General features: G+C 39.1%; 9 protein-coding genes and 1 long non-coding RNA gene across 10 annotated transcripts in view; 6 read left to right on the top strand and 4 right to left on the bottom strand.

The window, feature by feature from the left end:
- On the bottom strand, positions 4,777 to 6,580 carry LOC18780139 (berberine bridge enzyme-like 8). The gene has a single exon (XM_007214332.2). It carries the CDS (start codon positions 6,569 to 6,571, stop codon positions 4,940 to 4,942), a length of 1,632 nt encoding a protein of 543 aa, XP_007214394.2. The 5' UTR covers positions 6,572 to 6,580; the 3' UTR covers positions 4,777 to 4,939.
- Positions 9,288 to 10,600, top strand: LOC109948520. The gene is made up of 2 exons (XM_020561688.1): positions 9,288 to 9,980; positions 10,196 to 10,600. Exons 1-2 carry the CDS (start codon positions 9,288 to 9,290, stop codon positions 10,598 to 10,600), a joined length of 1,098 nt encoding a protein of 365 aa, XP_020417277.1.
- Positions 17,333 to 19,010, top strand: LOC109948538. The gene is made up of 2 exons (XR_002271149.1): positions 17,333 to 17,768; positions 18,343 to 19,010. It is a non-coding gene; the product is annotated as an uncharacterized LOC109948538 (long non-coding RNA).
- Positions 25,959 to 31,362, top strand: LOC109948521. The gene is made up of 8 exons (XM_020561689.1): positions 25,959 to 25,963; positions 26,434 to 26,707; positions 27,426 to 27,489; positions 28,455 to 28,525; positions 29,139 to 29,189; positions 29,403 to 29,586; positions 30,561 to 30,648; positions 31,041 to 31,362. The coding sequence occupies exons 1-8, from the start codon at positions 25,959 to 25,961 to the stop codon at positions 31,096 to 31,098; spliced, it is 795 nt and encodes a 264-aa protein (XP_020417278.1). The 3' UTR covers positions 31,099 to 31,362.
- LOC18780940 (berberine bridge enzyme-like 21) lies at positions 32,941 to 33,645 on the bottom strand. Its single transcript, XM_007213482.2, has one exon. It carries the CDS (start codon positions 33,643 to 33,645, stop codon positions 32,941 to 32,943), a length of 705 nt encoding a protein of 234 aa, XP_007213544.2.
- LOC18780292 (berberine bridge enzyme-like 21) lies at positions 33,994 to 37,596 on the bottom strand. The gene is made up of 2 exons (XM_007211903.2): positions 35,680 to 37,596; positions 33,994 to 34,293 (listed from the first exon to the last, which is right to left on the bottom strand). Exons 1-2 carry the CDS (start codon positions 37,394 to 37,396, stop codon positions 34,199 to 34,201), a joined length of 1,812 nt encoding a protein of 603 aa, XP_007211965.2. The 5' UTR covers positions 37,397 to 37,596; the 3' UTR covers positions 33,994 to 34,198.
- Positions 41,608 to 43,697, bottom strand: LOC18778742 (berberine bridge enzyme-like 8). The gene has a single exon (XM_007211759.2). The coding sequence runs from the start codon at positions 43,532 to 43,534 to the stop codon at positions 41,873 to 41,875; it is 1,662 nt and encodes a 553-aa protein (XP_007211821.2). The 5' UTR covers positions 43,535 to 43,697; the 3' UTR covers positions 41,608 to 41,872.
- LOC18778604 (berberine bridge enzyme-like 17) lies at positions 47,383 to 49,346 on the top strand. The gene has a single exon (XM_007212847.2). It carries the CDS (start codon positions 47,428 to 47,430, stop codon positions 49,018 to 49,020), a length of 1,593 nt encoding a protein of 530 aa, XP_007212909.1. The 5' UTR covers positions 47,383 to 47,427; the 3' UTR covers positions 49,021 to 49,346.
- On the top strand, positions 52,141 to 54,022 carry LOC18779659 (berberine bridge enzyme-like 17). Its single transcript, XM_020563253.1, has one exon. It carries the CDS (start codon positions 52,171 to 52,173, stop codon positions 53,761 to 53,763), a length of 1,593 nt encoding a protein of 530 aa, XP_020418842.1. The 5' UTR covers positions 52,141 to 52,170; the 3' UTR covers positions 53,764 to 54,022.
- LOC18780523 (berberine bridge enzyme-like 7) overlaps positions 61,168 to 61,296 on the top strand; it is a 6,456-nt gene continuing 6,327 nt past the window's right edge. Inside the window, exon 1 of the mRNA XM_007212936.2 lies at positions 61,168 to 61,251. Within this exon, the coding sequence (XP_007212998.2) occupies positions 61,203 to 61,251 (49 nt within the window). The 5' untranslated portion in view covers positions 61,168 to 61,202. The remainder of the gene's footprint in view (positions 61,252 to 61,296) is intronic.

Consider the following 61,296-nt stretch of genomic DNA (forward strand, 5'->3'; position numbering starts at 1 on the left):
CCCGGGATCAACTCCGCCGTAGCACGATATTGTCCGCTTTGGCCCCCCTCTGCCCTCACGGTTTTGTTTCTGGGAGCTCACGAGCAACTTCCCAGTGGGTCACCCATCCTGGGATTGCTCTGGCCTCCAACTCGCTTAACTTCGGAGTTCCTACGACTCGGAAGCCAGTGAGCTCCCAAAAGGCCTCGTGCTAGATGAATGTGGGTGTGTACATATAAGGCACATCACCCCCTCTCCGTTGGTTGATGTGGGATCTTACAATTTGGGAGTGTCTCTAATGCCATTTCTCTTAATCTAGTAGGTCCAGTGAATCTGCTCTTCGTTTTCAACCCATGGATATGTAAAAAAGCTCTACACCATTGATGCTTACCTTCATCATGCTAAGTCCCTTGTCGATTCATTGGCTGCCATCAATGAACCTGTCTCCCTAAAAGAACTTGTCACCGCTATGCGGACTTAACGAACAACTTTGTTATAGGAACATCCAACTGTACCATAGGTACAGCTGTTACCCTATGCAAAACCTCCGGTTCCTGTTCATAATTTTCTGGAACTTCTGAGACAGCCTCTGTTTGTGGTAAAGCTCCAGCTCTACTTCTGCTTCCTTCTTCTCTCTTGCAGAATGTCTTCACTTAGGAATGACAATTCTTTGACAACATCAAATTAATTGATTTTCATAGTTGCATATCTATACCAACTACCGAGGGTTGAGATTACCATCACCACTACTATAGTTGTCACGACCCTCCTTTGGTCGAACTCACAACTCCCTCACTTCCATGTAACTCATCCAACGGAATTTCTCTTCCGTATTTTCCACTGTGAAATAATTTGACTTTTGTGACGTCCTCAACGTCGCAAATGTGCCATTCCGAGATGGAACACATAATGATGCCCACAACTTAAGGATGCACATAAGGTGCAGGGTCCACAGGAAATTGAACCTAGATCTCTGATACCAATTAAAAGTACCCACCCCGAATTTTCCAAAACCCGAGGCGAATCCTGTGGAAATTCCCTACATCACCCCGACGTCAGGCCCACTTCTAAAGTTATACCCTTTTCCCAAAATGGAATAAGGGTACGAGAATTTCTGCTAAAATTTCGACAAAGTCTCCTCTGTAAATTGAACATTTCTCAAAGTTTCAACCTGCATAAAAACACATTTAATATTCCGAATGGCAGCATGCATAAAATAATCTCATGCAATTTACATAAACGGTCTTCGGCCTTCCAATAATTCTCAACAAACTACCAAGCACACTAACAAATCAATTCATGCCTTAAACAAGGCAAACAATAAATTCAAAGACGAATTATGACTACTAACTACAACATACATCATCTAACTTTTCCAAATCCAACATACGAGGTTTTAACCTCCTAACACAATCACATCTATGTCTGCGGCTGCACCTAATAACCTTAGACTGCCTACGTACCCTCATTGAGGAATCAAGCCGCACGTAGTTCTTCCTTAAAACCCAATTCCACACATAGGCAATACCTTATTTCATTTCTCTATATTTCACATAATCTCCCCATACACCGGTACTACCAACGCCACGTATGGGGCCTATCAAGCACACGTAGTTCTTCCTTAAAACCCAATTCCACAAATAGGCAATACCTTATTTCATTTCTCTGTATTTCACATAATCTCCCCATATACCGGTACTACCAACGTCACATATGGGGCCTGTCAACACGCCGGATAACCTACGCCACGTACGACCATACCATACTATTACAATATCTCCACATACGCCGGTACAACCAACACCACGTATAGGGCATGTCTCAACGCCGAATAACCTACTTCATGCGAGACGTGAACATCATATCAAAATATCTCCCCATACGCCGGTACAACCAACGCCACGTATGGGGTCTGTCGACACGCCGAATAACCTACGTCACGTCCGACCTCAACATATTATCACAAGATCACCCCATACGCCGGTACAACCAACGCCATGTATGGGGTCTGTCCGCATGTTGGATAACCTATGCGACGTGGGACCTAACTTTCAAAGGGTGGTACTTGCAGTGTAACCAAAATCCGGGGAGGTACCTAATGTAGTGCGTATAGCACTTTTAACTGACATTCTAGACTCTTTTGTGCCTGTATACAAACATATATAAATATATATATTAATTCTAATGTTGTGTAACCTCAACAATAATCTAGCACCTGATAATCCCCCTGGGAAGGTGAGATTACTTCGGGAGACTCACGGTCAACCAAGGGTCAAACTACCCTAACCCTGGTCAAACGGGCCCATGGGGCCCACGACTTCCAAATTCCGATCCGAAAGTTCCCATGGGTTCTACAAGGTATAGGAAACTCGTCCTGCAAGTTTGGTTCAAATCAGACGGTCAGATCGCTTACGATCGCACGATCTGACGATTAATATAAAACATAAACTTTAAATTATTAAATCGGAACATCCGGGGCTCCGATTCACGATCCGTGAATTCCTACACAATCCTAGAAATACCTAGATTAACATATATTAAATCTGAGACCATCCAACGGTCCTAACCTATCGAACCCGGATAATGCGCAATAGGCGATATCCATTCGATAGTCAAACGACGTCCGAATTGAGATCCGCGAAATCCTACGCACTCTTGACAACCTAAGGATCTCATCGAGACATAGTGCAACTTCACTACCCTTACCCACGCGCCGCCGCACGCGCCGGCAGCGCTGGGTGCCCAAAGCGATTACGCATCGTAGGAAAATCTCAAAACCACGGCTCCAAACTCTTACCCTAGGTATAACACCTTATTTGGAACCACTATTGTTCTTAGACCTACCCCAAAAACTGACCAGAAGTGGCTGGAATCAAGATCCCAAAACCAGCCGAATTTCAATTTGTAAATGAAATTACCTATGCTTAGAATCGATGTAATCCTACCCAACCATCAGCTAGAGCATGGAAAATAGGTAGAAATCCATACCTCACTCGTCGGAATCGGTAGCTGGAGGAGGGAGATCGACGGATGAGAAGTTCGAACTACACCGGCCACTTCTTCTCCATTTTCCGACGAAACCGAGGCGTTGGAGGCGGGAGCTGATTGGAGTTGGAAGAGGACGACGGCCCGGTCATTTTGGTACCAGCCCCGTCGTCATCGGTGGTGGAGGAGAGAACGGCCAGCCAAAATGTGGCTGGCTGCTGTACCGCACGCGAGAGAGAGGATAGAGAGAGAGAGAGAGAGAGAGAGAGAGAGAGAGAGAGAGAGAGAGAGAGAGATCTGATTTTTTATAAAAATCTCATTTCAAAATAATTACGATTGTGCCACTGGGTTTCTTTTGACCATATCTCTTTCGTTACAACTCCGATTCGAGCCCACTACATGTCTACGAACTCCTCTCAGTACGACCTATCCAAAAATACTAGTCACTGCCCCATATTCTCTCCGGGTGAGAAAATAACCAAAATACCCCTATCTCAAGGGTAAATTTGTAATTTTCCTTAAATAATTTAAATAATTTAAATAAGGGGTTTAATTTGGAGTCGGGGTGTTACACAATTTTTTCTTCAAAATATCTTTTGTCTTCCCTCTCTTCGTACTAATCTTCTCTTTGTTGCCTGTTTTACTCATGATAACTTAGTTTTCTTTGTCTTTACTCATGACTTTTATCAAATGAATGACTTTACGTACTAGTTTGTTAATCTTTCAGGGTCGTTCTAAATATGGTCTTTAATTACCCACTTTCCCTCTCCTCTCACTCATCCATTGTCCCCCCCTGCCCTTACAATTGTGTACTCTCCTGCTTGGCATCCTCGACTTGACCATCCATCCCATCTCGTGCTCTCTCACTTAGCGTCATCTCTAGGCTTTAAAGTTTCTCATCATTTATAGCTACTAGAACATGAGAGCCATGAAAAGTGAGAGATTCACTATTATACCTAATATAGGGGCCCAAATTATTTTAAAAAACTTATATGAAATGGACTTTAGAAACACACCCAAAACTCATTTACAACATAACAAAGAGGCTTTTAACTTGTTTTAAATTACAAAACTGCCATCAATTTCTTAAAACAAGCCTAACCCCAACACATTCAATAGGGTATCAAAGTAATTTAATAATCAAAATTAAATTTAATAGGATCAGCTTTCATTTTTTAGGTTTGTTTATAAAAATTGTAGGTGCAAAGTTTATTTATATAATTAGTATTAAGAATGGGTATATGACTAAATATCCCAATGCGGGCATTAGGTGTCCATTGAAGACAAAGCAAAGGTTCAGTATGTTTATTTTTGTAGTTAGAATAAAACAAGAAACAAGTGTCGTTTAAAATATTGAAGCATATCATAAAAAATAAAAAATAAAATATTGAAGAATACGTTAGAGAACACCCAAGAGCATGAAAACAAAACTCTATCGATTTAGATTCTTCTCAACAGCTTATTTTATAATTGGAGATACAAATGAGTTAATAATCGCAATGTCGTTTTTTGTCATTCATTTCAATTCGTATTAAAGAAGTTATCATAAATTTTTTTAAAAAAAGTTGCATTATTGTTTGGACACCTAGTAAGCAGCAAATGAGTGCTTAATTATGACTTATATGATCATATGCATCTCAATCCTCCAACTCAGGAGTCATAGGCTGTTACTAGTTAAAAGTAAGATATCTCCTCGGAGATTGGTTCTGTCTTCTCTGTTCTGATAACAGAGCAGAGAAATCTCCTCGGAGATTGTACAGAAGAAGACTTCATCAAATAAACAGTTTGACAATCAAAGCAGGAATTAAAATATTTAAATCATTTGAAATAAAATTATACTTCTGTTTTGCGAATGGATTTCAATCTTCACAGCAAGAGAAAGGCAACAGATGAGGTTCTATTATTCGTGGGTTGGTAACGTGGTACAATGGAATGAGCAAATGAAGCCGAACCTATTTATTTGTTGTTCATTCTATTACAGAGACGCATCTAGTTGTTGTTGGCATTTCATTTTTCCAGATCGTAACACAGGGATGCTTTGTTCATTAAAAAAGAAGTTACCAGGATCAACTACGGTCTTCACTTGAGCAAGTCTCCTGAAGTTATTCTTGAAGTAGCTCAAACCCCAAATGCTTGCTTCTGCATAGCTTGTGTTAGCATCCTTGTTTATCCCCAAGTCAAGATCCCTGGAGTTCAAATAGGCACCTCTTGGGGACTTGGAAACATATGCTGCCATGTAGGCGTACGCCATTCTTGTCCAGCTAACATCTTTCTCACTATCTTTGTCATCATCCCAAGCGACAGAATACTGGATTTCATATAAGTTTCCTTTTCTGTGTGGGAAAGGAATTTCTGATTCGGAAATCTCACTCATTATTCCGCCAAAAGGTGTCAGTATCACCGCGGATGCGTCTAGTTGAAACAATATCTGATATAAAACTTCCATGCCCGCTTCTGAAAGTGGTTCTGTCACGTAGTCTGATTTTCCTTTGAAGAAGCTCCTAGATTGTTGACTCCGGTTGAGCAGAGCTTCTGTATCATTTATTGAGTAGTCAGAGAAATATAGAATAGACTGAATCCAACTCATTTCAGTGAATGCGCTCCGGCTTAAATTGAACTCTGGGAAGTTTTCTTTCATCCAAGGAAGAAGTTCCTCATAAGTCTCAAGAAACAAGAAACTGAATTCAGCTTCAATAGTTTTTCCACCGTTTGTACCATTTGTAACTCCTATACCCACACGCAGGAAATACCCTTCAGGCATCCAATCTGCTATTGTTTGGCATTGAGAAAGAAGTTTGGTTGCACCTTCTTCCATGGTCTTTGATGCCACGTAAGTTGTTACAGTTGGAGGAACCGGAACCAACCTAAGTTTCCATGACAGAATGACTCCAAAGCTTGCGCCTCCCCCGCCTCTAATAGCCCAAAAGAGATCTTCTCCCATGGATTTTCTGTCAAGAACTCTGCCATTAACGTCGACAATCTTAGCATCAAGGACATTGTCAGCTGCCATACCATACTTCCTGAACAAGGAACCATATCCACCTCCACTAATATGTCCCCCCACACCAACAGTTGGACAAGTCCCTGCTGGAAAGCCATGGACTTTACTCTTTTGTGCAATTGCGTAATACAACTCCCCGAGAGTAGCACCAGACTCGACCCAAGCGATCTCATTCTCTATGTCAATATCAATGGACCGAAGTTCGAAAAGATCAATCAGGATGAAAGGAGCTATCGATACATAAGATAGGCCCTCGAAGTCATGCCCCCCGCTTCGGGTTCTTATTTGTATGCCCTCTTTCTTGGAACAAATTACAGCTGCTTGAACATGAGAGTGTTTAAAAGGAGTAATGATAGCTTCTGGTTTTGGTGTTGGAGTGTTGAAGAATCTGAGATTCTGTATGGAAAATTGCAAGACTGAGTAATAAGCAGGATTGTTTTTGGTGATAATAATTTTGCTGCTTGAGTTTGAAGGTATGTGGGAGGAAAAGCATTGAAGAAAGCTTTCAGAAATTGAGTTTGAAGTTGTGCACCAAACTGAATTGAGAAGGATGAAAAGTAGGACTGGAACTAGTTTTATGTGAGAGATCTCCATTTCTCTCTGCATGTGGAATGGTATGAGCTCTGAGCTCACTTATATAAGTAGTTTGAGTTGAAAGAAAAATGCAGCCATTGGTCTAAATTGTCTTCACCAAACACTTGACTAAACGTGACCACCAAACACTTGACTAAATGTCACCAATTTGTTTTCTGTGCGTTGAAATGAGAAATACAACACAAAGAAAATAGCACTGATATATTCTTTGATGCTCCAACAGTGATGGAATCAGGGAGAGACCCAAAGTGGGGTCAATAGGGTCAAACGACTCTATGGACCATCTCAACGAATTTTTTTAAAAACGTGTTGGATCCAAAACGGCGTCGTTTTGAACCCAGCGAAATTTTTTTTAAAATGCGCTGGTACCAAAACGGCGTCGTTTTGGACCAGCAGCAATGAATTTTTTTTACAAAATATTTATATTATAAATAACATATAAACAAATTGGAAAGTTTTGAAGGTATAATGAAATTGAAGAAAACAAAATAATAGGTAAGTAAAGGAAAATAAATAATAAGTAAGAAGGTGAGTTTGGTACCGTGAAGCACGTCAAAGACGCTGTCCTAAAGCCTTTGTAGCCTCCCTATGTGCAGGTACTGACGGTCTACAAGACTCCAAAATACGACCCCTTGTACACAAACTCAAGATCCGCTATGAGCACATTCACAGACAAATATAGGTATCCAAGTCACATAACCATTGCCCAAAATAATAATAATATAAAGTAGAGAATATATGTAAAAGTAGACAAGGAGAGAATTAGAATGTGTATGTGATATTCTGATAATGTATTGTGTGTTATGTAAAAGTAGACAAGGAGAGAATTAGAATGTGTATATGATATTCTGATAATGTATTGTGTGTTATTGTGTGTATTGTGTGTATTGTGTGTATTGTGTGTATTGTGTGTATATCAAATGTGAAGGAGGAGTGGCCTTTTATAGGCATCCAAAAACATGTAACCTTCACCAACCATAAAAGTTCACCAACCAAAAAATTACCCACAATAAATAAAATAAAACAACCAAAGTAATTAAATAAATAAAACGGTTAAATTTTTAAAACCTTTTAAAATTCCAACAATACAACACAAAGAAAATAGCACTGATATATTCTTTGATGCTCCTGGAGAAGTGTTGAATACATTGGTAGAGGATGCAGACTATTCAAACACGTTTACAATAGGAACAAGTTCCTTCATAAACACTTGACTAAACGTGATCACCTGAACAAGGTACCAAATCCACCTCCTCTAGTGTGGTCCCCCACACCTTGTAACAAATACCTACCGATTTAGAGTCCTGTCAAAAACTTATTCTAAAATTGGACATACTAATGATTTAAAAATCTCAATTGTCGCTTTTTGTCACTCATTTCAATTCATATTAAAGAAGTTATCATAAAAAATTTGGAAAAAGTTGCATTATTATTTGTTTGTTGGAAAAATGAAGTTATTTTATTGTTTGGACAGCTAGTAACCACCAATATAATGTTTAATTATGACCAAATGGACGAATTTTGGAGTAATTTCAATTGGAGGACGTCCGTGAGTCACTTAAATTGATCGTGTTAAAATTTCAGATTTTCTACCAAGCGGTTATTTTCTGGCAATAAAATAAATGAGCCGTGCGCAGTGCTGGAATAGTGACGTTTTGGGCATTTATTGCATTTTTGGAGCCCAAGATGACCTCGGATGGGTTCGTGGCCTTCTAGAGAAGTGTTCAGAATATTTTTATCTTTAAAATAAGCAACCTTGGGCCAGATTTGGAGGAGATTTGAGGCCAAAACGTGGCTAGGCGGATTATGGATTCTCCTAATCCAATTTGGACTTTATTTCCCAGTATTATTTTATTTTAACTTAGTTTCCTTGTGGGGATTAGGCAGCTAGGTTTTAGGAGATATTTAAGCTCCTTTTCACAGAAAATTTTGGAACTTCTTTTTGGCTTTTGGAGCATTTGCTAGGGTTTTGGGTTTTCGCAACTTTCAGGTGTTTTCATTCTTATTCATTCGAATGATATTTTCTTGAATTTCAACTATGAATATGCATAACTAAATTTCATTTGCTATGGTGAAGCCTTGAACCTTAGCATGAATATGTGATTTTTATTTAATTGCTTATGATTGAGTGCATGCATACTTTGAATTGTTAATCACTGTTTTAAACTATCTAATTGTCTTGATGCCTGATCACCATTAGGATCTTTATAAAAGTAATTAAATGCAATTTTGGTCGGAAGGTTCCTTGAAATTGACGCTGGCTTCTTGTGATTAATAATTGTAATTTCACTCAAGATGAACACCACATCTTAAGGGTTGCATGGTTTTTCAAAGGGTTTTCACAAAACTTAATGAGTCTTTCATGTTCAGATTTGATCCGAACGTCCGGACGGGTTGCATGTTGGATATACATTCTGTGTTGGAGGTTCCAAGTAGAATATAAATTAGGAAAACATAACCTTCAAAGTGGCATGTGGGAATCATAAGTAATTGGTAAAAATTCATGGGATTGCTAGGTGATGGTGAAATTTTAGTGCTTTTATAAATTGATATTTTAAAATTCTCCTTCGATCATATTTGTTTTTGTTAAATTTATTTTTAGTATCAACCAATTTCATAATCATCTTTATCTACTTTGAATTTTAGGTAGTTACTTGCAAGAATACAAGCCTATTGTAGTATAGATGCTCATGCAAGGTCGTTCTCCTTAAGGACTAGTGGTCCTATCATGTCTGGGACCTCCAACAACTCCATCAAACATTATGTCCACTCCATCTATGATCACCAGGTCTTCAGCACCGAGCAGGGACGCTTTCCGAAGATGCAAAAATCTGGTTGGGCCCCCATTAACTTATGCGAAGAAGAGGAACGCAGTGTTATTCTCCCCTATTATGACCCACTCATTATCCACGCAGATAATTCTAACTTCGACATTGGGCGTATCTTGGTGGACACTGGCAGCTCAGTCAGTATGATGTTTGCTAATGCTTTCAACGAGCTCCAGGTCCCTACTCATTTGTTCGACCGAAGCATCACACCTTTTGTGAGCTTCTCTAGTGATGTTGTCCAGCTCATTGGAAGCATCCATCTCCCTATCTCTATTGGTTCAGCACAACAGCGGGCGACGGTCACCACTCTCTTCCTCATTGTTGACTGTCCCACAACCTACAACGTCATCCTTAGGCGTCTAGCCTTGGCCCAAATGAAGATTTTCATTTCCACGCAAATGCTACTGCTGAAATTCCCTACCCCTTATGGCACAGGCATGGTGCGTGGCGACCAACTTGGTGCCCAAAGTTGCTATGCTTCAGCAGTCAAGTCCACCAAACACCAGCATAAGAGTGAGACCCTCGCTGTAACCAAGGCTCCAGCCCTTCCCCAAGCAGGCTCTGAACCACCTGAAGACCCTAGGGAGGAATCGGTTATATAGCAGGTCGAGCCCGTAGAAGATCTTGAGCTTGTCTGCCTCCATGACGACATTCTGGATCAACACCGCCCTCTCCCAAGAGCTTCGCTCTAACCTATGGCCTTCCTTCGCCTTAACTCTAAAGTCTTCGCATGTTCTTACAATTATATGGCCGGCATATCCCCTGATATCAGCTAAGCATTAATCCTGTCCCCTGACCCGTTCGGCAGAAGTGTCACGCCTATGACCCAGAGAGGTACGAGGCCATGAAAAGGGAGGTGGATAAGCTAAGCAGCATTGGATTCATCAAGGAGGTGGACTATCCCACCTGGCTGGCTAATTTGGTGATGGTTCGTAAACCAAAGAAAGGCTGGCGTATGTGTATAGACTGCACAAACCTTAATCGGGCTTGTCCAAAGGATAGCATTCCTTTACCTCGAATCGACCAGCTTGTGGACGCCACAGCTGGCCACGCCCTCCTCAGCTTCATGGACGTTACTCTGAGTATAACCAGATCTTCTTGCATCCTGATGACCAAGCCCACATCTCCTTCATTACTGATCGTGGTCTATACTGCTACAAGGCGATGCCCTTCTGGCTCAAGTACGCCGGGGCTACTTCTCAATGTTTTGTGAACACCCTCTTCACCCCACTGATTGGTAACACCATGGAGGTTTATGTTGATGACATGCTAGTCAAAAGTTGCACTGTTGACTAGCACATCTCCAACTTAGCTACCATGTTCACCATCCTGAAGCAGTATAACATGCGACTAAGTCCCACGAAATGTGCCTTCGGCGTGGCTTCAAGGAAATTCCTTGGCTTCATAATTAGCCAGCGGGGTATTGAAGCCAATCCAGAAAAAATCCAGGCCATCTTAGACATGAAGATACCCAAGACAACCAAGGACATCCAGAGCCCTACCGGAAGTGTTGCATCCCTAATCAGGTTTATCTCAAAGGCCACCGATCGCTGCGCCCCCTTCTTCAAGGCACTCAAGGGCAACAAGTGGCACATCACCTGGACTGCCGAATGTGACAAAGCTTTCAGCGAGCTCAAGGAGTATATGAGCCAGGCCCTTTTGTTGTCAAAGCCCAAGCCTGGAGACACCCTCACAATTTACCTCTCCGTCTCGACCACAACAGTTAGCTCAGTGCTCGTCCGACTACATGAAGGTGTTGAGCACCTCGTGCATTATGTAAGCAAAGCATTACAATATGTCAAGGTTCGGTACTCAGAAATTGAGAAACTAGCATTCGCCTTGGTAGTTTCGGCTAGACGCCTCAAACCGTACTCCCAAGCACACACCATCCATATCCTAACAAATCTGCCACTAAGGCAGGTATTGCTAAAGCCGGAGACTTCTGGCAGGTTGGTCAAGTGGGTCATTGAACTTGGTGAATTTGATCTCCACTACAAACCCCGCCCAGCTACAAAGGGCCAAGCCGTTGCTGACTTCATATCAAAATTTACGGAACCCCAAGCTTCGACCTCTACCCAAATCGTAACCGAACCCAATCTTCCCTTGAGCCAGGTCCACGTCGCCAGCAACGGCACCCTAGACCTGACCCAGCTCTTTTGGACCTTATATATGGATGGCTCCTCCAATGCCTAGAGATATAGGGATAGCCTCGTCCTCATCTCCCCAGATTAAGTTGTCCTTAAGTATGCCATCCATTTCAAATTCCATGCCTCCAACAATGTGGCCGAATACGAAGCACTCTTAGCTGGCCTTCGACTAACCAAGGAAATGGGCGCTAAGAAAATTCAGATATTCAGTGACTCATAACTCGTTATCCATCAAGTCAACCAGGACTTCACTGCCAAGGACATCTCTATGACAGGCTACCTCCAACATACTCGTCACCTGCTTGCAACTTTCGATGCTTATAACATAAGCCAAGTGCACACTCTGAGAAAGGCATGCTGATGCTTTAGCCAGGCTAGCCACGGTCTTAGAGCAGGGTATAGGACGCAACATCCACATCGAGTTCTTAGATCAGCCCAGCACACAGGCACTATTCATCTGTACCATTGATCACAACCCTACGTGGATGGACCTTATCCTTTAGTTCTTGCAAAACCAGACACTACCTATTGATTTTGTTGAGGCACGGCGTGTTCGCTATCGCTCCGCTCGATACTTATCATCAGTGGCACTTTATACTAGCATGGCTTCAGCCTCCCCTACCTTCGTTTTCTAACTCCAAAGGAAGATAATTATGTCCTTCGGGAGATTCATAAGGGCATCTGCGGCAACCACTCAGGCGCTCACTCACTAGCACATTGGACCTATGCATGAGGACAAGGGTCAGGTCAAGTATACAGTTGTAGATATGAACTATTTCACCAAGTGGGTTGAAGCTAAAGCCTTAGCCACCATGACTGCATCTCACATTGAAACGTTCATTTGGCAAAATATCGTATGTCCCTTCGACATCCCCTACACCATCATCACAGACAACGACCGGCAATTTGACAATGCAAAGTTCAAGCAATTTTGTTACAACCTCAATTTACGAGTTTGCTTTGCCTCCCCAGCCCATCCTCAGTCCAATGGCTAGGTCGTAACTATGAACAAAATCATCAAGAAGATCTTGAAGACCAAGCTTGACATAGCCAAGGGTTGCTGGCAAGAGCTACTCCTAGAGGTTCTCTGATCCTACCGCACCACCTTCTGGACATCCACAGGAGAAACACCGTTCTCTCTCTCCTTTGGTACTGAAGCCGTGGCACCAGTGGAGATTGGTCAGCCCACATACCGAACCTCCACTTATGATACCGAGGCCAATGACAAGCAGTTAGCCCTGAACCTCAACTTCATTGATGAGCTTCGTGACCAATCCAACATACGCAATGTTGCCTATAAACAGCGTATTGCCAAGTTCTATGACTCCCGAGTCAAACCTTGTGCTTTCAAGATTGGGGACTGGGTCATGCACAAGGTTTACTTGGCCACCAAGAACCCTACTGAAGGTACCTTGGGCCCTACATGGGAAGGTCCTTATGAGATTACCAAAGTCTGCCACCTTAACACTTATCAACTTCGTGATCCCAAGGCAAGACTTTGCCTCATCCTTGGAATGATGATCACCTCAAGTACTATTATAAGTAAACACACCTAGACCCTAGGACATTATGTTTTCTTAGATTTTGGTCTTGAGCCTTGCGTCAACCAACTCTTGTACCTTTTGCCTTTCAGCACCTATTTAATGAAACGCCTGACTCTGGCTAATTCTCATCAATCACATGATTATGTTTTTGCTAGCACAACTGATATCAAATGACAACAAGTCCAATATCATAGCAAATCCAAATAACCTTGCCCCAAGCAAGGAAAAATGTTCATACAAATCAGAAATAAACATCAAGTGTTCCAAAAAATAACTAGAATACACAAGGAAGGCAACGCCTTCAGGACTCAGTAGAAGAGGCATCCGCGGTGGCCGGCTCTGACTCTGGCGCAACGGCAGTGACATCGGTAGTGAGGCTAGGTGGGTTGCAGCTCGTATCGAAATTGATCTCAACCGAAGGATTGAACCTCGCCAGCCTATCCTTCCAACGAAACTGTTCATCGACTAACCGATCCATGATATAGCTGCGCAACTCCTCTGAACTTCGAAACGACTAGACAGCTTCGACTGTTTCAGTTCTTCCACCTCTTTGGCCAGCGCTGCCTTCTGCTACAACAGGGCGTTCCTCTCTCGGATGGCCTCATGTACCTCCGCTACCTTGCCTTTGGCCATCTCAACGCGCCTCTTCAGCCTATGGATCTCCTTATCCGCCTTAGCCATGTTGACATACATCTCGCCAAAGGCCTTCAAAACAAAGCATCATCAGTCTTAGCAAACCAGAATGATAAGAACAAATTCACAAACCGAGATAACTTACATAAGCTGAAGTAAGGATCGTCTTCTCGGCACTATTTGCAAAGGAAGAAGCCTGAGTCCTCGCTAGAGTCTCGGGGTCACTCTTCATGCCTTCCAGGAAGTTGTTCACTAAGGGAATCTCTTGCCGATGCATAGCCAGGTTCACCTTATTCTTCTACCAACGCAGCTTGGAGAAGTCCATTTTCTCCACCCCTTCAGCAAAAACATCATCAAGACCGAAGAGGAGCTTCGGCAGTGCCAGCAAATCAAAAGGAGGAAGTCTCGGCCAGCTTCCTCCAGTGCCTTTCTCTTCCCCAAAACGTCGGCAACCCGCCCATCCTCGTCATCTTTAGGGCGTTTCCCAGTAGCCTGTTGGGCACCCCCCTTCTCCGCCTTCTTGGCCAAAGACTCCCTCACTCGCTTATGCATCTCGGCCTCATCAATATCCACCACCACCTTCGTGCTTCCCTTTATAACACCTGCTACTGCACATCAAAGGCTAAGTTAGGTACAACCACAAAACGGAATCAAAAGACATACAACAAAGATAGCCCAGGTACTTACTCACTTGCAAGAGTTCGGACTCGAATAGATTCTTCTAGGTGACTAAGTTTCGGCACTAACGCTCGGTCTCTGACAACAGTGACCTCTCCCTCTCAACTTCGTCTTCTTACTCCTTGGAGATCGTCCCCCACTTCACTGAATCTGCACCAAAAGTCAAATACTACTCAGCCATTTACACTTGCACAAGCGAAAATGGAGAACTAAGAGTGAAAGCAGGTAAAACACAACAAAACAACAATCAGTCTTAAAGGATGGGGTGAAGGACCTATAGACTGGAAGTACGTAGGAATGTGTTTGGTGACGGTCTTCCCTGGTGGACACTCCCAGTCACCATAAGCTAGGCACTACCTGTTCCTCCAAAACTTCTGAGTAGAAGGCTTGTGACCAACTCTTTTGCCTTTCGACAATTGGCTTGTGCCTAGCCAAAGCTTCCCTGTTGCTTTGAAATCGAGTATAAGTACATGAACTGCTCAAATGTTGTCTCCCCCAACCCAGCCAACCACCAAGTAATGTAAACCTCATGCAGAAGAATCCAAAAGTTGGGATTATATTGCCCCGGCACATACCCCAGCTTGGCCAACATCATCTACACCCAAGGATGAAACGGTAGTTTGAAGTCATGCTGGTACATATCCGTAAAAATCAGCACCGCGCCCTTCGAAGGATACCTAACCACATCAATTGCAGTGGGTAACCTCTAGCCCACATAGGGTGGAACACTATAATCTGTCCGAAGCTAGGCCAACTTTACTTCTGTAAGTGTATTCCGCTTCGCCAAAGGGACATCAACCCGTATGTCCACTCCCTCAGAAGCTGAAGCCATGGCTACACCCACGGACCTCGATGGTGATGTCTGATTGCTCGAGCCCACCTTTGGTGTATGAGGCAAGGCTAGAACCCGATCAGCTATAGCCTCTAGCTCTGTGTAATTTCTCGGCATCTCCTTATATGCCTCTGACCCAAAGTCTACTGATGGCTCACCCCTCTCACCCTCATGCAATACCTTCCTACTTTCTATAATACCTTCTATCACACCCTCTATCTAGGAACTCTCATCTTCAAAACAAACATATTCACTGGGCTCCTCACTCTTAGTATCTTCCCCAGCAAAGGCAGGGGGTCATGACTTTCTCTATCAGAACTTTCAGACATCTACAATATATAGAAACAAGGAAAAGGAACTAATGCACGTGTAAGAAGGATCGAAACATATATTCAACAAGTTCATATCATTGATCAAGGTGTTCATCCTAGTCTTCAGCATGTTCATACCAAAAAGGACATTTTAATTCAAAAGTTCAAGGGAAATGAGGTCTAACCTTGTTTGTACCACCACGAATAAGATGCCGGAAATCACCTTGGCCACATCACCAAGTGAGAAATTTTTCTCAAGACTCAAGTATGTTCACCTTCGCCACCCCAAGTTCCTATTTATAGAGCCTCAAGGGTACCAACACCTCGATTCACAAGAAAACCCTAGCACCCTTTCACCTTCCCTCTGAAAATCCTTGTACCTGTTCCACAATTTGAAATTCAAAATTCAAAATAAAAATAAATAAATAATGGAGAGGGAAATTAGAGGGGGCCTTGCCGAACGGCAAGACCTGTGAAGAAGTCCAAAGGGGGGTCACAATTCACCCTTGTCCATGATATAGCTAAGCCCAACCCGTGCCCTAGCTCTAAGGGCCCAGCCCAAATTCTACAGAAAATTGGCCTTGTCGAAGAAACAGAGGCATGAAAAACACTTACCTCAACGCAGGCCCAACTCCAAGTCTTCACCCTAAGCCAACGGAAGCTCAACTTCATGAAGCCCGGCTTCCGACATTCTCCTTCTAGACCCTGTCAGAGATTAACAACCACCATCTCAATATATTTAGCTTACTAAAGACTATGAAGGGCTAATGAAGTCGCCGCGAGTTCCTCACCTTAGTCAAGCCCAACTATAGAACGTCAATGATCCAGCTACAAGCTCGTGTGCTCAAACTACCCAAGGCCCAGCCTCTTGTTCGACTCCGAGTCCTTACCTGCCGAAGGTTTAAAGAAAGCCACAACAACAAAATCATCATACTGTGTAAACAAACTGGCCTTGCCAAATTAAGAAGACCCCTATCCCAAAAGGAGGGGATCAGAACAAACGGTACGCTATCGATTGATCTGTCAGTTAACATTACTAAATCCGTACTTACTCAAGCATCGGAGAGCCTTCGGCCGGTACCACACCGGTACCCGAAGGACTTACCGAACGTGTCCTTTTGTAGGTACTTACCCTTCCGAAACAGAACACCTTCCGAAGACAGTCACCTACTGAAAGCATAATATCACTAAGTTGACGAAATACGTGCTGAACCACTTTTTCGCATCAACAAACACAAATGAGCATTATTTTTTCCAACAGCACCATAAACCTTCCAAGCCAGCTTCTGAAATTGGTTTTGTCACATAGTCTGATTTTGCTTTGAAGAATCTCTTAGATTGTTGAGTCCGCTGAAGCAGAACTTCTGTTTTGTTTCTTTGGATATCAGCCATGGATAGAACAGACTCAATCCAACTCATTTCAGCGAATTTGGTCTGCTCCACACTTAACTCTGGGAAATTTTCTTTCATCCAAGGGAGAAGTTTCTCGACAGTCTCTAGAAACAAGAAATTGAATATAACTTGAATAGTTTTCGCGCCATTTGTACCACCTCCATTTGCAACTTATATAACCAAACGCAAGAAATTCCCTTCAGGAATCCTATCTGCTATAGCTTGCCATCTAGAAACAAGTTTGGTTGCACCCTGTTGTATGGTCTTCGATTATGTGTGAACTGTTACAGATGGAGGAACTGAAACCAACTCAAGTTTCCATGCCAGAATGACCCCAAAGATTGAACCTCCCCCTCCTCTAATAGCCCTTGAGCATGTGGAATTGTATGAGCACTGAGCTCACTTATATAGGCACCATGAGTTGATAGAACATTGTAGCTATTGATAACTTTTCAATGGTAGGATCCAAAAAATTCTATATATATTAAAACCCAATGCAACTAAACACTGCAGCTAAGCACAGTGAAATGACGAAACTAAACTCAGTTTTCTCATCAGCACAGTGAAATCACGGTTTTGCCCTTGGCTAATTGCTTTGTGTTTTCCCCATTTTGCCCCCCCTCTCCTTCGATTGTAACGACTTGGAGCCTTCGTTCTATCAGATGCTGGGTTCGCTTCTAACCAGGTTGGTTGGCCTGGTTGCGGGGCAATGATGGGAGAGGCCGGTCTACTGTTGGAGATTATCTGGAGGCTTCGATTTTTATGGGAGTAGCGTGCGTTGGTCTTCTTTTTCATATCGAACTCCAGCTTGCTCTCTGTTTCAGTCTCTTTCTCTCACTGATCTGTAAGTAAATTTTGCTTCATCTTTCCTTTCGATTTTTGTTGCTCTTCTTTTTCATTTTTGTTGTTACTAATATCTTGGATCTTATTTGATTAAACTATAAGACCTGTTTTAATTTGCTGCTCTAAAAGTCCAAATCTCTAACAGATGTTATAGATTTTCTGTTTGCATGTAGTTATAAATTTTCTGTCTGGCCGATTTTTTATTTTTTATTTTTTTGTCTGTCTTGCGTTCCCTTTTTGGACTCTCTCTTCGACCTTGAAGATGCATAAGGTTCTTGATTACTGTCAATTACTGAGAATCCTGTTATGTCATTTTCACATACAGCTCAGACAGACTAGCTTCCTATAGCATATACAGCCCTTGATTATAAAAGGGTGGAACCACATTCTCTTGATATAGTATTGCAATTGTATAGCAAGCTGTAAAATTTGTTGTATTACCTGCATTGTCCTGCTGTTCATAGGTAAATGCATAGCTTTAATTACCTCCTCTGTTTTTTTTTTTTCTTCTGTTTCTCAGCCTTTTGTAGATCTGAGTTATCAATCTCTACTTCTTTTTTCCCTTTATTTTTCAGGAAGGTTTATGCTTCTTTGGCAAGAAGAGAAATGCTGCAAGGAACCCAAAAATACGAGGACTCTTCATGCCTAATAGGAACAATAGATGACTGTTAGGAATGTAACCCAAATTGGCCAAACAACAGGCAGAGCTTAGCAGATTGTGCAATTGGGTTTGGCCAATATGCTCTTGGAGGCAAAGGTGGTGAGTATTATATTGTCACAGACTCTTCTAATGATGATGCTGTGAATCCAAGGCCAGGCACTCTGAGTTATGCTGTGATACAGACTGAGCCTCTCTGGATTGTGTTCCCTGGCAACATGCTCATCAAGCTCTCCCAAGAGCTCATCTTCAACAGCTACAAGACCCTTGATGGCCGTGGAGCCAATGTCCACATTGTGGGTGGTGGCTGCATCACATTGCAGTTCATAAGCAATGTCATCATCCACAATGTGCATATCCACAACTGTTATCCGTCAGGCACATGAGTTTTCCACTTCATTTCATGAATTTTTATTTACCATATACGCATGGTTTGCTCATGGTTAAGTTTATTCAAATTTACTCGATATATATGATTTACGAATGATTGCAAATATTTAGTTTTATCTAATACATGTGGCTTATGAATAAGAGACTGTGTGTATCTAGATTTACTTTAGATTTACCTTAAAACCCTTTGCCGGATTGTTTTTGCTTTTACTCAAAAATAATTTCGGTGTATGCTCTTGGAATTAGCTCAAGTAAAGGAGAAGGTGTTTGATAAAAATTGGTTAGGATTAGAATAAGTTAAGATTTCGATCCATTCCATGCAGGTGGCGCTAATATGCGTTCAAGCCCAACCCACTACGGCTACCGCACAAAATCAGACGGATTTTGATTGGTAAAGGTATTCTCAAGGAAACTGACTTTTTGGACTTTATTTACTCTGTTTAAAATTGGCTTTCTGAAAGGTAAGATTTGAATGACTGATGAAATATAGAATATGATGTTATAAAATTACTGAGATATGTGCGAATATTGAGCTGCACGTAAAGTAAATGAGACACAGTATTTAACGAGGTTCGGCTATGCCTACGTCCCCGGAGAGCAGCAGTAGTAACTTTTTCACTATGTAAAATAATAGGGCTACAACTTTAGTGTTTACAATATATGTGGCTCACTAATTTTTCTCTCTTGGAGAAATTTCTCTCCACTCTATTTTTCTCTCTACTTACTCACCCTCTTTCTTCCTTCTCTTCCTTTCTTTCTTTCCTCACTCATTCTTCTCTTCATTTTGGTGTGTCTTACAAGTGAATGAGCAAGCCTATTTATAGGCAAAGTAAAAGGATTCTAATGGAGACATAATGATTTCTCCCCAACATTATAATCTTTTGACTAATCATCCCACTTCTAACACCATCATTTCTTCTTTTGACTACCATACTCAACACCATCATTTTTCTTCCATCATTTCTCTTTATGTGGGCTTCACCAATATTATTTACAACACTCCCCCTTGGAGACCACAAATGACATGTCGGTTGCATCATTAAAGATTTGCTTGGAGAAAACTCAATGAGGTAGAAAACTGATGGAATGAAGAAGATTACAGTAATCAGTGCAGCATAGTTTTGGATGCTCCCCCTGATGAATATCTCCCCCTGATATCTTCATGATTATCTTTTTGGAGCGAAAATCTTTTGGAGTGAGTGGAGGATGTAGCCATCAACTATTCATATAGTTGAGTGAGTAAATATATTTCCAGTGAGCTATCTCTATGTAAATCATAGAAATTTTCAGAGTCCGCGTTTCTAACAAAACTTGGGCTATTTGTAAGTTCACTTGAAAGAATATGCCCGTACATGGTATTATGCGGAGATAGCATCAAATATACCTCACATCATCCCAAAATGATGGTGATGGAGTTGAGCCCTATCTGGAAAATATGATGTCCGGTCTAATATATTTCCGGAAAATCATTAAAGTGTCCAACGGATAATCCTCATAAAAATGCTTCAATACTTTCTTAGTATAAGCAAGAATCTCGTTGGCATAATGCTCGATCCTTAAGTCGAGACAAATATTTCGTGAATTCTGCAGAAGCTTTAATGTGTTGCAATCACATTATAATCAATGTACTCACTGAGGTAATTTATGCATATTAATATTGAGTACAAATTTTGTGCTTCAAGCACATGTCCTTTAGGGACTTGCTTTATGCAATGTCAATCCTCTCAACGGATTTTGTTTAAAAGGGATTAAACTTTATGACACATTATATAGCTTTAACCCAGCTATTTATACATCTTTAAGAAATCGCTTCTGGCGATATGCTCCGTGCATTTAATAACCCTTAAAAATAATATGTTGGTCTCCGTAATTGTGTAATAAGGGGGGGCACAATTGAATCTGTAAATATGGAGAAAACCCAACATTCATTGTTTCTGCCAGAAACAGTGTGTCATACAAAGTAGGTATATTCTCTTTTATTCCGAACACCCAAGTATAAATTTCAGTATTAACATCTTTTGGGGTTCGTACTGTGGGTTTGTTCTTTCACGTTCATTCTCATTTATAATGGAATTACCTCGTTCCATTTTGGCCAATGATATTGTCGACATTTAATAATTGAACGTGGTTCCAATCAATACAGCCCATTGATGATTTGAGTAGCTACTCCAAAACCAAAAATTGTCATTCGTCAATTCATGATCAAAAATTGTCATTCATCAATTCATGATCCCATCATTCTCATTTGCATGCGCATGCATCAATTATAAGCATTTCTTTGCTTTTGGGTACCCAAGCCACTTCAGGGGGCTTTTATTATGTGAGAATGTGAATTATAATTTCCAATGGAGCGTTATTTTACATAGGGCGTGGAAAATCTCCATTTAGGGAGTTGGAACATTTAGAACCCATATATCTGTCATGCTGTAGGCATGCCACAGATTAATACATACATGTCAATTAATTTCTGGGACCTTAACCCATATAATTTGCTACGCATTAGGCGTGCATAATATAATATCAATATTGACATGTCAAAGGATTGTCCTTTCGGGACTTCAATCCACATCATTTGCTACGCAACAGGCGTGCATCATATTGATCACTGCTATACCCATATTCTGTTCTTATGGGACATTAATTTGTGCAGTGTATTATCAATGTATCCAACTTGCAATCTGTAAAATTTACATTAATAATTCATGGATACATACAAGCCATTCTTTTGGACTTATCTTCCCATTTGGTTACCTTTCAAGATAAAATATCAAATAAGTATATAAGCATAAAATAACACAAGTATTGCTTACATCCTTAGGTGGGAGAAACTTTTCTCAATTATCATTCAAGCTCGTATCGGCCCAGTAAATGTAGCGCTTGATGATCTAGTTATATCCTGCAAGAGTAAAACCACAACTCTTTTCTCTGTCAAAAACAAATAACCGTCATAGTTAGGATCACCGTATGGATTCTTTCTTCGGATGTTCGTTCTAAAGAAATAGAATCCCTTATGAACAGAGAGTTATAAAAAGAAAGAAAAGATACAAAGATTGTGATATTGATTGCAAGGTAAGGTAAGCAATCAGGGAAGGAAGCTGGTGGGAGCAGACAACAAGCTCAGCAATCAAGGAAGGAAGCTGGTGGGAGCAAACGACAAGCTCTCATTTCTTCTAGTTTAGAAGAACTTCCGGAGATTAGAGCATAAGGTTGCCTTCACAGTTCCCTGATGTGGCGGAAACGTGATCAGGGATAGTCTAGCTTCCTGAATGGATGATCAGAGATAGTCTTGCTTCTCGGGCATTTTAAGTGCTCACTGATAAGAAAAACAAGTAGATATCGTATCACTAGGTATGGAGAAAATTGGATGTCTTCTGCAAAGAAAATTTTGTTAGTAACACATTTATACACAAATACAATGAATAGGTAGAACCGGTGAATTTCAAATTAACCATAGGAAAATTGCGAGATTCTCGGGATACTTTTGAAAAAGTAGCTCCGTGAAATCCGCAAAGCAAGATCGGCTTTTGACGAAAATAATACTTTGGAAACGCCGAAAGTGCCGACAAACATTAATGGAGGCCACGTGAAGTTTTGGAATCTGGTAAAGAAAAAGAGAATATGGGGATCCGAGAAGATATTGGGATCCTGAAAAACTGTACCCATATTTCCTCATATAGATATTGCCTTTGCAAATCTTGATTGGAGCAACTGTGTTTCAACTTAACTTCCTTCATTTTCTGAAACTTTAGTTTTCTTAAGACTTTCTTCGAAACCTTCTTAAAAATGGCTTCCTCTTCTTCCTGTCCAAATTATTTCAATTTAAATGATACTCCCACAACAACCAGTGATGCCAAAGTTTGGCATCCATCCTTTGTATCCCAAAATCGTCATCTCACAGTTAATGATTCTGTGATGATGAATGATGCTACTGCTGTCATAGTAGCTAGGAATTTCATTATTCCAATGGATGAAATGTTGTTGACAGGGAGATCTGAGGAAGAGGCTATTGATGACTCAATGGCTTTTAGCATTCAGAGTGCTGCTTCTGTTTCTAACATGGCTGATCGTTTGCTTGCTAGAGCAAACGAGGTTCAGAATTTAACAACTGAAAATTCGTCTCTCCAAAGGATGCTTCATGAGTCTCAACAGGAGGTTGAGAAACTTAAAGGAGAGAATAATGCCTTGTTGAAACTGGTGAGTTCGTACTCTGTTGATACACTGAGAAGGCTAGACATGCTGCAGGTCTCCAATGAAAGAATTTTGGGAGACCACGAGAGGCTCATGGCTAAGCTTAAGAGGCGCCGTCCTCTTCCTTCAGAGGCTTCTAGAACATAATGTATTTTTATAGATTTTACAGGGCCTGCACCTTCATTGCAGGAAAAAAAATCTATCTGTTGTATGTTCCTGTAATAATAATTGCGCACATTCTTAAACTTGCATCTGTGGTTTTTACGTCTTTTCAAAATGACGGTTTGGAACCTTGTGCCTTATAGGTTCAAATAACCACATCGACTCTCCCAAATTTCATATTTCAACGTATGGAACTTTTGACCTGGGCTAAACACAAACTCAGAATTTATTCGCCCTTTTCAAGTGAACATGAAATATGGATTGAGTAAAGGCCACGCTAATATCTCATATATTTGGGTTCATGAGCTTCCGGCCCAGATATAACAAAATATGTGGGGAGCCTCAATTCATCATTTAGGGTTTCACGGTGTATTCTTAACAACCGAAATTCACAAAATATATTTCTTCCTTGAGGTGTCGATTACAACATAATCGATCTTTATTAAATTCATCATTTTCTTATGCCAAAGAAATATGTGGCGTACCACAATCTGTAATAATACCTCAAGGGTTGTCCATTTAATTGTTGGAACTTTAGGTTCTCAACACTGTTAGATTTTGAACTTCAGGCCAAAATCACATATTCTCATGGTATGGACATTCAATCCCCTTAGATTTTGAACTTCGGGCCAAAATCACATATTCTCATGGTATGAACATTTTTACAATTTTCTGTTCATATTTCTGGATTTCAAACCCTTACATAATTGTCCATATCTTGAGGAACTTCTGGCATCTCATTTAATTGCTCATCCATGAGTTTAAGGAACTACAGGTTCCCTTTTGTATATAGTGACGGTTTACCCAAAATGGTTAATATTTATGTATACGTCACTATTCATATATCCGATACTATTCATGTGTACAGTACATTTGCCAGTACAGTTATCATCCATGTGTACGGCATTATGAACCAATACGGTACTGTTACATCATTAAGGAACCCCATGTCCTTATTTACATATCAAGAATCAAGGACCCTCAAGTCCGATCACATGTTTACAAATATAGTACTGGAGAGACTGCTAGCTCTCATATCAATATCATCATCAAGGATCTTCAAGTCCTGATGTAGTTGTATGATGAGGATCAAGAAACTTCTGGTTCTGATCTGTATCCTTGTAAAAAAAACTCATCATACCACACAATTAATCCATAAAATAAATTGCTTGTAAATTAAATTATTGGTAAATGAATTGCTTGTATGGACGATAAACCCGCACCATACGTTAAATAAAAGTAAATGTACGGTAAAGTAAATTCATAAAGTATGAGGGTTAATTCTTCATCATACTTTAAGTAAAAGTAAATGTGCAGTAAAGTAAATTCATAAAGTATGAGGGTTAATTCCTCATCATACTTTAAGTAAAAGTAAATGTGCGATAAAATAAATTACTTGCTATATGGACGTTAATTCCGCACCATATCTTAAATAAAATTAAATGTGCGGTAAAGTAAATTCATAAAGTATGAGGGTTAATTCCTCATCATACTTTAAGTAAAAGTAAATGTGCGATAAAATAAATTGCTTGCTATATGGACGTTAATTCCGCACCATATCTTAAATAAAATTAAATGTGCGGTAAAGTAAATTCATAAAGTATGAGGGTTAATTCCTCATCATACTTTAAGTAAAAGTAAATGTGCGATAAAATAAATTGCTTGCTATATGGACGTTAATTCCGCACCATATCTTAAATAAAATTAAATGTGCGGTAAAGTAAATTCATAAAGTATGAGGGTTAGTTCCACATCATACTTTAAGTAAAAGTAAATTTACGATAAAGTAAACGTACTTGTATGGGCACTAATTCTGCTCCATACATTTAAATAAAAGTAAAGGCGTGGACGATAAACCCGCACCACCCTTTTAAATAAATACTGTTGTATGGGTAATAAACCTACACCATACAGTAAATAAAATAAATGTGCGGTAAAGTAAATTTCATAAAGTATAAATAATAGTGCAGCAAAAAAATTATACCTGAGAGCTTCTCGTGCTGATAACGTGTTATAAAATTACTGAGATATGTGTGAATATTGAGCTGCACGTCAAGTAAATGAGACACAGTATTTAACGAGGTTCGGTTATGCCTACATCCCCGGAGAGCAGCAGTAGTAACTTTTCCACTATGTAAAATAATAGGGCTACAACTTTAGTGTTTACAATATATGTGGCTCACTAATTTTTCTCTCTTGGAGAAATTTCTCTTCACTGTATTTTTCTCTCTACTTACTCACCCTCTTTCTTCCTTCTCTTCCTTTCTTTCTTTCCTCACTCATTCTTCTCTTCCTTTCTTTCTTTCCTCACTCATTCTTCTCTTCATTTTGGTGTGTCTTACAAGTGAATGAGCAAGCCTATTTATAGGCAAAGTAAAAGGATTCTAATGGAGACATAATGATTTCTCCCCAACATTATAATCTTTTGACTAATCATCCTACTTCTAACACCATCATTTCTTCTTTTGACTACCATACTCAACACCATCATTTTTCTTCCATCATTTCTCTTTATGTGGGCTTCACCAATATTATTTACAACATATGATTATATGTCAAATATTATATTGTTGGTTTTCAAGTAGCATTCGTCTTCTGGCTGCTCCTATCCATATATATAATGACAAATATGTAACACCCCGACTCCAATTTAAATATTTATTTTAAACGATTTAAATGAAATTACGAATCTACCCTTGAGTTAGGGGTAAAATGGTCACTTTCTTCTTCGGAAGGATTTTTGGACCACGAGTGGTATTTTTGGGTAGTTGGTACCGAAACGAATTCGTAGACATGCGGTAGGCTTGAATCGGGGTTGTAACGAAAAAGTTACGGGCAAAATAGTGTCAGTGGCAAACTTGTAAATATTTCGAAAAGGGTTAGGGTAAAAAAAAGAGATATTTAGTGATATACCCATTTCTAGCACTAATATTATAAATAAACCCTACACAATTGAATTCCTATAAACAAACCCAAAAAAAACCCAAAAAATGATAGCTGGCCTTATTGAATTTAATATTGATTATTAAATTACTTTGATGCCCTATTGAGTGCTTTGGGTATTTTTATGAGATTTTGGGGTTGGGCTTGTTTTAAGAAATTGATGGCAGTTTTGTAATTTATAAGAAGTTAAAAGCTTTTTTGTTATGTTGTAAATGGGCTTTGGGTGTGTTTCTAAAGTCCATTTTATGTAGGGTATTTTTATAATTTGGGCCCCCATATTGGGTATAATAGTGAATCTCCCTAAAAAAAATCAGATTTTTTCCAGTTTACCTCACTTTCTCTCTCTTCCTCCCGATTCTCTCTCTCTCTCCCGCGTCCTTCTTCCTCCTTCTCCGATTTGCAGACGTGGAGCCGCCGCCACAGACCACGGCCAGCCGCGAGACCGGACCCGAAACAACCGGCCAGACCTCGCCGACGTCCCCCGACCCATCTCCAGCCAGCCGCCGCCGCCTCGTCGCCGAAAAACGCGAATTCCAGGCCGACTTTTGTCTGAGCTTCCAGTCGATCGTTCTCTCTCCTCCGAGCACTATTTCAGACGGGTGAGGTATGGTTTCTCATCCAATTTTCGAGTTCTAGCTTATGATGGTATAGGTTTTCATTGATTTTGAGTCTAGAAAACCGATTAGAAATCTAGATTTTGGGCCGAATTTCAAAAGGAAATTCCGGCCAGTTGCCGGCCGAATTGGAGTTTCTCGTAGTTGAATGAAGTGATCCTGACCTCGAGTAGAAGCTAGGGTAGGAAGGGTGAGCTCGGGTGTGGAGTTTTTCCGTCACCGGAATTACTCTGCACACCCACGCGCTGCCGGCGCGTGTGGCGGCGCGTGGGCGAGTCTGGTGAGGATGTAAATTGACCCGATGAGATCCTTAGGTTGTCACGAGCGCATAGGAATTCGCGGATCTCGATTCGGATGTCGTTTGGCTATCGAACGGATTTTCGCATATTATGCGTTATCCGGGTTCGATAGGTTCCGACCGTTAGATCTTTCCCAATTTTAAATATGTTGTTCTAGGTATTCCTAGGACCTTATGGGACTTCACGAATTCTGAATCGGAGCCCCGGATGTTCCGATTCAAAAATGCGAAGTTTGCGGGTTAGCGATAACCGTAAGATCGTGAACGCTTCCTAAACATGTAATCGGACCTTAGGGTACCATCTTCGACGTGCACGTATGGGAATTTGGGGAGTTAAGCATTTAATTTGTAATTTCCGCTTAGACGTGGTTTTTATATTAATTAACGGTTCGTATTTCGAAATAGGTATTTCGACTGCACGCACGCAGCAAGCAGGACCTTCACGTGGTCAGGCAGCGAGGGAATACTTGTGAGTGGACTTTGTTTTAATCATATGCCTGGTTTTAATTAATGAAAGATTTTGCATAATGGTTTAATGGCTCCTGGATTTTTATATATTTTATGCATGGATAAATTCTGATGAGTGTATAGCAATTGGCAATATATTATGAGTTTGGCCTTTTGGGTTTTGAGAGTGTATTTCATATATGGATTGTGGGGAGGTATATTTTGATATATATTCTTTTTAGTTGAGATATTTGGGTTGTTGGAGGGTGACATGGAAGAGTGTGTTTAGAGAGGAGTTGTGGGATTACACTACGTAAGTACCTTCCCCAGTTACTAGTCTCACTCGCGGCGTTGGATGTTCCGGCGGGTGAGACACTTTCCGTATGCGGCGTTGGATGTTCCGGCGTACGGAAAGACTGTGTATAGAGTTTAGGGTCATCACCATGGCGTTGGATGTTCCGGTGTGTGATGATCCAGTCTGCGCGCGTAGGACATAGTTTGAGAGCTACACATGGCGTTGGATGTTCCGGTGTGGGAGCTTTGGAGTTTCGTCCCCCGGTTGGACCGCTCATCCCTAGACGCAGGATAGCACCTGGAAATCCTGCGGACTAGTCAAACGATCCCCCAGTTGGATTGTTTTCCCCGGTACCTAGGTGGTGTGATGAGTATATCGTATAGCTATTTATAGTTATTTATATATATGTATTTTTATGTATACTTTTTGAATATGTATAGTTGAGTGTGAAAGGAATTGAAATTTATTTAATAGCTGACAGCAGTGGTGAGTTTGAGAGAATGGGGTTCTTTTTGGAAAGAGATAACAGATGTTTTAGAAGAGTTTTAATGAAACATGTTTTGAGTAGATTAATTATTGGATTGTGAAACTGCATAACTTGTGCATTATTTTTACATGGTGGGGTTACTATGTTGTTTTAACTGCAAACCTGTTTTTGTCCACTCACATGTTTTCTGTTTTGCGCCCCCCAGCCAGTAGTTGCTCTTGGAAGTGCAAGTGGTGTACGAAGCAGAATCGGTGCATCTTTCTAATTAGGAACTATGTAAATTCTTCCACTCAACTGTTCTTGTAATCTAAATTCAGTAGATGCTCTGTATTGCCATGGTAGATTTTACTTGTGAGGCCGGAGGCCACTCTAGTATGACTTATGTATGTATGAAAGCATGCTGCTGGTTGGGATTAGTATTACTGTGTGTTGCAGGTTGAATAAATTTTGTTGGGATTGCTTAAATTGCAGGGGAGACTCTGCCAAATTTTTGGTAGAAAGTCTCGATTATTTAATAGGTGGGCCCGGCATCGGGATGATGTCGGGATCAAGACGGGGTCCGCATCGGTCTTCGGAAAATTCCGGGACGGGTCCTGTCAAAATAGCATATTTGGATAATCAAATTTGTTCTTTTTCTTTCTTTTCAAAGTTACTAGGTTTAATTTGTGCTTGCACACAATGTATAATTTATTCTCCATTTAGCTTAACAAACTTATTAATGGCACTCTCTGCATATTTTCAGGATTGATACTCAATCAAATACAGGGAAATTTCAATCCCTCTTTCGTGTATGAGCCCTCATAAAGATGACATTTATATGCTTTTGTTGAAGAACTTTACGAAATATTCATTACATTTTTGTGTTGTTTTACCACACATTGTATTTCAGTATCTTCTTGAGGATGTTGCTTTGGAGCCCAAAAAGTTGAATAAAATCCCTGTAGGTCAGGAGTTCATGCTTTTTTTTAACTTTTACGGGGAACTTTTTACTTGATGTGGATAACTATCATTCTAGCCATGACATTGATTGAGGAGCCAATATATTTAGCATTGGAATTTAAAATTAACTTTAGAATTCGTCATTAATTCTCAGGTCCAGTGAGATCTATTTCTTTTACTTTCGAGGTTTTATTTTATTTTTTTTATAACTCAGGTGGGTTTTTCTGGTAATGCATCTTCAGCCCCTGTATCAAGAAATTGTAAATGCTCCAGTAATGTGATGATTCATGCAGTTGACAAATTCGGGAGCTTCTTAAGGCAATTTCCTCTTTTTCCAAATGCTTTTCTGGTTGGTGGTTGGTGCAGAAGACTTCTTTATTATTCAACTTGCAGATCAGGTAAATTTTGAAGCACTCTGTGATGCAAGTACTTTTGTTGAGTATTTGTTCTCACATTGCATTGAATGAGGTTGATATTTTCTTTATCGGTCAGCTTCAAAAACTGAAGGTGGAACCAGCACATAAAACTTCTCCAGGGTAATATTCTAACCAATTTTTAGGTTTAAGATTTAAGGCATCATGTGAACCGGGTATTTTGGTGGCTTCTGATTATCAACTTATTTATTGTGGTGCTAATTATTTGAACTCAAGTTATTTGTGCCTAATGAACCACAACTGTAATAATTTTAGTTGTAATATATATATGTTTGTGTGTCTATTTGTTTTTTGGTATATAAGCAGACCGTTGTCTCGCATCATGCTGAGGCTGATAGATAATTTTGATGAATTAGAACTTTATGATACACAAGGACAGAGTTGTAGGAACTGTCTTCGCTCACAATTAAGATGTCATTGTCCTCTGAATGAATTTGAAAACAAACCAGTCTTCGCTTCATGTCCTCATATTTTCATGTTTCCATTTGTTGGTATGAGAAAAGGAAATGTAACAGAGGTTGTGATTTCTGTTGGGGTCCATTCCAAAATTATATAGGTTCTGCTGCATGCTAAATTTGCAGCTCAACTCTTTCATCTATGTTACTGAGTCTTTGGAGCTCATTGTTTAGACTCTTGTTTATGGATAGTTTGATGATTTGCAGCATCAATGTTTTAGACAATTAAGGCACAGTGATTATCATCCATAGTTTTGACTTTGGTTTTTTATTTTTATTCCCTAGAAATTAATTTTAGTGAGAAATTTGGATTTCTATTTCAGAAGGTTTGTTCTAGAAAATACAAAATCCAAATATTATGAAGTGTGCACCGGAGAAGATCCTCTTTTTACTTTTCCAAAATATAAATAGTCTATTATATTAGTCTGATGTTTCATACCCCCAACTTATCTTTTATAGTTAATGTTCCATTTGTGTTTGCAGGCCCGAGTCATTGGGTATTATTGTTGGAATTATTTTCTTGGTCTTGGGAATCTTATTCTAGTTTTTCAACTTCACTGCAGATTCAAATGTAAGTTTGCTCTCTTTCATTGAATACAGGAACATAACTTCATTTCAATTTACAATTTCTGCAATTTATTGGTTCTTAGAGGTGAAACATGAGAATTCCTGTTTGTTTATTATCTGTTTGCCTACTTTTTAAATGTAGTTATTTACATAGTTAAGGGCGTTAGTGAAAAAACTGTTCCCACCAATTAAGGGGTAGGTTATGAGTACATTTTGTTCAAACCCATTAGAGTTTACAAATGAAAGAGATGGAAAAAATTTGATGGCCTCATACTAATTTGATGGCCTTATCAGATTGTTTAGATGTAATGAACAAAACTATAACCTATAGCCTGTTATTTCTGCCTTTATTCTGCTTACATTAACACATGTCATTTTCCAAATTTGTACCAACAGAGTTAAAACCTCCGCCGAGGACAAGAAAGAACATAAGCCACCTCTACAGCTGAGCTAACAAGAGAAAGAATCCCTTCTAACAGAGATCAAGGCAGAAAAATCCTCTTCCACGACCCAATAGCATATATATAAAGACCTATTCAAACTCTTTTGAACAATGAGCAACTCAATATTGTCGATATTTTGATGTTTTGACTGCCACTTGATTTACTAAAATATAGTCAGTATTTTAATCATGACAAACAGCATAAAAAAACATGTTATTATCCTATTTTTTTGTAACTTAGACGTGCTAAACAAAGCATGATGCTACTATTTAGATATTCATGCCTATATAAATAGTACCATCATTCCTACATATTTTTCAACATCGTACACATTTCACACGGTTTTAAAACCCGCAACATCATGCGGGCACCATTGTTAGTAAGTTCTATAATAATTAAAGACTTTCCATAAACGTGTACCCAAAAACAAGAAATATGATCCAGTAGTGATGCAGTAGTTATGCACTTGCTTCCATGAAGCTGTCATCATTTTGTTTTCTGTGCGTTGAAATGAGAAATACAACTAATATTGCTTTATTTTTGTTCAAAAATAATGCACGCATTTGAAAGGGATCTGCAATTTTAGAAAGCGTGGTGGAAGAAGAGGCTATGTCGGCTTGGGGTAAAAAATATCCCAGAAGAATAGCTCATGCCCTAGACAAGTCCTATTAGAAATGATTTTGAGTTTATTCTAGAATATAATCCAAGGAGTAGGGGCAGAACTTGTGGCTAAGAGGAATAAGCCAAGTCAGTGGAACTTAGACAAGTCGGCAACAATGCCTATAACTTTGCAAGCAATCTAGCAAAGTGGAGCTAAGAGCTCACCAATCCAAGTCATCAAGGTGGCCACATGGAAGCCAATAGCCATATAAAGGCCAAAAGCTTTGTTTTATCAAGCAGGATATGAAGTAGTTAATAGCTATACCACGAGAAGGCCAATAGCCTGTAATCCTATGTACACAAAGCCATGTACTATTCTCCTCCAATCTAATAAAATCACGTTATTTCAATTATTGCACTACTATTATAAACCCCTTCAGGCACAACCTAACAGTGCTATCAGAGCATCTAAAATCCAACAATTTCCATTATAGAGTCTACTGTATTCTGCATCTGCACATAGAAAATAGCACTGATATGTTCTTTTATGCTCCTACAGTGATGGAATATGGTCTAAGCTTTTGGAGAAGTGTTGAATGCATTGGTTTAGGCTGCAGACTTATTTATTATTATTTTCTACATTGGGCCAAACCCAACTATTTATTATTTACACTCTATTTCTGCCCAGATGGTAAAACAGGGATGCTTTGTTCATTTCTAAAGAAGTTACCAAGATCAACTAAGGTCTTAACATGAACAAGTCTCCTAAAGTTACTCTTGAAATACTTCAAACCCCAAATGCTTGCTTCTACTTGTATTAGCATCATGGTTCCTCCCCAAGTCTAGATCCCTATAGTTCAAATAGGCAGCTCTTGGGGACTTTGAAACATGTGATGCCATGTAGGCATACACCCTTCTCATCCAGCTAATATGTTTCTCAGTTTCCTTGTCAGAATGCCAAGTGACCAAATACTGGATTGCAAATATACTTCCATTTCTATGTGGGAAAGGAGTTTCTGAATCAGATATCTCACAGACTGGTCTAAACTTAAGTCCGGGAACTTATCTTGCATCAAAAGGAGAAGCTTCTCAACCGGTCCAAGAAACAACGAATCAAACAACACTTTAATAGTTTTGCCATCAGTTGCACCGGCTTCATTTGCAACTTCCACAACCAAATGTAAGAAAAGGTCTTCATGGAGCTTATCTGTTACACCTTCTTCTATGGCCAGAATGACTGCAAAGCTCGAGCCTCATCCTCCTCTGATAGCCCATAAGAGTTCTTCTCCCATGGACTTTCTGCTGAGAATTCTGCCATTGACATCAACAATCCTAGCATCAATGACATTGTCAACTGCTAGACCATATTTCCTGAATATGGTACCAAATCCACCTCCACTAATATGTCCTTCCACACCCATTGTGGGACAAGACCCTGCTGGAAATTCATGTACATTACTTTTTTGTGCTATTAAGTAATACAATTCACCAAGTGTAGCACCGGATTCGACCCATGCACTCTCATTCTTTACGTCAATATGGATGGTCTGAACAATGATGATGAAAGGAGCATATGATACATAAGATAGGCCCTCGTAGTCATGGCCCCCACTTTGGAATCTTTTTTGTATGCCATGTTTCTTGGAGCAAATAACTGCTGCTTGAACATGAGATTCATGGAAAGGAGTAACGATAACTTTGGGTTTTGGCGTTGAATTGTTCAAGAATCTGAGGTTCTGTATGGAAGATTGCAAGATTGAGGAATAAGCAGAACTGTTTCTGGTTAAGATTATTTCCTTACTTGAGTTAGAATGCTTTAGGTGAGTGGAAAGACATTGAAGTAAGCTTTCAGAAATTGAATTTGAACTTGGGGACCAAACTGAGTTGAAAAGGATGATAAGTAGTGGAAGTAGTTTTACGTCGAAGAACACCATGATTATAACCTCTGCATGTAACATGGTACCGGCTCAGTCATTTATATATGGTTGACGTTCCTAGTAATTATCTGGTTGAGGTTCCAACTTTGTACTCTAAATTAAAGAACATTGCAGACATTGGCCATTGAAAATTTCCAAGTATAAGTTGAAACTTCAAGTGAAAAAAATTCTTGGATGAAATTTGGAATATGACATGATTTTGTCTTGGATACATGAATTTGCAAATAACTTATCACTTCTATAATGGCCGCAATGAGCAGTTTGTCATCACCTACTATAAAGTGCCGCATTCTCACTATTTGCATGTCCTACGGTAACCAGAGAATCAACTAAGCCGCCCTCAACTAACTAGAGGTTCTTTTTTTGAAAAAAAAATTGAAAAAAACCAGGATATTTCTGTCAGTTAAGATGCTGATTTTCAACCCCAGCCTAAAACGACTTCAATTTACACAAAAAATTGAGGGATTGACAATATGCTAAGTAAGAACTTACTAAACAGAGAATTTAAAAATCAAACAAAACAAAACAAAAAGGTTATGAAGGATCCTAGTCTTGACTATGGAAACATTTCTCGTTACCAACCTCCGATAAGCAAGCATATCAGTAGAACGAATGGCTTCCCCATTGGTAAGTTGGAACTTGACCTGCTATTCACGTCTGAGTTTCCATCTGCAATATCAGCAACCAAAGTCAGCAACTTCTGGAGAGCTCAGGAGTAGGAAACAAAATATATGTGAAGATTGTAGTTTGAGTGTTTAACCATCCAATCAAACAAGTTCTGTTTACATTATTTATTAATTCCAGGTAATCTAGAATCATGTCTAACTCCCTTATGAACTTGGGTTTCAAGCCTCTATCTGAAAGTAGGAAGCTCATGCATAAGCAGGCCATGGAAAAGCTAGTGGTAATTGAGTTAAAACTATTTTTGATTTACAGGACCAAAAGCATATCAAACATATACTCCCTGGAAAATGGCAAGCCAGAGTCAGAGAGCTAAAATGTGCATCTCTTCACTTTGAGCTTAGTAATTAAATAAAATGCAAATTGGTTTCTGAATATCATCAAATAGGTTGAATGCATTCACAAGGAGTCTTGATGACTGACTGGAAATCACCAACAATTTGGCAAACCAACCATCCATAATCCTAACAAAGTGTTACGAAAAAATTGGAGTATCCATAACTAAAGTGAATGCAAAAATGTTCTCACTATTTCAGGATACACAACAATAACAGTAAAGCACATGGTGATAGCCCACAAAAGAAAAAGACCAAAAGGGTCATGTGCAAGGCACCCCACATGAAAGTTCTTCTATGGGGAGAGGACTTAGTCATAGGGAACAGGCTGAGGCCCAGACCTTGTATAATTGTATTCCTCCTCTAGCAGTGGATGGGATCCCACACGCATAATTCTAAACGTGTGAAAACCATAAAGTCAAGACCTACCAACCAGCCGAAGCTTCATTGCTGATAAGAGTTCTCAATGATAGCTACTTTCACTCACTTTTACCTATATGCCATTGTGAAAGGAACATATATTCTGACTTTGATCAAAAGGAAAATGGTTTTTAAGCTTGAAGTGAAGAATATGCACGGATAATTTTGTTCATTGAGAATATTGAAAGAAATAAACCCAAAGAAAAACAGAGAAAAAAAAGACTCATAACCCATCAACTCAGTTCTTTTTATTTTTCCAATGGTTGAGAGAGAGCCTCTTTCAGATTATTGAGCAAGCAAACAAATCAGAGAGGATAGAAAGAAATTGTTAAAATCAGCCTTGAAAGGTAGACACTGTCAATCATGTTAGTGTCGTACCATTTGCATTAACTAGAATGAATGAGATTGTTTGTAGTTTTCTTGTACATGTCACATCTCTCATAATCTAAAAATCAAAGAGTAAATTGTATAAATTTTGTATATTCACTATGACAAGTGCTCAATCAAAAGTAACCAAATACTCATCATCTAAGTCACATTATTTTTTTTTAAACTTATAGTATGATGAATCAATAACCAATACAAGCTGTGTCAACAGCTAAATTCTCCTATGCCTTACTTGGAAGAGTAGGGATACTCTGCTCGTTCCTGAAGAAATTTTCTGGATCAACAGCAGTCTTCACCTTCAGCAACCTATCAAAGTTGTCATTGAAGTACTTCAATCCATAAACCTTCCCTTCTTCATAGCTATTGTCACCAAATGTATTGACACCAATGTCAAGGTCCCTGTAATTCAAGAAAGCACTTCTTGGGTTCTTGGACACAAATGGGGTCATGTAACTGTAAAGCCTCCTGCTTTGTGTGAGATAATTCTTCTCTGACTCCTCTCCTGCATCTTCCCAATTCACTGAGTACTGAATTTTGAACAAGTTCCCTGCACGGTGTGGAAAAGGAGTCTCAGAGGCCGGAATTTGGCTCATTTTCCCACCATATGGATTGAACACCAACCCTGTTTTGCCAAGCTCAATCATCTTCTTCCATAACCACTCCAACCCATCTTTGGAGATTGCGGTTTGAACATAATCAGACTTCCTTTTCAGGAAATTTGCATCATTGGGATTTCTATTGAGCAACGCTTCAGGTTTAGTCCGATTATCAAAATTAGCCCACCAAAGCACAGAGTCAATCCAACTCATCTCCATACAGTTCTCCTTCTTCAAACCCAATTCAGGAAACTCCTTCCCCAACAATGACACAAGTTGGTCGGCATTGCCAAGAAACTCGGCCAAAATTGAGATTCTAACAGTCTTCTCACCCTTCTTCACTTTAGAAGTCACAGGCTGCAAAAGCATCCTCATAAAAAGACCATCGTCTGTGGTTGGCGCCACCTCTTGCCACTTCAAAACGACGGCGGTTGCATTCTCTTCCAAGGTTCTCTCCACCCGGAACACTGTAACAATTTCAGGCACAGAAACCAACTTCAATTTGTATGAAATAATAACTCCAAAGCTTCCTCCACCTCCTCCTTTAATAGCCCAAAAGAGGTCTTCTCCCATTGATTTTCTGTCAAGAAGCCTCCCCTGAACATCAACAATCTGAGCATCAATGACATTGTCCACAGCAAGGCCATACTTCCTCAACATGTTTCCATAGCCGCCACCACTTATGTGCCCACCAACACCAACTGTTTCACAAACTCCAGCAGGAAAGCCATGAACTTTGCTCTTCTCCCAAATCCTATAGTACATTTCTCCAAGTGTGGCTCCAGCCTGAGCCCAAACAGAACCGTCTTTGATGTCCACAGTGATACTCCTGAGATTAAACATGTCAAGAACAATAAAAGTCTGATCAGACCAATAAGAAACACCCTCATAATCGTGGCCGCCGCTTCGGATTTTGAGCTGTATGCCAAGCTGCTTTGCGCAGAGGACAGAGGCCTGGACATGGGATTCAGCTGAGGGGGTGACTATGAGCACTGGTTTTGGCGTTGAGGTTTTGTTGAACCTGGAATTTCTGATGTAGGCTCTTAGCACAGATGTGTATGAAGGGTTGTTTTGGGCAAAAACTATGTTTGCCAATGGAGTTGAAGATGATGAGTTTGCTTTTGTGTTCAGGCATTGAACAAAGTTGTCATAGACAGAACCAGAGGCTGCCCATGATGCAGAAACATAAAAAACAACAAACAAAACAGCAAGTGGAAGAATTCTAGGCATTGTGCTTCTCATTGTTATTGTCAATTTGTTGTGTGTTTGCTGTGTGGCTTTGGTCCTCTTATATATAGCCAGAGGGGGACTTTTTATTTTTGGTATTTTTTTATTTTCTGATATTTTTTCCATAAAATTTAATGCTGATGAGAAAATTCAATGGTAATTTTTATGGAAAGTGAATCTGCACCAATCATGCATGCATATCTCAAGACTCCAACTTTTTCTAAACTCGGTGTGGTGGTCCATCCACATTATACTTGTGTAAATTTTGACTTTTATTTCTATTTGATGGTTTACAATTTGACTTTATTAAATTGGGATTATTGACTTCTGTTTTGAAAATTCTCTAAGCTTTTAATATAGGAAGAATATCAAACTAAAATCAAATTGAAGATTTAATTACTGTCTAAACATAGGGAGATACGATTTAATATTTTTGGAAGCATAGGATTTAAAATTCGTTTCATTTTTTTTTTCTTAGGTCATTATCTGTTTTTCCTTTTTCTTTTTTGTTTGGCCTGCAATTACAACAGTTTTGTTTTTTAGCAAACGATATTTCATTAAAACCAATAGCAAAACACAAAACAAGAATCGTTCTGTAAAGGAGTGACCTTGTTAAAACATTCTCGAAGAAAATTATATGAGATAACAAAATTCCGAGTAAGAAAAAGAATACCACACATGCCACATTACAAGTGATCTTAAGAAAAAACACGCAAATCAGGCCAATCATCATGAAAGGAATCCATGAGCCAAGGAGGTCCCTCATCCATCCAGAACGATAAACCGTTACCACGGAGACTCAAGCGAGCAATCCAATGGGCAGCACCATTAGCTTGATGGGGAGTTATAACAGTTTAACATAATAATATTGTTATTATTATAACCCATGAAATTTAACAAATTTACACATCTGTAAAAGAATGGACCTTTTCTCAACCCTGCAGTTTAAATATACAAAGTGACAAGATGGACAGCATGTAACGAAAATGATAGCAGGTTTACAAATGAAGTTGGTCCAAAATCCAAAACTAGTTTACGTTTTCTGCATGTATGATCAATTAACTCACCCTATATTTAAATAAAAAGAATGTCTGAAACCAGATGCCATGTTTTGAATCCTGTGTCAAACAAAGTCACCTTGTTTTCATTGTACATAACAAAATGCATGCATAGATATGTCTTTATATGAATAGTTGTTGACTAAGTCGTAGGTACATGTACCATGTGCTTTATGGTAGGTATGCTGCATGATCTAGAAAATTAACCAATAATCGCATAATTAGTCAATGTTATTAGAAAAGATTATAAATAAATAAAAACAATTTTCGAAGATAGTAATTAAGCATATTGTGTTATGGCATTGACCAGGTCAATGAAATGGACTGGAAGCAGTGCGCCGAAGGTGGTGCCAAAAAAAAATAAAATAAAAAACTTCAATAAAAGGATTGACTTCATGAGAGATGAGATATATTTTGTCTTCAAACCCGTGTTCTTCGTCACTTGTTTGTTAGTTTGCACGGTGTAAAATGGACTACGCAAATATATTATACATCTCTCATCTATGTATGATGTAGAACAACTGGCCCATCAGTTTATGCATCAATTGGACCGTAAGTCTGAATTTCAAAAAAATTTAAGGATATTTTAGGGTTTTTATTTGTTAATTTTGTGCTTTCTTTTCTCATAAAGATTTGATTTGCTTTTCTTAGTTGATTTAGGATTTTCCTTTATGCTTCCTTTGTTAATTAGGAACTCATCAATTCCTAGTAAAATTTAGATGGTTGATTGATTTATTTATTTATTTTGTTGTTGCCAAAGATGGTTGATTAGGATTGCCAATTTGTGGTAGAATTCGGATTTGGAAATAACAATCATAAACCTTTATATAGGCATATACAATCTTGTTCGGGATCCAGAGCCTTTAGATTAATTAACATTCGTGCATTTACACGCATTTAAAGAGATGTTAACTATTACATTGATCTAATGAATTTTAATAAATCCACATAATCATAATTGTATTATACCAAAACTCACCATTTGCACCTTATTATATGTATATCTTTAAAATTAAAAACTCCCATCAAACAGCTACCACCTTCCTCCCCAACCGAGCCCCTATACTGCCTGCCAATTGCCACTGCCTCTCACTCTATTTTCTTCTCTCTGTCTCTCACACACACCTTCACTAGGTCCTATAGTTGGAAGGCACTTCTAGGATTTTCAATTGCAGTTTAATTTTGAAATACTTGCTTGCTGTTGAGACAATAATTCCATGTTAAATACTACGATAGGACTATGGATGGCACAGAGAGAGGTGGTGGCCATGGATAGTAGCAATCAGTAGGAGTGGTTTAGGGATGGGGCTGGTAAGGGCTGGGTTGGGGGCAGAGACTATTATTTTGTATCTTTAATATTTTATTTCAAAGATATTAGATACACATAACGGTAAAGAGATGCTGAGATGTGGACAGTGGCGGTTCCAGAATTCAAAAGTCGATTGGGCAAAACTTACATACTAAACTCGATGGTACGAGTGAATTTCATCAATAAACATAAAAATATACACCTTGTCAAGGGGACATGATGAACCATACCCTCAAATGCATCTCAAACCATAAATAAAAGTTCAACAAATACAAAAGCTAAAACTAAAACCAAAAGTAAATGCAATGCAATACAAAACAATATTATTTAAATCTAAAATTTAACCCTGCGAGGCTTGGAACTCTTAAAAGATAGCCTATGAATAATATGTAGAAAGAATTTTAATCAAACAGACCAATAAAAAATCAAACAAATTTTCATAATAGCATACTCAACAATACCAAACCAAAATTTATAATTCATCCATAACTAAACCCTAGAATACTCAATTTTAACAAAATCCCAAATCAAAGCCATACAATAATTCATCCCTAATCAAAGCCCTGATTAATTTCAACAAAATTCCAAAATTATAATTCATCCATAATTCCTAAAATACTCAATTTTTAATTAAATATATATAACAAAGGATAGAATGAGAATAATACTTCTTGTTGACAAAAGGAGAGGAGAATCTGTTGTTGCCAAGTTGCCCACCCAAGATAATAGAAGATGTAGCCAATAGAGAGAGAATTGGGCCCAAAAAAAGAGAGATGGAGAAACTTGCAGTTGTCGGGTAGCAAAGAGAGAGAGAGAGAGAGAGAGAGAGAGAGAGAGAAACAAGAAGTCTAATAGTCAAAAGAGAAGGAGAGACAAGATATGAGACCACTTGAATGGGCAATATATGTGTAGAGTTTGTTTTTAATTTTTTTTTTTAAATTTTGGGATGGGTTTATAACACATGTAGGTAATTTTATTATTTTTTAAAAAAATTTGGGCTAGCCGCCCATGGATGTGGACTTGTTAAAATTCATTAGATCAATCTAATGGTTAATATCCCTTTAAATACATGTAAATGCACGGATGTTAAATGCAGAGGCTCGGGATCCTATGCATGCAATCCTATGAAAAAAGGAAATAGAAACTTGCCAAAGAAAACCTAACTTTCTTAAAAAGAAATTAGAATTTTGAATTTTATGCTGGTTTAACTAATTGATGCATAAAATGATCCGTCAATTTGTTCTAGGTAATAATTTTTTTTATATTGTTTTTCTTGATGAATATATCAATAGAATTTACAAATGAAGCATTCAAAGGAAGCAGTAAATAAATGAAAACGACCATTGGGTCAAGGAATTATGGGCGAAATTCTATAGTGAGGGTGTCATATATGGACACTTTATGTGGACCTTCATATTACCCACAGGATCATTTCATTAAACTTAACTGAAGTTACTATTCAGAAGAATCATGTGACTATTATGAAAGTTTACATATATGGTCCATATATGACACCCTCACCATAAAATGACTCGGAACTATGGTTATAAGTACTCCAGTCGGACTGGGTTGGGTTGATTTTGGGTTTAGACTAGAATGAGCCACTATCAGGCTTTACTTGAGTTGTCAAGTGAAATTTTGATCAAGCATTAATTTACAGGCCCAGCACATGGAATGTGACAAATTATGCACCTGGGAAGGTGAGGATAAAATCTGGGACTGTCCTCGCTTGTAAGGATGACAAGCAAATCGGGGTATGTCATTCCCCCCATTCCCATCTCTGTTAAGCATTTTTCCCTCATCACCACCTTCATCCCCGTTACACTCTTGCCCTTATAGCTGTGTTTATATTAAGCAGATAAACTTGTAGCTATGTTTATAATAGTGAATAGGAAAAAAACCAAGCGGACCAACTATTGATATAACTCTTTCCAATGGTTTCCAACTTTCGAATCCATCTTCCACAATCATAAGAAAAAGGAAAACCCAACAGGAATATTCATCCAAGACAAAGGAAAGGCAGCAAGGAAATAAAGACAACTAAACTTGGAATTTCCATTAAATAGGCCAAGGAAAACTGGACAAATTCAGTTCCTCACCTTCAAATCCAACATTTCCAAATGCTCCACTTATTCTGCTACAAACTTTTGCATGTACAACAATAATATCTTATACAAATAAATTTTCATTCCTTTACAAATATAAATACACACACACACAAATACAAAGCAGCCTTTACTCTGCCATTTTACCTTCCCAACCTGTAAGAGATGGAATACTTTGTTCATAACTAAAAAAGTTTCCTGGATCTACAGCAGTCTTCACTTGTACCAATCTGTCAAAGTTCCCCTTGAAGTACTTGGTCCCCCAAACACTAGCTTCTGAGTAGCTTGCATTGCCATTTCCATTGGTACCCAAATCAACATCTCTGTAATTGAGATATGAACACCTTGGTGACTTTGACACATAAGGTGTCATAAACTCATAAAGCCTTCTTATCAGATCAAGGTTTTTATCTGCAGCCTCCACACCCTCCTCTTTCCAATTCACTGAGTACTGGATTTTGTACACATTTCCAGCTCTATGTGGAAATGGGGTTTCAAGCTCTGAAATTTCCCTCATTTTTCCACCATAAGGATTGAATGTTAGTACTGGCTTTCTCAGTTCCATCATTTTCTTCCAAAGTTCTTCAAGACCTGACTTTGACATTGGTTCTTGGATGTAATCAGATTTCTTCTTCAGAAATTTTTCTGATGATGGTTGTCTTTCAAGCAAGACATCAGTGGAAGTTCCAATTGGGTAATTAGACCAATACAAGACAGATTCTATCCAACTCATTTCAATATAATCCTCATGCTTCAAACCCAATTGGGGTAAGCTCTCATCCATCAAAGCATGAAGTTTTTTTGCATTTCCTAGAAACAATGCCACAAATTTAGCTTTCACTGTCTGATGCCCCTTTTTATTCGATTGCATCACAACCGCCCTAATGAAAAGATCTTCATGAATTGTATCAGCAACATATTGCCACTGATGAACAATGTCGGTGGCACCTTGTTCTAAAGTCCTCTCAACTCGAAAAACTGTGACAATTTCTGGGACAGGAACCAACTTGATTTTCCAAGAAACAATCACACCAAAGCTAGCTCCACCTCCACCTCTAATAGCCCAAAATAGGTCTTCTCCCATTGACTCTCTATCTAAAAGTCTTCCATTAACATCAACAATTTGAGCATCAAGTATGTTATCAACAGAAAGGCCATATTTTCTCATCATATTACCATACCCACCTCCACTCAAGTGTCCTCCAACCCCAACTGTGGGGCAAACACCAGCTGGAAAGCCATGGATCTTGCTCTGCTCTGCTACTCTGTAATAAACTTCACCCAATGTTGCTCCAGATTCAACCCAAGCACTCTCATCTTCTACTTTGACACTTATGGATCTTAAACTGAACATGTCAACGATGATGAACGGAACTTGAGACACATAAGAGAGCCCATCATAGTCGTGGCCGCCACTGCGGATTCTGACTTGAAGGGCATGGATTTTGGAGCAAAAGATTGAAGCTTGGATGTGGGAAACGTGTGTGGGAGTGACTATGAACAGTGGCTTTGGGGTTGTGGGGGTTATGAAGCGCAGGTTTCTGATATATGACTGCAAGATGGATGTGTATGAAGAGTTGTTGGGGAAGTAGGTGACTGCAGAGATTGGTGGGGAGGAATATTGGGAATGATTGGAAAGGCATTGGAGGAAGAAGGTGTCTTGGGTTGGATTTGAAGCTGCCATTGAAACATGGAGAAGAAGGAAGAAACCAGCTGCTAAAATTGCACAACTACTCGGAGTTTCCATGAAATGTGAGTTGAGTTTTGTCACTTTTGCCAAATTAACTACCATATGTGCTTGCTTAGGACAACTAACAAATAATAAGCCGGAAGTTTGTGCTTCCAAGTTCCAAATTTAGTGCCTTAAGGATTAAGACTGGTGAACAGAGAGAAATTGGGAAGGCAAAGCACCCAGCCCAAGGCCAAGAAGTTGGGTAACTCGCAGACAGACTGGAACTCGTGGCTTGTTGAAGGCCAAGAACTTGAGCTTAATCTTTGACTTTCAGGAAAATTGAGTCTAGTGGGTCGGGGATTGTTAGTTTTAGGCCCAGCTTCCTACTTACTTCGGTCCGGTTGAGTTGGACAGGCATTGGGCTTAGACCGGACCAAGCCACAATCAAGGCTTCGCCCCTCAACCTAAATGATGATGATTTTTCTTTCTCTTATATTTTTGGTGTGACAAATGCTGATATTTACGCCTATCTTGATGTACTAGTGAAGCTCTACTCCAGTTAAGAATTCTCGATTTTATTGGAAGGGTAAAACTGGATTTTTAGAGGTCGTTTGGTACGATGGATTATTATAGACTGGACTAAATCTTATAACTGTCTTATATTAGCTCGGATTAGCATAAGCTGGATTAAGTATTGACCTACGTTTGGTGCTGCGTCGGACTAAGAAGTTGGATTGTAAAAATAATGAAGACTTATGTTTGGTATTGTGTCAGACTAAAACATAATTATTTTAATATTTAATTTAATTAAAGATTGCCAAAATTATCTTATCTTTTCTTCTCTTTTTTAATGGTGTCTCCCTTAATTTAATTAAACATCTCTGTTAATGGTGTCTCCCTTTGCAGTTGTCCTGATCATGGTGGATGATTTCTTGGAAGGTTCAATTGGGTTTGACAGTTGTTGTTGAATTTGGGTTCAATTGGGTTGTGGTTCCATTGGGTTTGAATTGGTGGTGGTTGATTCGAGTGACTGGGTTTGAATTGGTGGTGGTTGGTTCGAGTGACTGGGTTTGACGATGGTTTGTGGTGATTCTGGTGGTCACAGTTCTAGGTGAAGAAGAAGAAGCTGGTTATTGTCGGACTTGCGTTCTCTGTTTAGCAAAATCGCTATTTTGCGAAAGGTGTTTGAGGCTCGCTAAACTAGAAGGGCGAATGAGGCTTTTTGTTTACTGTTGTACTATACAATCCCATTTAATTTAGTCCCCCTCTTACCAAATATGATTTTCAAAGTGTTATTTAACATTGTCCAGGCTAGTCTAGCCTACCAAACATGCCCTTAGAATTAGGGGTGGGCGCGGTCCGGTTCGGTCCGGTTCTCACCTCAAACCGGAACTAAAATCGATATTATTTAACCGGTCCGGTTCGGTCCAGTTTAGGCAAAAAAAATTTCGAAAACCGGCCGGTTCGGTTCTAACCGATTCCGGTCCGGTTCTGGTTTTGAACCGGATTATTAATTTATTATTTTTTTTAATTTTTTTTTAAAAAAAAAATTTAAAATTTTTTTAATAAAAAAATTATAATAAATAACTTATTTTTTTAGCTTAAAAATGAACAAATAATCCAATTCATACATTTAGAAATTTTTTGAAGTTGAACTTGGAAAATTAGTGATTATAAAAGTTAAAAAATGGCATTAGATTTTAAAATTTTGTAAAAATATAAATATAAAATATATGACTGGTCCGGTTCGGTCCGGTCCGGTGCGGAGAGATGTAAAACCAGAACCGGTTCGGTCCGGTTCAGGTCCGGTTTGTTGACTTTTTTGGTCAACCGGTTTTTTTTCCGATTTTTTTTCACCGGTTCGGTTCGGTGTTCCGGTTTTCCGGTCCCGATGCCCACCCCTACTTAGAATGTTAAACTTAATCTAAATTGATGATAGTTGACGTGTCATGTTATGGGTTGTTAGATTATTACAACGATTAAGATTAAATGAAATATGAGAAAATGCATTGATTCTAAATGAAGAAACTCAGGATACTGTATAATGTTACTTCAATTTATAATCAAAAGATTAGTCTTTTGAATTATTTATATTAAGAGACTTTGACAGTAGACTCAATTATGATATTAATTTTTTGGCGTTTAGGTTGATACATATATCTCATGAATTATACTCATGAAAACGAAAGATTAGAACTTTCTTATGTTTAATTAAAATAAATTGATCCGTGATACTCTTTATATATTGTAAATATTAAGTAACGTGCTTTCTTTCTTTTTTAAATTATTATTCTTATATACTTTCTTTCTTTTTCCTAATAATATTTGAAACTTGTTGGTTTTATTTCTTAAAAAACACAATCACAAACTGACGGAAGTTTCTCTAACCGATATGTCAAAAGTGTTACATAGACATTTAACGGCTAGAAATAACATCTCACATCACTCCAACCGGTGTGTCAAAGTTGATGTGAAATGAAGGGTGTAGGTTGAGATGTTATTTTTGACATCCCAAAAGAAAGATGTCAAATGAATATTTTATTATTTTTTTCTTTTCTTTTATTTTTAATTAAAAATAAATCAACACTAAAATGTAATAATAAATAATAATTTAATTTGACATGTTGGGGTGGAGTGTAAAGCTGTATAAGAACTAAATCACTTAAAAAAAATTATTGAACCTAGATCTAAATGCCCAAATCACTTGAACCAAATTGTCTAATCGTTGTTTGATTTGGTTTGAGTTCTCTCCTTATCTTAGCTTAAACAAATCAAATCGCACCATTCAACGGTTAATTGATTTTGTCGTATTTTTAAGTGAAACTGATTCAAATTGGGTCGCTTTCAACCCCAACATGATCCCTTCTTAGTTTATTATTACCAACTTTGCTGCTATGCATGTGAAACATCAATAAAAGCCCACCAAACTTTGTCAAACAACTCTACCCTAGAGAAATTTCCCAGGAAGATAAGCAAAGCGGAAATGCTATAATGACCAGTTCCCCCCCTTTTTAAAAAAAAAAAATTACCAACTTGATGATATGACTATTACATAGAATGGATTTAACAATAGACCAAGCTCGCACGTTATGCTTTTCCTTTGGTCCAGAACTATGGAGGAAGAAGCATCTCTACTTTTGAACTCAAACAATATTTCTGGAAAAAGGATTGCCATTGGCCAAGTCAATTGACCAGACTTTCAATATGTGCTAGCGAGAAACTCCTATTGAAACTCAAAACAAACAAGATCATCTTTTCTAGATTTGGGGGCATCCAACACGTGGGCAATTCCATTTGTATACTTTTCTAATATAATTTGCATTAATTTGTCAATTATTTCATGGGGTGCCTAACAGTCAATATTTAGCTCCATTAATTTATAACAATGTGAAAATAACAACTCCAACGTATGACCTTTTTTAGAAGAATAATTACTCGAAATTATGACACTAGTGGGTACTTTGATTCAAGATAATTATCTTGATAACATATTCAATGTACAACAATCATAACGTTGCGCTTTACTGAAAAAAATAATACCCCCATTTTATACATAATCAAACAAACTGTACCCGACAAAATAAAAAATAAAAAAATAATATATATGAAATCAATTATATTATATGTTAATTTAGTATTGCAGAAGACGCCATATTATAGAATTAAGAGAGGACGTTGCAACTGGGTATGCTATACTCCAGCGTTGAGGAGGGAGATTTGAAAGGTCCATTTCTCAAACGGATAAGCTCTTCTAATATTAGCCAAGTCTACTAGAGATAAAAGTCAACAATTGGATAAAACTATTGCGAATTTGATAAACTAATATTACAAATTGGATTTTATAAAATTCAACATAACAAGTTGAATTTGATACGCTACACGGGTTGGGTGAGAAACCAAAAACAAATTCAAAGTTGGGTGCTTTGGCTCCATTATAAATACTGCCCCAAGCCTGTTGTATTATCACACTGCTAAGCATTAAATCAAGAAAGCTACAATCCCACATATTACCAATGAAGTTCAGAAACCCTCCAGTCCTGCTTTTCATTCTCTCCGTCCTTTCACTCTCGATACCATGGACGACTGCAGGAACAGTTTCCATTGATGGCTTTCTCCAATGCCTCACAAAATATCCTCACCCTGCCCACACAATCCAAGAATCAATTTACACCCCTCAAAATAGCTCATTTCAATCTGTTTTGGTAGCACATATCAATAACCGCAGATATTCTACAGCTGCAACTCCAAAACCTTTGGCCATAATAGCAGCCAAGAATGAGTCCCACGTCCAGGCAACTGTGCTTTGTGCCAAACATCATGGGTTGCAAATTAAAATCCGAAGTGGTGGCCATGATTTCGAGGGTTTATCTTACACGTCGGATGTGCCCTTTGTCATTCTCGACATGTTTAACATTAACTCCATTGATGTTAATGTTGCTGATAAGAGCGCTTGGGTTCACTCTGGAGCTACTCTTGGAGAAGTTTATTATGCAATTGGTACAAAAACCAACGTTTACGGCTTTCCTGCTGGGATTTGTCCAACAGTTGGTGCTGGTGGCCATTTTAGTGGCGGCGGCTATGGGTTTTTGATGAGAAAGTATGGGCTTAGCGTCGATAATATCGTGGATGCTAGGCTAGTTACTGCCAATGGTAGAATCCTTGATAGAAAGTCAATGGGAGAGGACCTTTTCTGGGCCATCAGAGGAGGTGGTGGAGCTAGCTTCGGAGTTATTCTTTCATGGAAGCTCAAGCTGGTTCCAGTTCCACCCAAAGTGACTGTGTTCAACCTTACAAAGACCATAGAGGAAGGTGTTACAGATTTGGTTTACAAGTGGCAAACTCTTGCACCCCAGCTTCCCAAAGATGTCTTCCTCAGAGCACAGCCACAAGTGAAGAATATTGATACCAAGGGAAACAAGACTGTGGGTGTATCATTCATCGGCCATTTCTTGGGAACAAGTGACAAGGTTGTGGCATTGTTGAATGAGAGTTTCCCTGAACTGGGCTTACAACGAAAAGACTGCTATGAAGTGAGCTGGGTGGAATCCACTGTATTTTGGGCTGAAAGTCCTATTGGAACCCCCATAGAAATTCTTCTCAGCAAGCCAACTGAACCAGAGACCTTCTACAAAGGTAAGTCAGACTATGTGAAGGAACCAATTCCAAAACATGTTTTTGATTCCATATGGAAGAAGATGATTGAGATAGAGCACATTTGGCTGGATTGGAACCCTTATGGTGGAAGAATGAGTGAGATTTCTGAGTCAGCAACTCCATACCCTCACAGGGCCGGAAACCTATTTTTTGCTCTATACTATTCGTCGTGGTATGACGAAGGGATTGAGGCCACCAACAAGTACGTTAGTTTAACAAGAGAGTTGTATGACATGATGACACCATATGTCTCCAAGAGTCCAAGAGAGGCGTTCCAAAACTACAGGGACCTCGACATAGGTGCGAACCAGGATAATAAGACTGACTTTGAAACTGCTACACTTTATGGAAGGAAGTACTTCAAAGGTAATTTTGATAGATTGGTGCGTGTGAAAACCATGGTCGATCCTCTTAATTTTTTCAAGCATAAGCAAAGTATCCCCCCTCTTTAGAGAGAGATGTATACTATGTATATGTGATGTTCAAAAAGAATAAATTCCACCTCTGAGAGAGAGAGAGAGAGAGAGAGAGAGAGAGGGAGAGAGATATAGAATAAGTGGAAGGGAGAGAGATATAGAATAAGTGGAAGAAGGTTAACATAAATCATCTTATGAGCTGTTTGTCATGCTTGATGATGTTATTGATGTTACCAAAATATTGATTTTATTTGTTGTAAAATAAAGCTTGCAGTCTACAATGACGATCTCTTGTAAGTTGTAACCTCTACTATATATGTGTTCTTTGTAAACCCTAATATAATCAACAAGTCCTTCACATAGATACAAATGACTCCTTTTGGTACAATTTTTTTTTTTCGAAACCTCCTTTTGGTACATTAACTCATAAAGGGATTGAGCTTTACGAAAGTTTTCAAATCATGTTCACACAATGAACCTTATCTACAAAAGAAATCAATTGTAGGCTGGCACACCCTCAAACTCTCTCCCTGTACGTCTAAGAAATGAAGAAATTATGGACCACTTTTTCTACACCTCTCTATCTAATGTTCATGAATCATCTGTTGGGATTTCTTATTCTTCATTTCTTCTTTTCCTTTTCATTCCTAAGCACAAATTCAAGCTTTGATTATTTTTTTGCTTCACAAAGGCCGTGTATGGTTGTGGGGAGACCATTATTATGTATAGGTTAGGTGCCTGTTGATGAATTAAATGGGTACAAAAATAAAAAAAAATAAAAGCAAAGCAGCAATCCACCCGCACAAAGCATATTATATATAATCAAATTAAACGAGTATAGATGCATATTAAAAACAGCATATTACTAAGTTCTTTCATTTATTGTCAGTGAGGTATAACTCAGTTGGTTGAGCTCTTCTGTCTTCATATATGTAGGCAGAGCTTTGAAACCTCCAAACACCCAATAAATATTTATGTAAACACACCTTCCCCAATCGCTTGTACTCAAAAGAAAAATAAACTTTCATTTATCGAAGCTAGAATGTAGGAAAAATAAATTATCGAAGGCACTGTGATTGAAAGAATTGAAAGCTAATATTTAAAAACTAAAAAGAAACTATTTATTCTGGAAATAGCAGTGTGCCTAATAACTTTCAATATTCATACCTAATTTTTTGAAAGATATCTAAAAGTCAACAAACTAAAACTTAAAATTGTTTTCTTCCTCAACAGTTTCACCAACCCTGTTAGTTTGTGACTTTGATGTAATGTTGAATATTATTTTTAGGATACTACGTACATATTTAGAAATTAGAATGGTGGATACAATATTGGCTTATTATGTGTTTTAAATTGTTATAAGATTGTTAGGTTGATTGGCTTCATAAGATTATTATGTGCGTTGATGTAATAATAAGAAATATTTGACGTGTTTGTTTCAATTTGAATTATAATTGATGTGTTTCATTTCACATGATGGTTAGATGTGAAAAGTGTGTAAATGAAAGTTATAGAAAAAATAAAATACTAAATGGGCCGAATCACTAAATACCTATATATAAAATGTATGCACACAATCTTCTCAAATAATATATTTGAGGGACATTCTTTGGAGCCCACTATGAATTTTATTTCAATGATCCACATTATCTTATTTTCAAGTCTTCACTCATAGATTATCTTTACAAAAAATTAGGTAAATTGGAAACCGTTAAGACGTCTAGTTATGACCACCAAAATCAAAGAACAATGGTGCTTCAAAAAAACACTAAAATAAAAATCATTCAATTGAGTGGTCAAATGAATTCAGATTCAAGTGCTTTTTTGTAGAGATGATCTTTGAATGAGTATCTACAAAATAGAAGGTTCGAATTAGTGAAATGCAATCCGAAGTAGTCCCTACAAGGGGTGTCCCTCAATGGAAGCTCTTTGTGTGTGTATATATATATATATATAGTCCATTCCATTGAGGAAAACCCTTTAGGGTACCCTACGAATATTTTTTCAACGATCCAAGCTATTTTTCAAGTCTTCATTCATAAATAATCCTTGCAAAAAATCAGAAAAATTGAAAATCATTAAGGCATCTAATTGAGACCAACAAAATCAATGAACACGGTGCTTTAATAATTTAATTGAATGGTCAAATGATATCGGATTTAAGCATTTTTTATAAAGATGATCTTTGGATTAATATCTACAAACTAGATGGTTTGGATTAGTGAAATACAATGCATAGTGGGCCTTACACGGGTGTTCTTCAAATAAGCTTATTTGAGGAATCCCTCAATGAAAGCTCTCTTTGTATATAAATATTATTGATCTTAGGCTTAAATCACCAAATACATTGAACCAAACAAACAACCCAACAGTTTGTTTAATTTCATTAAGCTTCTCCTCCCAATTTAGGTCAAACCATAGCCTTCACTGATTGATTAATTTGAAAGAGGTTTTGAAGGCAAAGCGATCCAAACATGATCGGGTCCACCCATATATAACGTGATCCCATTCCATTTAATTAAAATCAACTATATGAGAGCAATGTATCAATAAAATCCCTACATATAAAATCATTGATACCACATGGCCAACATCAATAAAATCCCTACGTCCTTCATGCACACTCCTTTATTTCCGTCAGTTTTTCTAAATAATAAACCAGGCTTTCCATATGGTGAGTTTAATAATAGACCAGGTTTTCCACAATCCCATCTATGTTTATGGAGTTTTGGATCAAATTTGTGACAGTCCGTCGAGTGCAGAACACCCAATATTATAGATTTTGAGAGAGCGCTTCGCAATCTGGGCGTGCTCCTGCTATATAATGTTGTGAACTTTTCCAATATTATAGATTTATTGTAGATCTTTTTATATATTAGAAATGTCCATCTTTTTGACAAATTAATGCCATAAGCAAAAGGGTCATGTATAGCAAGCTGTCTGGGTAGAAACTTGAAACTTTAGAATAACTCATCATATGGAAAGCCTGGTCATATGCAATGCAATACTCGAAGCAGCAAAGTTGATATTAATAAATTGCAAGGGGATTGCGTACGTAAGAAAACAAAGAAAAAGTCCAAACTTGGATGCTCTGGCTTCATTATAAATACTGCCCCAAGTCAGTTATCTTATCACACAGCCAAAACTCAAGGCAAGAAAGCCATAAGCCTCACAAGTTACGTACCAATGAAGTTCCGAAACCCTAATGTACTTCTTTTCATTCTCTCAGTCCTTTCAATCTCAGTATCATGGGCAACTTCAGCAACAGCTGACTTTCATGGCTTTCTCCAATGCCTTACCAAACGTTCTCACTCTGCTCACCCAATCCAGGAAACAATTTACACCCCTCAAAATGCCTCCTTTCAATCTGTTTTGGTATTACATATCAACAACCGCAGATTTTCTACACCAACAACTCCAAAACCTTTGGCCATAATAGCAGCCAAGAATGAATCCCATGTCCAAGCAACTGTGGTTTGTGCCAAACGTCATGGATTGCAAATTAAAATCCGAAGTGGTGGCCACGATTTCGAGGGTTTATCATACACGTCGGATGTCCCTTTTGTCATTCTTGACATGTTTAATCTTAAATCCGTTGATGTTAATCTTGCGCAGAAAAGAGCTTGGGTTATGTCTGGAGCTACTCTTGGAGAAGTTTATTATGCAATTGCTGCAAAAACCAAGGTTTACGGGTTCCCTGCTGGGATTTGTCCAACGGTTGGTGCTGGAGGCCACTTCGGGGGTGGCGGGTATGGGTTTATGATGAGAAAATATGGGCTTAGCGTCGATAATATCGTTGATGCTAAGATAGTTACTGTGAAGGGTACAATCCTTGACAGAAAGTCAATGGGAGAAGACCTTTTCTGGGCCATCAGAGGAGGTGGTGGAGCTAGCTTCGGAGTCATTCTTTCATGGAAGCTCAAGCTGGTTCCGGTTCCAGCCAAAGTGACTGTGTTCAACGTTACAAGAACCATAGAGGAAGGTGCTACAGATCTTGTTTATAAGTGGCAAACTGTTGCACCCAAGCTGCCCAAAGAGCTCTTCCTCAGGGCAATGCCACAAGTGAAGAATATTGATACCAAGGGAAAAAAGACTGTGGCAGTATCGTTCCTTGGCCATTTCTTGGGAAAAAGTGACAAGGTTGTTGCATTGCTGAATGAGCGTTTCCCTGAATTGGGTTTACAACGAAGAGACTGCCATGAAGTGAGTTGGGTGGAATCCACTGTATTTTGGGCTGACAATCCTATTGGAACTCCGATAAATGTTCTTCTCAACAAGCCAACTGAACCTGAAACCTTCTACAAAGGTAAGTCTGACTATGTAAAGAAGCCACTTCCAAAACATGTTTTTGAATCTATATGGAAGAAGATGATCGAGATTGAGAATATTTGGTTGGATTGGAACCCTTACGGTGGAAGAATGAATGAGATTTCTGTGTCAGCAACTCCATACCCTCACAGGGCCGGAAATCTATTTTTTGCTCTATACTATTCGTCGTGGTATGATGAAGGGATTGAGACCACCAACAAGTATCTTGGCTTAATAAGAGAGTTGTACGAAATGATGACTCCATATGTCTCCGAGAATCCAAGAGAGGCCTTCCAAAACTACAGGGATCTCGACATTGGTGCCAATCAGGACAGTCAGACTAACTTTGAGACGGCTAAACTTTATGGAAAGAAGTACTTTAAAGGTAATTTTGATAGATTGGTACGTGTGAAAACCAAGGTGGATCCTCATAATTTTTTCAAGCATAAACAAAGTATCCCAACTCTTTAGAGAGAGAGAGAGAGAGAGAGAGAGAGAGAGAGATGATGTATAATAAACTCCACCTCCTATATATAAATATGTGTGTGTGCGCATATATGTGTGTATATATATATATATAGAGAGAGAGAGAGAGAGAGAGAGAGAGAATAAGTAGAAGCTTGTTTACATGTATGATGTGCATGCTTGGTTGATTATGTTATCGATGTAACCATTATCGATTTAATTTAATGTTGAATAAACTGTTCCAGGAAATTCTATTATTGCATAATAATTATGTACGAAGAATGTTTAATAATATATACTCTCAAGTCTAAAACCCAGGTAGAGCTTATTGCAAAGCATTTTGTAAACCTCAATCCTGATAAGCGTAGAGAAGCATATATACTAGGCCTATTAAGGAGTACCTCCTAATTGAACATTGGAATTTTTAATAAGAAAAAGTTCGTTTACTTCTAGACCCATAGAGAATTAACTCCTAATTGAACATTGGAATTTTTTCTAATAATGGTTTTCTTTATCTAGAGAAAGGATCTTATGGTTAATTTTTCATATGAAATTCATACTTAGGTGAAAGGGGTAAATTAAAACTTAAACTTGCTGACCACAGATTAGATAACAAGGAAAACCTAACAACTATATGACTAGTCAATAACTAGTCATAGGTCTGAGTACACACAGCAGAATACACATTCATTTATCATTCAATTCTCAAACCTCTACAAGCCTAGCAAACAACTAAGTGATAACTTATGCACTCAGAAGAACCCGTCAATCTAGACATCCCCTGTGCTAGTAATAAGTAAGTGAGATGCGTGTGAGAAACAAGTAAGAACAAGCAGAGTAAGACAAATTTAAAGCAACATTCAAAAGAACACCCAGAGATGATGACCCAAAAACCCACCACTAGGAAAAATTAGGGATCATCAACTGACCAGGCGATCCACTAAGAAAAATAAAATAGTTACAAAAACACCAGGTATATGCTCAAGGATTCTAGGCCTATTAAGGAGTAGCTATACCTTTCCAAGCTATCTTCTTCTCTTAGCCAAAATGCTCGCAGCTAGTCGTTCATGATGATGACAGCTTCCTCTTTCAGCTCGTTCATCTCATGGCACTAGAAGCACATCACAACTCAAAATCTGGAATGATAAAATAATACAGATTTAGTGTTTTGTTTATGTGCTGTTGGGTAAGTAAATTAAGTGCTTTGTTTATGTGCTGTTGGGTAGGTAAATTAAGTGTTTTGTTTATGTGTTGTAGGTAAATTAAGTGCTTTGATTTCATACTGAATGGTCATCATTTACGGAAGTGATTATAGTGGCCACTGTCACACCCCGGGATCAACCCCGCCGTAGCACGATATTATCCGCTTTGGGCCCCCCTCTTTGCCCTCATGGTTTTGTTTCTGGGAACTCACGAGCAACTTCTCAGTGGGTCACCCATCTTGGAATTGCTCTAGCCCCCAACTCGCTTAACTTCGGAGTTCCTACAACTCCGAAGCCAGTGAGCTCCCAAAAGGCCTCGTGCTAGATGGATGCGGGTGTGCACATATAAGGCACATCACCCACTCTTCGTTGGTTGATGTGTGATCTTACAATCCACCCCCTTTAAGGGCCCGACGTCCTCGTCGGCACACTCGTATCACACGACAGAGTGGCTCTGATACCAAATTGTCACACCCCGGGATCAACTCCGCCGTAGCACGATATTGTCCGCTTTGGGCCCCCCTCTCTGCCCTCACGGTTTTGTTTCTGGGAACTCACGAGCAACATCCCAGTGGGTCACCCATCCTGGGATTGCTCTAGCCCCCAACTCGCTTAACTTCGGAGTTCCTACAACTCCGAAGCCAGTGAGGTCCCAAAAGGCCTCGTGCTAGATGGATGCGGGTGTGTACATATAAGGCACATCACCTACTCTCCGTTGATTGATATGGGATTTTACAATCCACCCCCCTTATGGGCACGACCTCCTCGTCGGCACACTCACACCACACGGCAGAGTGGCTCAGATACCAACTGAAAGGACCTGCCAAAATTTTTTTCCCGAACCCGAGGCGACCCTTTGGAATTCCTGACATCACCCCGATGCCAGGCCCGATTACTAAAGGTCGAGACTTCCTGCCGAAATTTCGGCATAGTCTCCTCTATAAATTGAACATTTCCCAAAATTTCAACATGCATAAAAACGCATTTAATATTCACAACTGGCAGCATGCACAATAAAATTTCATGCAAATTCACATAAATGGCCTTCGGCCTTCCAATAATTCTCAACCAACTCCCAAACAATTCAAATACAAATTATGACTAATATTTAGTCTGCGGCTGCACCTAATAACCTTAGGCTGCCTACGTACCCTTCTTGAGGGATCAAGCCACACGTAGTTCTTCCTTAAAACCCAATTCCACACTTAGGCGATACCTTATTTCATTTCTCTGTATTTCATATAATCTCCCCATACGCCGGTACAACCAACGCCACGTATGGGGCCTGTCAACAAGCCGGATAACCTACGCCACGTGCGACCATGCCATACTATCATAATATCTCCCCATACGCCGGCACAACCAACGCCACGTATGGGGTCTGTCTCAACGCCGGATAACCTACGCCACGCGAGACCTGCACATCATATCACATATCTCTCCATACGCCGGTACAACCAACGCCACGTATGGGGCCTATCCCAACGCCGGATAACCTACGCCACGTGGGACCTCAACATCATATCACAAATCTCCCCATACGCCGGTACAACCAACGCCACGTATGGGGCCTGTCTCAACGCCGGATAACCTACGACACGTGAGACCTGAACATCATATTACAAATCTCCCCATACGCCGGTACAACTAACGCCACGTATGGAGCCTGTCCCAACGCCGGATAACCTAGGCCACGTGGGACCTCACTTTCACTTGGTGGTACTTGTAGTGAAACCAAAATCCGAGGAGGTACCTAAGGTAGTGCGTATAGCACTCCAAACTGACATTCTAGACTCTTTTGTACCCTTGTACAAACATATTATAATTATAATTATAAATATTAATTCTAATATTGTGTAACCCTCCACAATAGTCTAGTACCCGATAATCTCCCATAGAAAGGTGAGATTACTCCGGGAGACCCACGGTCAACCAAGGGTCAAACTTCTCTAACCCTGGTCAAACGGACCTGCGGAACCCACGACCTCCAATTTTTGATCCGAAAGTCCCTATGGGTTCTACCAGGTATAGGACACTTGTCCTGCAAGTCTGGTTCAGATCGGACGGTCAGATTGCTCACGATCGCACGATCTGACGGTTAATATAAAATATAAATTTAAAAATTATTATTCGGAACATCCGGGGCTCCGATTCACCATCCGTGAATTCCTACACGATCCTAGAATTACCTAGATTAACATATATTAAATTTGGAACCATCCAACAGTCCCAACCTATCGAACCCGGATAACGCACAATATGCGATCGTCCGTTCGATAGTCAAACGATGTCCGAATTGAGATCCGCAAAATCCTACGCACTCGTGACAACCTAAGGATCTCATCGAGACACAGTGCCACTTTTTCTACAGTGCCCACGAGCAGCCGCAAGCGCCAGCAGCGCGTGGGTGCCCAAAGCGATAACGCTTCGCCGGAAAATCTCAAAACCACGGCTCCAAATTCCTATCCTAGGTATAACACCCTATTTGGAGCCACTTTTGTTCTTGGACCTACCCCAAAAACTGACCGAAAGTGGCCGGAATCACGATCCCAAAACTGGTTGAAATTTCAATTCGAAAATCGAATTGGCTACGCTAAGAATCGATCTAATCCTACCCAACCATCAGCTAGAGCATGCAGAAGGGATGAATTTCCATACCTTGATCGCCAGAAATGGCGGCCGGAGGAGGGAGATCGACGGCTGTGAAGATCGGACGACGTCCGGGCGAAAATCGCCATTTTCTGGCGGAGCGGCGGCCGATGTCGGGGGAGGGCTGGGTCGTGACGCCGAGGCCGAGCTGGTCCTTTTGGCACCGGCCTCGTCCGCAGCCACGGCCGGTGGCTGGAGATACAAGGAGAGATAGAGAGAAGCCGACGGGAGAGAGAGAGAGGTCGCGGGGGAGAGAGAGAGAGAGAGAGAAATCAGATTTTATAAAAAAAATCCCATTTCGAAATATTTACGATTGTGCCACTGGGCTTCTTTTGACCATATCTCTCTCGTTACAACTCCGGTTCGAGCCCACTACGTGTCTATGAACTCGTCGCAGTACGACCTATCCAAAAATACTAGTCACTACCCCAAACTCTCTCCAGTTAAAAATATGACCAAAATACCCTTAAATAATTAAATAGTTAAATAAGGGTTAAATTTGGGGTCGGGGTGTTACAATCTACCCCTCTTATAAAAATTTCGTCCCCGAAATTTCCTACCTGTCACTTGAAGGGTTATGAGCATTGGGCTCGCATCTACCACTCGGGTTTCCCCAGCTCCTCCTTGGAAAGCTAAACGCTTCCATTTGTGATTTGATTCTCTTCTAGCTTTCCTAGTAAGAGATGATCCTCATTCTTTGACTCCTTGATATTTTCCTTCTTTCTTTAGAATCGATAAGCAGCATTGCCAACACGATTCTTTGAGAGGAATGTCAGAAAGGATCATTTTTACCGAATTGTAATCATCGTCTATCTCTCTCCACCATGATCCATTTCTGGTTCCAATGAAAGATCTCTACTCAAGCGTGCTCATGTGAGATGAGACCCCAAAGTACTCTCTCCATCTCCATAGGTAGGATTACTCAATTCTTTGTCACACCCCGGGATCAACTCCGCCGTAGCACGATATTGTCCGCTTTGGGCCCCCCTCTCTGCCCTCACGATTTTGTTTCTGGGAACTCACTAGCAACTTCCCAGTGGGTTACCCATCCTGGGATTGCTCTAGCCCCCAACTCGCTTAACTTCGGAGTTCCTACAACACCGAAGCCAGTGAGCTCCCAAAAGGCCTCGTGCTAGATGGATGCGGGTGTGCACATATAAGGCACATCACCCACTCTCCGTTGGTTGATGTGGGATCTTACAGCCACTTCAATCAAACTGATGAGGACATTAATGTACAGTTATGGAAGTCTCTGATTGCTCAGGAGCTCTTCCTACTTCACTTTCTATTCATTAATAATGAGCTTTCCTTGTTCATGTTCTTAACTTCCTTTTCTGTCTTCTTTGTGCTTCTAAAGCTTAATACACCTCTCATATAACACATTAAATTATAAATAGGGGTAGTTTTGGAATCTGAAAAATATAATAAATTAGATTTTAAGTCATATTAGGTAACTGTTTAGTTGGATCCTAGTCATTGGGTATTATTTGAAAAAATTGGGTATTTTAAATAGAAAAATAAAAGGAAGGACTGTAGATGATTTTAAATGAATTTTATGGGTGTAACCTCAATTTACTATTATTTTTACTATGGTTTAGTTTTGGCCGCCAATCATTTCATATTTTAATTCCTTCTCTTAAACAGTTGGCAAATTGATTAGTACTTAAAGTAAAAATTATTTCTGTCTTGTGGTGTTGGTTGTGAGGATCACTTGCAAGACAACCTTGGAGAACCATGGCGGCCAAAGTTCGTAGGCTACAACACAGATTTGCAATTTGAAGCTATTGTAGATAGATATGGATTTCTCTTTTCACACATCCATTAACCTTTGGAGTTCGGCCTTATCAATTGCGGGTACAGTTTTGACTAAACCATTCCAGGGTTGGGCTTTGATCGGCCACTTTTTGCACTACATGTTCATCAACCACTAGCCCAATGAATTTTACTTCAAAACCCAACTTCTATTGTGGGTTTTTGAAGAGTTGGGCAGTGGTTGTTGATGTTTTTTTCTTTTTGCTAAAGTTAGAAAGGTGGAGGGGGTTTTCTCTCTTACACATACTACCAAAGTACCATAGGGTCGAACCACTCAAAGATTTGATAACATTAGAAATGCAAGTCTGTTTATTACAAGAGTTGATGAGTTTGTCAAATTAACTACCGCTAATATGTATAGTTCATGCGAAATTAACAATTAAAACATGGTCTTATTTGTGCATTGGAAAAACATGGACTTATTTGTCTTAATAGTTGTCTGGTTTAATCGGTCTGAAACTTAGAATAACTCACCATATGGAAAGCGAGCCTAATGGTCTATTATATATTATGTAAGAGATCATAGCACAGCAAAGTTGGTATTAATAAAATGGATTAAGGGGTGAAAAACCATAGAAAAAGTCCATAAATCTGAACTTACAAAATTTGATGTGTTTGTTTCAACTTTGAAGTATAGAATTGTTGTGTTTCATTTCACAAAAATACTAAAGAAAATCACTAGTATTGAGCTTAGGATTAAACTACCAAACAATCGAATACTTATTTGATTTGGTTTGGTTTGGTTTTCTCCCCTGATTTTAGCTCAAATTGTAGCTCTCAACGATGAAATGATTTGGTCGTCCAAACCGCATCGGACAATTTGTAAATACAAACAATATATGAAATGAATGAAATCACATGGCCAACATCAGAATGATCCATGCTTACTCGTCGATTTCCGCAAGTTTTTCTTAATAATAGATCCATGCTTTCCATATGATGAGTTTAATAACTGAAACTGGATTCAAGCATCGCTGTTTATGGATTTCCTGACAAAACCTGTCGGAACAATCCATCGTGTGCAGAACACCAAATATTATAAAATTTCAGAGAGGCCTTCGCAATCCTGGCATGATATACTCGAGTAGGATTGAGATGGGGCTTTTAAAATTCCATCTGCCATTCTATTGTAGACTTTTATAAAGAAATGTCAATCTGTTTTTGCTAATATTAGAATAGTCTACGATGGCTATAGTGCCCCCATATTTGATACATATTCACTGCCAAATTAACAATTAGAAGATGATCCAAGCATGGGAAACACGTAGTGGACTTATTTCTTTCAGTGAAATTATAGAATACTACATTATTATGACCACGTGGTACATCTTGTACACATGTTATAACATGGGTGGACGGCATAATTTATTTTCTCCCTTTTAGGGAATAATATCAATAAATATTCATTTACATTATAACACGTGTACACGACGTACCACATGACCGTACCATTGTAGTATCCTATAATCACTCACATGAAAGGGGGCCATTTTGGCGAGAATATAGACTTATTTGTCTTAATTGGTGTCTGGTTTAATCCGTTGAAACTTATAATAATAACTCATTATATATGCAAAGTATGGTCTATTATTATGTAATAGTCATGGCAAAGCAAAGTTGATATTAAAAAAATGAAAGGAGACCAAGTTGCCTACAGTAGCTCGATGAAAGCCCAAAGAACAAGTCGAAAATGGCGTGCTTCGGCTTCATTATAAATACTGCCCAAGTCCGTTATCTTGTCACACAGCCAATAATTAAAGCAAGAAAGCCCAGCCCCTAACAATGAAGTTCCGAAACACTCTAGCACTTTTCATTCTCTCTGCTCTTTCATTCTCAGTGAATTACACATGAGCTTTGGTTGATTTCAAGGATCTGA

Source organism: Prunus persica, chromosome G4, assembly GCF_000346465.2.
Source record: "Prunus persica cultivar Lovell chromosome G4, Prunus_persica_NCBIv2, whole genome shotgun sequence".
NCBI classification, from domain to species: domain Eukaryota; kingdom Viridiplantae; phylum Streptophyta; class Magnoliopsida; order Rosales; family Rosaceae; genus Prunus; species Prunus persica.

What these genes read in the sequence shown, in the direction of transcription:
- LOC18780940 (XM_007213482.2), bottom strand. Translation starts at nt 33,645, where the DNA reads ATGTTACATGCAGAGGTTATAATCATGGTGTTCTTCGACGTAAAACTA.
- LOC18778604 (XM_007212847.2), top strand. Translation starts at nt 47,428, where the DNA reads ATGAAGTTCAGAAACCCTCCAGTCCTGCTTTTCATTCTCTCCGTCCTT.
- LOC18779659 (XM_020563253.1), top strand. Translation starts at nt 52,171, where the DNA reads ATGAAGTTCCGAAACCCTAATGTACTTCTTTTCATTCTCTCAGTCCTT.
- LOC18780292 (XM_007211903.2), bottom strand. Translation starts at nt 37,396, where the DNA reads ATGGAAAAAATATCAGAAAATAAAAAAATACCAAAAATAAAAAGTCCC. An exon ending in GAGTATCCCTACTCTTCCAA is followed by an intron (nt 34,294 to 35,679) that starts GTAAGGCATAGG and finishes CTGATATTGCAG; the next exon opens with ATGGAAACTCAGACGTGAAT.
- LOC18780139 (XM_007214332.2), bottom strand. Translation starts at nt 6,571, where the DNA reads ATGCAGAGAGAAATGGAGATCTCTCACATAAAACTAGTTCCAGTCCTA.
- LOC109948520 (XM_020561688.1), top strand. Translation starts at nt 9,288, where the DNA reads ATGTCTGGGACCTCCAACAACTCCATCAAACATTATGTCCACTCCATC. An exon ending in AAGACCCTAGGGAGGAATCG is followed by an intron (nt 9,981 to 10,195) that starts GTTATATAGCAG and finishes CCCGTTCGGCAG; the next exon opens with AAGTGTCACGCCTATGACCC.
- LOC109948521 (XM_020561689.1), top strand. An exon ending in CCGAGCACTATTTCAGACGG is followed by an intron (nt 26,708 to 27,425) that starts GTGAGGTATGGT and finishes ATTTCGAAATAG; the next exon opens with GTATTTCGACTGCACGCACG. An exon ending in TTATTCAACTTGCAGATCAG is followed by an intron (nt 29,587 to 30,560) that starts GTAAATTTTGAA and finishes TTGTGTTTGCAG; the next exon opens with GCCCGAGTCATTGGGTATTA.
- LOC18778742 (XM_007211759.2), bottom strand. Translation starts at nt 43,534, where the DNA reads ATGGTAGTTAATTTGGCAAAAGTGACAAAACTCAACTCACATTTCATG.